Below are 72,089 nucleotides of genomic sequence, written 5' to 3' on the forward strand. Positions count from 1 at the left end.
GCCACTGAATGAATGGAGTCTGGGATGAAAGTACAGCATGTTGTGTTCAGCAGAACACAAACTCGTCCCTGTGAACCCGTAAGCAAGTCTAAAACCATGCGATTTTGCATCACCATGGTACGTAAAGCGTCTATTTCAGTATTTTGAGCTGCTACTATTTTCTCAGTCACATTCATGAACAGACCCAATCGATAATTCAGAGTTTCAATCATTAATGAATTTTACCACCTCCTATCCAGGGGAACAGTGAATGTGCTATTTTATCTCCTACAGACCACAATTTTTGGTCCTCCGGTACACCCGAGCCCCACATGTGATCATGTGGCAACACATCTGGGTATATTCAACTCCTCTGTCTGGTGCTGCCATTCTTCTCTGTGGAGGGGTCCTTGGCACTACCACATATGTATGGTCAGTCACCTGGGTAGGTGCACACATACCACCCCAATTTGGTGGGAGACTCATGTACAGCCTGGAACCACAAAGCCAATAGATGTCATCATACACCGGAGTACCATTTACAGGTGGTAGCAAAACTTACTAACATAAGCACACGATTCATCCGTTCCCCGTGCAATGAAAATAAGTATCATTCTCAAAATATATTTTGGTTAGGCTTAAATCATTTGATAAAACATAAGTTTGGGTACACAGACGTTTCCTAATTTTACCTACAGTTTTATTCCCTGTCCCGTAAAAACAAATCGGGAATGGCCGTTGTGATGACAATTTAACGTGATGATATTTTTGCATTTCCCTTCAGTCTAGTCAATGGAGCAGCACTTGGGCATGCTTGTACATCTTCTGTTGAAGTCCCTATCATAAAAGTGGTTGCACTGAGACAAGTGGTATTACGTCTTATCAGATTTGCTGAGAACTGTTGTCCCCGAAATACAGTTTGATTATGCATCCGTATGATAAGACATTCTGTCACCCTAGCAGGGTACGGTTTAGCCGTCAGAGCTGGGTGTGTTGAGGATATAGGCATTTGCGAACAAACATAACAATTAGTAACATGTAATTCCATAGCCAATAAATGAACATATCTGTACCACAAATTACTATGGTATATATGAGGGTGTCCATCTGTCTCATTCACATTATGAATAATCCTCTTCTGACGTTGCTTCTGTTGTTCTCTGGCTCGGTCCATAGTGAGCTTCAATTCTTGGGTCAACCACCAGGCCAGGAATCCGAGGAGCATGAAACACACTACGAAAGGTCACAGCGCAACCGGCTGCCCTACCAACAGTCCGGCAACGGCGGCGCTGAGCACACCGCTCCGCGGTCTGCTGTAGTTCAGTCATGATTGCTAGGATACAGTGCTGTTGACCAACCTCACCTAATAGTGCCAGGATCTGATACCAGAGAAAGAGCACACGACGGTCTCATATCCACAGAGCCATCAGCTTAGAAATGATCCGGTGGTTTGTGCCTCGTCGTCGCAGCTCGGAGCGCGGCAGCGCCGACCGTCTTTAAAGCAGTCCTTAAAGCTGTAGTAACAGTCCTTATTCTCTGTGAAGCCTGTAAAATTTTCACCGAAAGCCAGATACATTTTTCGAATGGTTTCCAGGTGCCAGTCTCTAACAGCTTCTGAAAAAATTCTGATGGAAAAAAAGTCCTTTTCATTCCGTCATTTCAAGACAATGAAAATCCGACGAGGGGGCGGGACCACTCCTTCCCAAGGCGTGCTCACAGGCGAATGATATAACCGACAGGCGTGGAAAAACTCATGCATGCGCACGAGGGTTCAAGCATGTCTGACGTAAAAACATATGAATGAAATCCATATAATTTTAAAAAAAAAATAAAAAAGACCGTTACTTTATTGACAGACCTCGTATACATTTTGATGGTTGTTTTCCGTTTTCTTCCACGCGTCTCTGGTTTTTTGTCCATTATAAAGCATTGGAGATCATTGTAGATGAACAGCCTATAATTTTTTGCACCTGTGTATAAGTTTTCCCCTCTCCAATCAACTTTTTAATCAAACTACGCTGTTCTTCTGAACAATGTCTTGAACATCCCATTTTCCTCAGGCTTTTCAAAGAGAAAAGCATGTTCAACAGGTGCTGGCTTCATCCTTAAATAGGGGACACCTGATTCACACCCCCTTTTCTACTTTTTTTTTACTAATAGCCCAATTTCATAGCCTTAAGAGTGTGGATATCATGAATGTTTGGTCTTGTTAGATTTGTGAGAATCTACTGAATCTACTGGTACCTTGTTTCCCATGTAACAATAAGAAATATACTCAAAACCTGGATTAATCTTTTTAGTCACATAGAACTACTATTATTCTGAACACTACTGTATGTGAGGAGAAGTGATGTAGGAATAATGCTGGAGTAAGAGTATATGAAGAGTGTGTTGGAGGTGAAGTGAGTGTCTGACAGAGTGAGGAGTGTGAACGTGCAAAATGGAGTGATGATGAATGTTGTGTGTACATATGCCCCACAAGTGTGATGTGAGATGGAGAAGAAAGCTTTCTTGAGCAAGTTAGATGAGGGAGTGGATGTGATGGTGTGGGAAGGAAGAAGAAGTGATGATTGGAACAGACTTGGTGAAGGGAACAGAACTGATGAGGAGGCGATACGTAGATATGGTGTCAAGGTATGAAATTTGTAAGGGCAGATTGTGGTGAATTTTGTAAAAAGAGATGAAATGACAATGACAAAAAGGAATGCTAAGAAGGAGGAGGACAGGGTAATATTTAATAGTGAAGGGAATAGCACACAGTTTGGACTATGTCCTATGTAGGAGATACAACCTTAAAGAAATTGGAGGCTATAAGGTGGCTAGGGTTGCCAACCGTCCCTTGAAAAACGGAATTGTCCCTTATTTGGAAATAAAAGTGTGAGTTCCGTATTGACCTGAAACGGGACGCAGTTTGTCCCGTATTTCTGTGAGAATCAAAAAGTTTGTAAAATGTCAATGGAATTGACTGGCGCTTTATATGGAAACTTACGGTAAATTTGATCCCAGCCTCTCTCCTCTTCACCAATGAGCTGACAGACATGAGTTGACGATACAGAATCACTCTTATCTCATTGGTCGAGGGACATCTGCTCGCAAGAAGATCCCGGACGAGAATCATGAGCCGACGATGGTCGTCGGACGACCATAGCAGCATGGCTGATACCGACCACAGACACCGACACTGGTATTGCAGATAGCCTACGAACAGCAATGTCTGTAACGTCGTTACTCCTCCTCGAAAAAAACAAAACAAAAAGAAAGCAAAAATACATGGGTAAATGGGAAAAGCTGCGCGACAACAGCTATAAGTATTGTAAGTATTGTTTACTTTTTCAGACTTTCACTGTTACATTGTTTTGGATTATATTTTTTTTGGTTAATTTATACACTTTTATAACAATAACACGACAGGGAAAGATTTATTTTTAAAGACATATTTTTTTATACTTTGAAGCAGGACAGGATGCTCATATTGAAATTGTAAGTGAAAATTTATTTTGCACTCAAAATAAATTGCTAAATAATAATTTGTTTTCCGCATGTTCATATCATAACAAATGCATGTATGCATCTACTTAAATTCAGGGTCAAGTCAATAGTCAAATGGTTAAGAATCGTTTCACACACACGCTGGGAAGGGTGAAGGCAATGGTCAGTTGGCCGGTCCATAGAAATAGAGACCTGGAATGGACGTCACGTGACTAGCGGCGTGCCGCACGGCGGCCATTACTGAGGGTGGAGAGAGACCATGATCCTGTTAAACAGAAGCGATATGAGGAGAAAAAAGGCAGCCAGTGCTTCACCATCAATTGCACGAACCACAAAAACAAATTCTCCAATACTAAAATGAACTGTACAAGAGCCTTAATGTAATTATGTAAAACAAACGTCTATTTTAAAGTCGTTATGCCGCAATTTAATGTCAATATACTGAGACTATAACTCAACGCCATAGGTTTCTTTTCATTAAGCCTGCGTTCACATGCGGGAAACAAAAATGTTTAAATATATTTATGTCTACAACCCCTGGCAAAAATTATGGAATCACCGGCCTCAGAGGATGTTCATTCAGTTGTTTAATTTTGTAGAAAAAAAAGCAGATCACAGACATGACACAAAACTAAAGTCATTTCAAATGGCAGCTTTCTGGCTTTAAGAAACACTATGAGAAATCAAGAAAAAAAGATTGTGGCAGTCAGTAACGGTTACTTTTTTAGACCAAGCAGAGGAAAAAAATATGGAATCACTCAATTCGGAGGAAAAATTATGGAATCACCCTGTAAATTTTCATCCCCAAAACTAACACCTGCATCATATCAGATCTGCTTGTTAGTCTGCATCTAAAAAGGAGTGATCACACCTTGGAGAGCTGTTGCACCAAGTGGACTGACATGAATCATGGCTCCAACACGAGAGAATGTCAATTGAAACAAAGGAGAGGATTATCAAACTCTTAAAAGAGAGTAAATCATCACGCAATGTTGCAAAAGATGTTGGTTGTTCACAGTCAGCTGTGTCTAAACTCTGGACCAAATACAAACAACATGGGAAGGTTGTTAAGGCAAACATACTGGTAGACCAAGGAAGACATCAAAGCGTCAAGACAGAAAACTTAAGCAATATGTCTCAAAAATCGAAAAATGCACAACAAACAAATGAGGAACGAATGGGAGGAAACTGGAGTCAACGTCTGTGACCGAACTGTAAGAAACCGCCTAAAGGAAATGGGATTTACATACAGAAAAGCTAAAACGAAAGGCATCATTAACACCTAACAGAAAAAACAAGGTTACAATGGGCTAAGGAAAAGCAATTGTGGACTGTGGATGACTGGATGAAAGTCATATTCAGTGATGAATCTCGAATCTGCATTGGGCAAGGTGATGATGCTGGAACTTTTGTTTGGTGCCTTTCCAATGAGATTTATAAAGATGACTGCCTGAAGAGACATGTAAATTTCCACAGTCATTGATGATATGGGGCTGCATGTCAGGTAAAGGCACTGGGAGATGGCTGTCATTACATCATCAATAAATGCACAAGTTTATGTGACATTTTGGACAATTGAAAGGATGTTTGGGGATGATGAAATCATTTTTCAAGATGATAATGCATCTTGCCATAGAGCAAAAACTGCAAAAACATTCCTTGCAAAAAGACACATAGGGTCAATGTCAATGAGCAGATCTGATTTGATGCAGGTGTTAATTTTGGGGATGAAAATTTACAGGGTGATTCATAATTTTTTTCCTCAGAATTGAGTGATTCCATATTTTTTCCTCTGCTTGGTCTAAAAAAGTAACCGTTACTGACTGCCACAATCTTTTTTTTCTTGATTTCTTATAGTGTTTTCTTAAAGCCAGAAAGTTGCCATTTGAAATGACTTTAGTTTTGTGTCATGTCTGTGATCTGCTTTTTCTACAAAATTAAACAACTGAATGAACATCCTCTGAGGCCGGTGATTCCATAATTTTTGCCAGGGGTTGTATATATATACTTGCAGCTGTTGTTTAATATGATATGTACATGGTCACAGGAGGCATTTAAATTTTAACAGTGTGGTTGGAGGGGATGGAGGAGGTACTTTTTACCCTGACTGAGGGTCAAAAGTCATAAATTCTGAATGGCTTTATATCTACTTGTAATAAAATGTTAGTAAAAAAAATCATATATATGTTGTTGTCATTAAAAGACTAGCAGTAATATTACAGTGGAAAAAGCAGCAAGGTAAATGAGCACAATGTCAAGGCATACTTCAGATTAATATTTTAATACATAAGGATTTTTTTATCCAGACATGTATGGGTTGGTTAGACCTTTTAATTAGCATGAATACAACTTACAAGGCTTCATTTATAAAAATCCATCGAGAATTATGATGACAGGAAAAAAAAAATCACAGTAAATGAACAGAATGGAATATTTTCCACAAATTTCCACACTTTACATAAAACATTTTTTTCTACCTAGATATGTATGGGTTCATTAGAAAGAGCAATGAAAGGGCTTTAAAACAAGCCTACTTTTATTAAAATCTGTTAACAAATAGCGACAATAGAGCGATAAAAGCAGCACAGTTTGTCGTAATTCCCCCAAATTTCTGCATTTACATAAGTTTTTATTTTTTTAACCCACACATGCATAGGTGCATTGGAAAGAGCTTTTCAAAGGGCTTGAACACAAACCTACATTTATTAAAATCCATTAAGAAATAGTGATGCTAGTGCAAAAAAAAGGGTTAGTTTATTATTGATGAGCTGCACATTTCCACCCTTAGTAATGGCGCCTTCCTGTCCCGAGTGACGCTAATAGATAGAGGCGCGCATGTCCATTCCAGTCTATATTTCCATGGGCCGGTCAGCCCTGCCAGTGAGGTGTCCCTTATTTATTTTTCAGAGAGTTGGCAACCCTAAAGGTGGTGGCAGGGAGAGCTCAGCTAGACAGCATCAGATGATGGATTGTGGGTTGACTTTGGAGGTGAAGAAGAAGAAAGTGAAGGCTGAAATAAGGATCAGATGGCGGAGACTGAAGAAGGAAGCCTGTCGTGCAAAATTCAGGGTACAGGTGAGAAAGGTGCTGGGTGGAGGTGATGAGATACTGATGACTACTGCAGAAGTGATGAGGTAGACAGCTTAGAAGAAAGAAAAGGAGACTCGGTGGTGGAATAATGATATATAGGAAACCATAAGCCCTGGTCCCACCGAATAATGAACAATGAATAATGAGCCACGTAGCATGTTTTTTGGGGGGGCAAGTCAAGTTATTCAACAAACATGGGAGAATAGTGGCTCTTAGATTATTCGGCTAATGAGGCTCATCTCTGAGCGTGGCGCTAATTTCAAGAAGTTCAAAATTTAGCAAAAACAGCGTGGGGCAGTTTGTGTACGGGTTAGTATGAGGACAAGCAAGGATGTTAGAGGCATGTTAGTGGTGAGGGCGAGGCAGTTAGAAGCCCATTATCCGAGTACTTGGCAGCTACGAGGACAGGGACATGCTATAGGCCCCCTGACACTTGCATGAATTTGATGCATGCACTTGCACGCCCTGTGCCGTGCAGGAGAGTAAACTCGTCTTTAACGGGTGCAGACTGAAAGTGAGAGGGGCGCAGCGCATGCAGTTGCGCAAAGAGAATTTTGAAATCTTTCACGCATAAATGTTGTGCCACGTTGCGTGCGCGATCTACTCGCCAACACCACGTGCAGCTCATCAAGTCGAGTAAAGAAGAGTGAACAGTGTGAGCAGTTGCATCAGCGCACTGCATCAGAGCGCTGAACGATTATAACGAGATGTTAAATCTCTCATAAACGTACTTTTACAGCTGCACACAAGAAGGAAAGAACATACAACTGTTTTACCAAGCTATTACAATGTAAACATGAGAAATAATTACCTTTTTAGACAGCTTCAAATGCTTTCTCCGTCTCATTCAGTGCGTGCGCTCGAACAGCTGCTGCTGGAGTGGTCCTCTGCTATTCAGGAAGTGATTAGAGCCATTTTCAACAGCTTACTTGCAGAGAAAATGAATAATCTGATACAAAATAATTATTTTATATACGCAGCATCCAGCGCACAGCATGTGGCAGCTGGTGGAACAAAGCACAGCGTCCATCTGGGAACACAGCGGGTGGGATCGTCACGACGATGTGCGTGCAAGTGCGCGAATTAAAGTCATGCAAATGTCAGTGCACCTTATTTTGGCTCTGCAATCTCGCACACTTCGTCGTGATAATCTCCCACCTGCTTTGTTCAGCTGGATGCGGTGCTTTGTGTGCTGGATGTTGCCTAAATAAAATTATTATTTTGTAGCGGATTAATCATTTTCTTTCAGAAAACACCTGTTGAAAACACCTCTAATCACTTCGGGAATCATACAGGACTGTTTCAGCTGGAGCTTTTTTTCCCTCTCTTTCCTGCTCTTCATGAGGTGGAGAACGCATTTGGAACCATCTTAAAGGTAATTATTTGTAATGTTTACATTGTAATGGCTTAGCAAAACAGTTGCATGTTCATTCCTTCTTATGATCAGCTGTAAAGGTATGTTTATGACATATTTAATAACTCGTTACAATCGATCAGATGGTATGCGATGTGATGCAGTGCGCTGACGCAGTTACTCACACACAGTGGTTTTTAATTGTTTGCACAATGTTCACATACGTGGCTAATTATTCGAATCATCACTGAAATTTCTGACAAATCCATGCGTGGCTCATTATTCAGTAGTACTAAGTAGGAAGAGGTTGGTTAGGTGCGGTATGGGAATATGCACTGGTACCACACATCGCTGCATCCAGCAGACCGTGGAGCTGCACTGATTCCTGGCAGACAACCGGTCCATCCTCATCTCTCAAAAGTAACCATTTATCTGCCACAGCCAGGTGAAACGTGGGCATCTTGGGCTTCTCCAGCTGCTGGGGTCCACATCACTGAGGCACCTATGTGCTGGATCATGTTAAGGGAAATGTGCCACATGACTAAAATGTCATAAGTAATGACATGAAGTAACAGCTCATTTAACACAAAGCAAATCCAATGGTACCCAAGGACCTTCCATCTGTCCTCGACTGCTGCTGAAGAGGTTGGAGAAAAATTAGGATAATAGGAGTGATGAAAAAAAAGAAAGGCGTACAAGGACATACAACATAAGGTAAAAGCACGTCTGAGTCTGACGTGTTGTTGTGGCGCCTACGTCATTTTGGAGCGTCAGTAGCGATTCACTGATTATCGCCTTGTTTCTGCTTAAAACTGACTTTAGAATGATTTAAAAGGTTTTACTTTGTCATCTGATGGTTAATAATCACATTATTCCCTTTGATCGCTTTGGGTCTAGAGAGTCAGACTCAGACACGCTGCTTTGGCGCTCTGATCACTCTCCTGTCTTTGTGATTGTGAGTTCATGCACCAAGGGGAGCATTGTCCTCTCATTAAAAACTATCAACATTTGCCATGACAACCCCCCCAACACACACACACACACACACACACAAACACTCAACTCATGGACAGGGTTAAAACTACAACTTGACAGAGTTACTGTTGTGTGTTGGGGGGTTTGGCTGGACATTTGGGTGTTCTTTTCTTTTCTTTGCTCTCCAGGTGGTATGCAAACTGATTTATTGTCTGTGGAGAAGGTGCTGGCAGAAGAGTCCTTCACCCTCATCAACGTGAAGTGCAGCACCTGTGGATGATGCTCACGTGCAACCTTAAAGACTTTCAGCTGAAGCAGATAATGAGATGGCGTTCTGCATTTAAGTCATGTGTGATTCAAGCAGAATTGCCGGGAACTCGACCTTGTGATGTTCGTTTGTGAGACACTGAGGACCGCGCCTGGGTTTGACACATCGTGCCTGTGAAGGAGGACGGGTGAGGGACACATGCTGTCAGCACACATCAGAGGTGATTGATTGTCTGAATAAATGTTAACAGTAACTTGGTATTTTGTTACGCAGTATATTTGAACATTGATGAGAATTGTGCAGCTCGCTTCTCACGGCCGTGGCGTGCGGACTGATGATCCTCCACCTGTTGTGAGAAGCTGCTCATTTACATAAAGCTTAAATTCAGACCTGAATGTGTTGCTGATATTGTGTGCCTTTGAAGGATATTAGTTGTAGCTGCTGACTTACCTCACCTTTTCTATCCTTCGCAGAATCGGTTTGTCGTGTCCACCTGGGGGGTGTTTGGCGGTGAACGTGAGTCCAGAAGCGCCGGGCTTCGATCCCTTTGGGCGCTGGAGAGCGCGCCGTCCTTCACTCCGCCAGATAAACGCACTTTTATGTTTGTACACAGAGTATTGCACAAAAGGGGGAAAATAAAATTGTTTTGTTTTTTCTGGAACCGCTTTCTGGTTATTTAGCGCTGGGTTCAGTCAGATGCAGGTCCGCTCCTCAACCCGCGTCAGCACATAACAGTTACTGAATTACACCTTCAGGAAGTTGACTCAATACTGATATGATCAACTCTGGGAAACACCTCCTACACTGTTTTCACAGTTAAAATCAATTCTAAAATATTTGATTCTGACAGTTTAACACTCCAGCCTTTGCTTCATATGTTAAAGATGAAAAGATGAGAAAGTCCTGCTTGTGGAAGATAAACACCACTCAATGGGATTTTCACAACCTGGCAACCAAAGTTTGTTCTTATTAATGATCTATAAATTATTAATGAAGGTTTTGTTAACCATTAATAAAGTTAAACTTACAAATTCACACTTTTTTTTTTTTACATCAGTGCATTTGGGAAACCAAATTCTGGTTAAATTTGAAGATCATTCTCTGCTCACAGTCGGAGCTTTTGAGATGTTTCTCCATGTGGCCTCTTTAAAAAAATTTGCCACCTCAGGGTGAGCACCGAGGTCGACTCTGCTGGTGGGACGGCGCTTCAAAGCGGCCGGCAATGGCTGACCACGCCATTACGGCACAAACATCTTTAAACAACTGATAGCTGCACAAAGGAGGCTGCGGCATGCTTTCTGTGAGCAATACGAACAAACAGCTAATGACGTTTGTTTAAGATTACCAGGGATCACCACCAAAGGAGTCTGTCGTGAAAAGAGAAAGAGCCTGCAGAAAATAGAAATAAGGCAAAGAACAAAAGCAGGCAATTCAACACTTTTAGTCATTCAGTCTGCATTGTTGTTTGCCGAATGTGCTGCGGGTGTGGAAGAATTTGCACGTGAATAATTGTCCGGGGTCGCCGACAACGCGTACAGGCACAGCTCTACCCTGCTAACACACAAAGGCATTTCATGAATAAACGATAATTTAAATAGACTGAGATTTTCACAAAAAGTATGACTCATCAAGTCCATTTTCAAATCAACTTTCTGCGTGCAGGTTGCTTTCGAGTCACTTATGTTAATTGTGCAGAGATTTGCAGAATGATATCAACGATTCAAATAGTCATCCTAAATTGCATTTCAGACACATTACACTATGTAACAATTTTTGTTCCTGGCTTCTAAGTGTTATATTTCAACTGCTTATGTCTAAAGTCTATGGAAAAATGACTACATTCAGCACAAACTTTGATTTGATTTTTTTTTAAGTTCTAGAAAGTTCTAAAAGTTTCTTGAAATTTCTAGATAATTCTGGAAACTTCTAGAAAATTCTGGACAGTTCTAGCAGTTAAAGAATATCCTAGAAGACTACTCAGTAGTAGTGAAGGCGAATCGAGAATATTCTTGAAAACAGACAAATTTCAAAAATATCATTGTCCTGATCACAAAAGCATAGTTTCTGTGGAATAACAGCTATTTTCTATTTATTTAAGGCATAACAGGTTAGTAAAACACACTGTGTACCCAGGAGCAAAACAAAAATAAAAATTTGTTACATAGTGTTATCAAGTGAATAATCCAGGTGACAGCAGGTTTTTTCGATTCCAGACATCAGAAATGTTCAGCATTATTCTCGTGTTATAAGTTAAAAGTGTCCTCTGATCTTATTTTATGTCTGTTCACACATATGTTGTTATTTCTGTGTGCCAAATTTGAGATTTTCTGACATTTGTTGCAGTAATATTCATTTTCAGGTTTAAGTTCCGTATAGTCAGAATGATACACTTTTAACTGGATGGAATGTGAACAAGTTTTCATATTTGGAAAGTACATTACATGACAATGAGTACTTTACGCCAGGATTATAGAGAAATCCATGAAGACTCCAAGTGGCTGTAGTGAGAACAAAACAGAAAAATAGTATAATGAAATCTTAGTGCATGCATATAATTCATTCCCACTTTCTGATTATTAGATCGTTAAATACTTTGGGCGGTGTATGCAGAAAAATCAATAGAAAAGGCGAGGTGCTGGCTGATATGCATGTTTCTCACTGACCAAACAAAATCTACTCTGTGTTCATTAAATGTATTTCTGTTTTTGATACTGTCCACATAAAGATAAAGATCAGCTTTATTATCCTGAAGGAAATTATTTTGCCAGACGACAGAAAAGTAAACTGTAAACAATGGAGGATGCTGAGTAGTTTCCTCAACATCCTCCTCTCTGGCACCTCAACAACAGACTCCAGCTCAACCCCCCGGACAGAGCCAGCTCTCGTGATGAGCTTGTTCAGTCCGTTCGTGTCAGCTGCCTTCAGCCTGCTGCCTCAGCACACTGCAGTGTAGAAGATGACACTGACCACCAGGTGATAAAACATCTGCAACATATTTCTGCAGACATTAAAAGATTTGAGCCTCCTGAGGAAGTACAGTCAGCGCTGAGTTTTCTTATATGCAGCATCTGTGTTTACAGTCCAGTCTAGTTTGTTGTCTATGTGGCCACCCAGGTACTCTAAACACACAATAATAATTCTCTCCCATAGGTTATTTTCTATCTCAGTTTTCTATGCGTACTTGGCTACATGGCACGGTTCAGATATTTATCGTGTGTGCAACAAGTAATCAGACATGGGAAATAATTGTATGTGCACACAGTCGTATTTTGACTGCTTAATAAAATGTGTCTCCATTACATATTTATTTCTCAGGCACTCTGGGGTTCTGCATTGACCACAGATGGACAACCTGTACAGCACTGCACAGCTCCCAGCCTTCCTTTGCTGCACAGACAGAGCTGTACACCACAATGTATACAGTGTGTTCTGCAGTTTTTCTGCAACACACTTCTGCTTTACATCGATGAGGCACTGCGTTACGTTAATACTGTACTATCATATAGGATCATTGTGAAATGTGCAACTAGCTACCATGTTGACTTATTTGGCCGATGTGATGTCTTCTGGTCAAAGTAGCAGGATAGAAGCGATATCGCTGGAGATGTTTATGGTGGTGTTGAGTTGTAGAAATGTGTCAATCATTTATACTGCCGTATCATATCAACTCCACAACCTGAAACGGCGGATAGACTTACATGGCATGTTCACTTAAAAATCTGCTGTGATATTCCACAAATGAGCACAATAACTGTCCTTTGTCTTTTATATGGATAAGCAACCTTTTTCCTAGAATTGATGTGCACAGGATAAGTTCAAAAACTACTTCTTTTTTTTTTTTTTTTTTTACAATCACAATGTTCATACATTTTTAAACAAGACAAAGCAAAATCACATTCTGCACACATCACAAAGACATGACTGCGGAAGAAATGGGTATGGATACTGGACTGGCCTGCCGAAAGTCCTGATCTGTCGCCAACAGAGAATGTGTGGAGAAGTTTGAAATGAAAAATGCAACAACAACAACCATGTACTGTTGCACACCTTAAGACTTGTTTGCAGGAAAAAAAAAGGGTTATAACAGCACCTGAAACACTTTTAAGTGTTTTAAGTGTGTGTTGAATCATTTATAGAAACATGTGCCACATGGCCAAAATCTCATAGTTGATGATCCCCCACAACATACAAGTTTGATACTCCTCATTTTAGCTTCACTAAGTTACTGTTCATTTGACACAGTCATTGCATTGGCACCCAAGGATCCTCCGAAGAAACCTAGCGCCAAAGACATCTAATCATTGCCTTAGGTCACTGGTGAGTGTACAAGTCTCACAATCATACAGTAAAATAGGAAGCACCAGAAACCTAAAGACTTGGAACTTTGTTCCCCTGCAAAGATATCAGCTTCACAAAATGCCTCTGTCCACCAGCATCACAACTCAATAAGCTCTACCCAGGCATCACTTGATCTCTAAGGCTGAGGACCCAGAGACGTGAATGTCAACACCGAGATAAGTGAATGTATGTGATTACAACCCCTGTTGACATCACCTGTTTGAAATAATCTCATTATTTAATTTTTCCCTCCTTACTAAACTGCCCCACGCCAACTTTTTTTTAAATGCAAGAACGGGTCTATATTAACAAATGAAATGATGTTGACCACACAAAACATGAAATGTCTTGGGTTCATAGTGTCTGCAATGAAATAGAAATCAAAGTAAGTGCAAAAATCATTGCAAGGGTTTTATTTGCATTTTCCAGAGGTGGGACGAAGTCACCAGCAAGTCACTTTCAAGTCATGAATCAGCAAGTCTCAAGTCCCAAGTTAAGTCTCAAGTCACAGTGACCACCAGTTGTTTGCAAGCTGACTTGAGACTTGCCGATTCATGACTTGAGAAAGACTTGACAGTGACTTTGTCCCACCTCTGGCATTTTCTATATCATTCTAACATTTTCCGATTTGGGGTTTTATGTATGTATGAATGTACATATGTATGTACGTACCTACCCATCTACCTATCTGTTCACTCACTGTCTTTTATAGAGTATTAGCCTTGGCATTTTCACAGCCTAGGAATAAAATACAACAGCACATTAGTAACACTGTGTAATTTTTAAGACTTTTACAAACAGGAGCCATATGTAGACTTTGCAACAGTACAAAAAGATTTTGCAATGCATATTGATAAAGTTGCTATCCAAAATCTATCTATCTATCTATCTATCTCTATAGATAGATAGATAGATAGATAGACAGATAGATAGATATACCCAATATACTGGCATACAGTTTATGCCAGTATTCATGTGCTGGATCAGTACATGAATAAATTGTGCTGATCCAGCAATGTAAAGTTAAGTTGACATGTAACTGTGCTATTTCAAAAAGTAGTTGTAACTACTCTATTAATATAAGTAAATCATAATCATATCAAACAAGTTTAAATGGCCCAAGAAAATTACATCAGTGTGTTACATTTACCCTTACAGGGCAGGGGTGGTGGCCAAGTAGTTAGTGCACTTGGTTTCAGTGTGGAAGGTTCCTGGTTAAAACCCCCATCCGTGTTGCGGTTCTTCATGTAATGTGAAGTTGTGTCATGAAGGGCATCCAGTGTAAAACGTGCGCCAATTCAACATGTAACTCCCCCTTGGATTTGCTGTGGTGACCCCAAGGGCAAACAAGGGAGCAGCCGAAGGGACTTACTTTTTTGTTACATTTACCCTTACAAATCTCGTTGGCCTGAACCATGGTAATTAAGTAATAGTAACGCAAATTCATCACGTTGACCCAACAAATTTATATTTAGGTGACTCAGCAAAACTGTTTCTGGATAAGTTAACGCATTTTACTTGAGTGGAAATACTTTCCATAATTTTATTATGTTCACTGAGCAAGTTATTTTTTGCATGTTTTCAAGGCATTTTCATGCTGGAAAAAGCAACAATATATACAAAGTGTATGCACTCACGTACAGTTTGACTTGAACAATGTTCCAGTATTATAACATTCAACCACATATATGCTCGAGCAGGGCTGTATGTCTAACGGGTGGGTCTGTCTCAGCTGAAGTTTACTTTCTAACTCGCCTCCTTCCCCCGCCAACAAACAGAGAGCCAGATGACTATCTCGGCAGCACAGACACGGTTGCAGGTGTACCGTAAAAGGCACCCCAACAACTGCAGCTGATTCCCCACTGAACGTGTAATTTTCTCATTTAGCTCACAAGCGTTCGACCCGACACCAATTAGCACAGGGCCCTGACCTCAGGCATCTGTGCCAGGAGATATGGCGGAGAGCGATGCGCCACATGGCGCACCTCAATCAGCCGCTCGTGTGCTCTTTCTATTCTGCCGCCTTCAAATCAAATCATTGCTGTATACATTATTCATACACCTCAGATTTGGAGGTTTATTAGAACCCCTCTGTAACTCTGAGAGTATGATTATACATCCTTAACTTGGTGAAAATAAGAGGATGGGTTGTTTTTCCGCTACTTCTTCATATCCTCTTTCAAGAACTGTGATTACACCGAGTGCCACAGTTGCCTATTAACAATTAACTGATCAATAACTTTTGACACTAAGGTCCTGGGTTGTAGACATGGGAACAGTAAAAATTTTACATACTGTGTTTATTTTTGCCTGACAGTGCAGCAATACCAAATCTCACCATAGGGGGGTGGGGTCCTACCAGTGTGAGTGGGCTGTTAATATGAGACAGAATAGCATTGAAGGAGCAGTAATACTTTGTGGTAATCTAAAAATAATGACAAGATGAAACTTGGATGACTGTGAGGATAAAATAAATGAAAAAGAAGTCATTTTCTGTGAAGGTGATATACATGTCATCTCAAGGCAGGCAGATTTATGAGCTTAAAAAAACAAAAACTATCATTTAAATTTGCATTTGTGCAGGATGTAGCACATTAGTGTGCACAATAGGCTCCAAGTGCGGCCTTTGCTTGTTTTTTCATTAACCTCATGTGCTCATGTTGTAGTGGAAATCCACCATTAGTGGACTTGCATTATATCTGATTAGGTTCCTAACGCATTTACTTTGATTGAATTTGATGATGTTTGCACTCTTGTGTGCAGGCGCGTGCGCAAAGCCGGCGTTTACATATGTATATGCATGTCCGCGTGCACGTGCAAAGCGTGCAGTGTTGCACATGTCTTCTCCTCCTTGACGTTGTCTGTGCACCCCGTGAGGCGGCTCTTGGCCTCCTCCTTTCATTGCTAAGAAACCATCCTTTCTGTGTGAGTAATCAGAGCTGTGCCTCCAGGAGCCCAGCCAAGCCTCTCATCCTTGGGCTGCTCGAGAGCTGCTTTAATTAACCATCATACCACAGATGGGATCGATTTTTTTTCTAACCTCCCCACCACCACCACCACCACACACACACACACACACACACACACACACACACACACACACACACACACACACACAACCACCCTCTTTCTCTATGCCTCACTCTCTATCCTTGCCTCCCTCTCTCTCTTTCGCTCTCCCTTCCATCTCTGCTGCTTCTTTCCTGCACCCTTGTCTCCCATACACAAGCCCCATAATTGCACTGGAACGGTGCCAGCCGCCAGTCAGGCCCCAGACTGCAGGCCTCTCTTCTCTCTCTCTCTCTCCTTCTGTTCTCCTCCTCAGCCCCTGGCCTCACCTGCTCAATACCTTATTAGTGTCAGGATCTGTAGAGAGCCATTGCGGATTAACTAAAGAGATGTGAGATTGATTTCTGCCCCTGCAGATAAAATTGAAGTTTTCTCCCCGTGTGTGCGTGTCAATGAGGGACATAGCGAGAAGGAAAGGAAGACAGAAAGATTTTTTTTTTTAATGAGTCTTGCAGGAAGATACTGTATGCATATGCACATGCAAATTGCGTGTGTTTGTGTATTACTATTCTGCAGCATGCATGAGGGTTTTTCAAATAAGGGTTTGCTAATTCGCCGCTGGAAGACCCACTTGAGCCTTTGCCTCTCTCACAACAAATTAATCCCACGCCTGCTTTACCTTCATTGGATTTCATGTGGCACTATGAAGCCACTATCCACCCCTCGGCGTTCTAGAATACGCTAGAACATGCACAGGGAGAGAAGCAGACGCACACACACCCGCAATCACTTCCAGTATGAAAATCCAACGTCATATTCTAATTTGCTAGAAAAATAGTCACAAGAAATTACCGGTTAGAGAAAATATGCTCGTGAAAATAGCCCGCTATCGATTATTCGTAGCACGGTCGCGGCTGTGGGTGTCAACGAGGGTTCAGAGGCAGCCAGTTGGCCGAGTGATTAACATCTATTTCTGAGACGTGCGAATTCATGGTAGCGGTGGAGGTTGGGGCGGTAGGAACTGAAGCGGGTTGTCTCCTCAGGATTGTGCCGTAATCACAGGCCTCCGTCTGTATGGCACATCTCGAGAGTGGTGTCAGCTGGGCTCTCTTCTGTTTGCTAATAGCAGGGGGTCAGGCATCTCTCACAAAGAGGTGCGTTTGATCCCCAGGTATAGGACACAGAGGGAAAGAGGTGACACGACTGAATACTAACAAGGTGATACCCAGCTTACATATCTTTTATTTGATGTGTGTGCGCAGGCGGGAGCATGTTTGACATCCTAATGGTGTGTGCGTGTGTTTCGTAGGCAAACAGCTTAGTGTGATTCATGCGCGGAAAATGTGCTTTGACTTGCTTCGAGCTCTAAAAACAGGGGACGTAGCATCTAAGGCTCCCTACCAAAGTGGAGTTATGTTTGAAGGGGTTCATACAACCCCTGGCAAAAATTATGGAATCACCGGCCTCGGAGGATGTTCATTCAATTGTTTAATTTTGTAGAAAAAAAGCAGATCACAGACATGACACAAAACTAAAGTCATTTCAAATGGCAACTTTCTGGCTTTAAGAAACACTATAAGAAATCAAGAAAAAAAGATTGTGGCAGTCAGTAACGGTTACTTTTTTAGACCAAGCAGAGGAAAAAAATATGGAATCACTCAATTCGGAGGAAAAAATTATGGAATCACCCTGTAAATTTTCATCCCCAAAACTAACACCTGCATCATATCAGATCTGCTTGTTAGTCTGCATCTAAAAAGGAGTGATCACACCTTGGAGAGCTGTTGCACCAAGTGGACTGACATGAATCATGGCTCCAACACGAGAGATGTCAATTGAAACAAAGGAGAGGATTATCAAACTCTTAAAAGAGAGTAAATCATCACGCAATGTTGCAAAAGATGTTGGTTGTTCACAGTCAGCTGTGTCTAAACTCTGGACCAAATACAAACAACATGGGAAGGTTGTTAAAGGCAAACATACTGGTAGACCAAGGAAGACATCAAAGCGTCAAGACAGAAAACTTAAAGCAATATGTCTCAAAAATCGAAAAATGCACAACAAAACAAATGAGGAACGAATGGGAGGAAACTGGAGTCAACGTCTGTGACCGAACTGTAAGAAACCGCCTAAAGGAAATGGGATTTACATACAGAAAAGCTAAGCAAAAGCCATCATTAACACCTAAACAGAAAAAAAACAAGGTTACAATGGGCTAAGGAAAAGCAATCGTGGACTGTGGATGACTGGATGAAAGTCATATTTAGTGATGAATCTCGAATCTGCATTGGGCAAGGTGATGATGCTGGAACTTTTGTTTGGTGCCGTTCCAATGAGATTTATAAAGATGACTGCCTGAAGAGAACATGTAAATTTCCACAGTCATTGATGATATGGGGCTGCATGTCAGGTAAAGGCACTGGGGAGATGGCTGTCATTACATCATCAATAAATGCACAAGTTTACGTTGATATTTTGGACAATTGAAAGGATGTTTGGGCATGATTAAATCATTTTTCAAGATGATAATGCATCTTGCCATAGAGCAAAAACTGTGAAAACATTCCTTGCAAAAAGACACATAGGGTCAATGTCATGGCATAGGGTCAATATCAACGAGCAGATCTGATTTGATGCAGGTGTTAGTTTGGGGGATGAAAATTTACAGGGTGATTCCATAATTTATTCCTCAGAATTGAGTGATTCCATATTTTTTTTCCCTCTGCTTGGTCTAAAAAAGTAACCATTACTGACTGCCACAATCTTTTTTTCTTGATTTCTTATAGTGTTTCTTAAAGCCAGAAAGTTGCCATTTGAAATGACTTTAGTTTTGTGTCATGTCTGTGATCTGCTTTTTTTCTACAAAATTAAACAACTCAATGAACATCATCCGAGGCCGGTGATTCCATAATTTTTGCCAGGGGTTGTATATTTTACAAAAAGGGTTTGGCATACACACGTTATATTTAAATTCATGGATTAACTTCTCTTCTCCACATACATCTGTGTGCATATCAATGATGACCATTTAATTTCTAGGGAAGCCTCCCATATTTATGCGAAGCTCCTCCTTCAGTTTTATTTATTTATTGGTTCAATGAAAAATTTCTAGTTCTACCATGAAATTCAGAGACCATATGCCAAGAAGCTAGCCTTGAAAAAATAACAAGCTAGCTCACTCACTCACTCCACTGCATATACGAAAAATCAACCCAGAATGCATTGCATTGTCAACATCCATTTTTTTAGCCGATCACTTCCATTATCATACAGTGATGATTTTCATTTAGCAGTGCCTGGCTATTGTGCTTTATTTTGTAATTATTTTCGTGTTTGTTTACTGTTACTTTCACAGGTGTTATCGCCAAATCTGTCATCATGGAGGCGCGTAAAAATTTCATGAATATGATGGTCCAACAGCTGAAAAAATGTCTTGCTGTAAGGGGTGTTTCCTGCAATGGAAAACTATGCCGCGAGCTGGCGAGTCTCCCAGAGAAATCCGCACAAGTTCATCCAATTTTGGAGAAGTGTGACCGCGAAGAGTTGGAAAGAACATGATGGCAGATGGCTCTGTATCGCAATCTCAACATCCCCATTGACGCAAGACTTGAAATGGCTACCAGACATTCATGTAAGCGATGTTAACTCCTTATTGACTGTGGATGGACAAATGAAAGAATCAAGCAACACAAATGTGACAATAGCTATCAGGTGTTTACTGACCGTCATGTGGAACTTGTAGAACTGGAACGTAACAAACAGAACAATGACCTTTCTTACACACGAAGCCTTACACAACTATCATTGGACCACTTTTGGTAGGAACTGACCACTACAGACTGGGAACATCCCAAAAGAGCTGCAGTTCCGGCAATGCTCTGTGAAGTCATCCAGAAGTTGTCCCTTGTCAAACTCAAACAAGTCTTTATGCGTCCCCATTTAACCTTTCAACCAACTTTGAGGACAAAACGTTAACTTGCTGCTGAATATATCCAGCTCACTGACAGGTGCCACTGTAACTAATCAATGTTATTCACTTCAACTGCCACTGGTCATAATGTTATGGCTAATCTGTTGATTAGTAATAATAGTATGATTTACAAGGATTTAGCATCATCATTATCAGTTTATGTAAGTCAGTTGATTTTCCAGGACACATTATGTGGCGTGCACAGAACAGACATTTAAGCCTATGCTTAAATGTCTGCTGCTACTCACGTTGGGCTGCTAAGAGTAAAAATATATCACCCTCTATGTGTTCATGCACTTCAGATCTCAACTACACACGTGCAGTATGACCCCCACTTCCTACGCAGTCATGATGAGGCTTCAAATGTACAGAAAATGGGTTGCTCAAAGTTTTTCCACCAACTTTGTGTTTATGCACTTCAGACTGCAACTACATGGGTGCAGTATGGCTATAAAATAATGCAGGATGTAACTTTGTGTGCTGGGGACGGGGGGGGTGCACATCCAAGAACGACACATCTAGGCTGGACAAACTGATGAGGTGGGCTGGCTCCGTGGTTGACATGAAGATGGACTCTCAGGTGACGGTGGCAGAGAACACTGGACAAACTACTGGACATTATGGATGATACCAGTCACCCTCTGCACACCTTCATCAGCAACCAGAGGAGCCTCTTCAGCCACAGACTGCTCCTTCCCAAGTGCAGGACTAACAGACTGAAAAACTCCTTTGTCCCTCAGGCCATCAGACTGTACAACTCCTCACTGAAGGGGAGGAGGAGTAACAGGAAGACAGGGGACAGGAAGGAGAGGAACAGTAGTAGCCAGTAAACAGCGATCAGTATGTCTGATATTTATATCTGCAAATTGTTTTTTTTTTTTACTTTCACTTTTGATGCTCTGTGTGCTTCTTACCCTGTGTGCTGCTACACAATGCTGCTGGAACCTCAATTTCTCTGAGGGATCTTCCCAAGGGATTAATAAAGTTCTATTCAATCTAACCTGAAAACATCTTTAATCCAGAAATGTTAAAATGTAACAAAGTTAACACCCGAAGCTTTGTTTTAAAAAATGTGGCGCCAACATTTTTTGGTGACCTTTCAAACAAGGAAACTGATGTCATGACCTTGTGTCGTTATGTAGTTTACTGAGAGATACTCAAAATTGAGTAATATGAAGTATGGGTGTATATCTCTACCCAACAACACACACACGCGCGCGCACACACACACACAGTCCACACTTTGTGTCCTGTGGAGTTAAAACAAATTAAACTTTAGAAATCACTGAGGTAGCCCCTAAAACAATGATCATCTAACCAGGTTTGTAGCCAAAGAAACATTTTGAACAAATATAGCGTTTTGTTTTTTCCTAGTATGATGGCAGGTGCATTTCTTTTGTGTGTTACAGCTGCTGAATTGTGCTGTGGTGTTTTTACGCTGTATGGCAGCCGTTGTGCTGGTGGTGGTTGTGTAGCAGTTCATGGGTCCCAGGGCCCAGCTGCCGGAGTGAGGCAGAAGAGTCAGACATCATTGTGATGTGATTTCCTCGTCTCCTTGCAGATGGAGTGTTTTTGTCAGAGCGAGGGCCACCGTGATTGCCTCTTCACCGCCGGTGTTAGCCTGGGATAATACCGCAGCCGTCCCCCCAGGAACAAAACAGGATCAGCACAATCCATTTCTTTTTCTCTGCCAAAATGGAATAATTTCAAAGAGACAATCCCTGGTCGTTTCCAAAAGCCCAGGAAAACATCACAAGAGAAACTGTGGTGGCAAAAAATAGTGAAAGAGGTGTTGCACCTTTCCCCTCCTCTGCACCAAACACCACATCCAGCTCTAACTAACAAGCACGGCTGCAGATAGACAATGAAAGTGGAATTGAAGAGTGAGCAGCGGCGAAGCGCCACATGAAAAATGCATGGGGGCACAGATTGACAAATTAGCGCGGCGGCTCCTCGTGATTTAGGCAGCACGCTCGGATCTTTACATTCAAAATATGGAGGTTTTATCGACGGGGCCGTACATCTGCAACAGTCGGCGTTCTATGGCTGCCTGCCCTTTACAATCCTAATGGTACTTCAGCAAAGTGTGGGAGCTGAAAGAGGGCGGGAGGCTTTCCCTCCAAAATAGCTGAGAGCTTCTTAGCGGGGAAAGGGGCTCCGAGTGTTGCCATGATGCCCGACTCCATATTCTTGGGTCATAGATATTCAAGAACTGCACTTTCCTTTTCATTTGCCCTTCCTGTTGCCATAACACATCACAGGGGACTCGTAGTCCTACATTCAGACACCTGCAAATGAATATCCGCGCACAGATAGTGTGGCTCCGTGGAGCTGCAGCCTGAAGGCTATACGTGCGGGAGATGGCAAGTACTTTTAACACAAATCACCCAAAGTGATTTACCCTCACGCGTTTGGCATGTGTGATACTTTTAAGGAGAAATAACTCCATGCACAGTTGTGAAGAACTTGGAGTGATGTGTGACATGTTTGAAGTTCCGCTATTCACGGCCGTTTTGGAAGGAATGTGAGAGGAGCAGTATATTATTGTACAGTGTGAATGAATGAAGAGTGATTGAGTGCAGCACTCCAAGGCGCCTATATAAAGCAGATGTACTGCAATGTGGGGGCCAGAGAGAGAGAGAGAGAGAGAGAGAGGGTGGGGTGGGAGTTCTAGTGGCCTAAATGAAGCTGAGGGAAGTGGAAGTGTCCAGTAGGGGGTCTGCTGCTGCAGAGAAAGGGAGAGAGAGAGAGTGAGAGAGAGCGAGGCAGACTTGGTTTATGCACCTCCGGGCCAATACGCGAGCGTTTGGGGCTAAGTGTCTCATCAGCATCCAGCTCAGGTGCTGCCAGGGCCCACGCACTAACTATGCCCTGACTTGATTGTAATTGCTTGAATTCGACTCCCGCTGCTCCCTCTGGCAAATATCACAGGCACATTTAACTCCAGAGAGCCTGGGGACCCAGCAGCAGGGCCACAGAGAGCAGCTGACTGCCTCTTGTTGAAACCTGTGGGCTGCGGGGGGACCCCCTTCTCGTGTCCTTGGCCTTGTGGGGGCGGGTCACAGGTGCACCCCCCTGAAGTCTTAGCATTTGTGGACACTAAACAACTGCGTCAGATGTACTCCAGCAGTGATGGAATGAGGATGATGGAGGTATTTGGCTGTTTTGATGTTGCCTGAAAAGAAAATGCGCCCCTTGTGGTCAAAGGGCCACTTGTACAAGTAGAGGCTTTGTGCATGTTTTGTCCTTAAAGGGAGTCACATACTGTACATAGGCACGGGCCGTTTTCCAGTTTCAGTGTAACGTGGGTCAAAAATGCCATGATTCCAAAACCAGTAAGATTTCCACTTTGACAATATGAGCTCCAAAAACAAACATGACATTATTTGGTTCAATGAGCAGCGGCTAAAACTGGTCATCACGGAATAAGTGGGAACATGAACGATTCACCACTTTGGTTAGACTTCAACACTAAATGCTGTAGAACCAGGAAAGTGTTTCACAAAAACTACTGAGCATTTGAATTATGATGGATTACTTTATCCTAAAATGATCTCAACCGGTTCAAATATTTATACAAAGAAATGGTATTCTCCAGATATGTACAGTAGTGTTCAGAATAATAGTAGTGCTATGTGACTAAAAAGATTAATCCAGGTTTTGAGTATATTTCTTATTGTTACATGGGAAACAAGGTACCAGTAGATTCAGTAGATTCTCACAAATCCAACAAGACCAAGCATTCATATATACACTCTTAAGGCTATGAAAGTGGGCTATTAGTAAAAAAAAAAAAAGTAGAAAAGGGGGTGTTCACAATAATAGTAGCATCTGCTGATGATGCTACAAACTCAAAACTATTATGTTCAAACTGCTTTTTTAGCAATCCAGTGAATCACTAAACTAGTATTTAGTTGTATAACCACAGTTTTTCATGATTTCTTCACATCTGTGAGGCATTAATTTTGTTGGTTTGAAACCAAGATTTTGCTCGGTTACTAGTGTACTTGGGGTCATTTTCTTGTTGAAACACCCATTTCAAGGGCATGTCCTCATCAACATAAGGCAACCTCTTCAAGTATTCTGACATATCCAAACTGATCCATGATACCTGGTATGTGATATATAGGCCCAACACCATAGTAGGAGAAACATGCCCATATCATGATGCTTGCACCACCATGCTTCACTGTCTTCACTGTGAACTGTGGCTTGAATTCAGAGTTTGGGGGTCGTCTCACAAACTGTCTGCTGCCCTTGGTCCCCAAAAGAACAATTTTACGCTCATCAGTCCTCAAAATATTCCTCCATTTCTCTTTAGGCCAGTTGATGTGTTCTTTGGCAAATTGTAACCTCTTCTGCACATGTCTTTTATTTAACAGAGGGACTTTGCTGGGGATTCTTGCAAATAAATTAGCTTCACACAGGCATCTTCTAACTGTCACAGCACTTACAGGTAACTCCAGACTGTCTTTGATCATCCTGTAGCTGATCATTTGGTGAGCCTTTGCCATTCTGGTTATTCTTCTATTCATTTTGATGGTTGTTTTCCGTTTTCTTCCACGCGTCTGTTTTTTTGTGTCCATTTTAAAGCATTGGAGATCATTGTAGATTAACAGCCTATAATTTTTTGCACCTGCGTATACATTTTCCCCTCCCCAATCAACTTTTTAATCAAACTACGCTGTTCTTCTGAATAATGTCTTGAATGTCCCATTTTCCTCAGGCTTTCAAAGAGAAAAGCATGTTCAACAGGTGCTGGCTTCATCCTTAAATAGGGGACACCTGATTCACACTTGCTTGTTCCACAAAATTGACGAACTCACTGACTGAATGCCACACTACTATTATTGTGAACACCCCCTTTTCTACTTTTTTTTTTTTTTTTTTTACTAATAGCCCAATTTCATAGCCTTAAGAGTGTGCATATCATGAATGCTTGGTCTTGTTGGATTTGTGAGAATCTACTGAATCTACTGGTACCTTGTTTCCCATGTAACAATAAGAAATATACTCAAAACCTGGATTAATCTTTTTAGTCACATAGCACTACTATTATTCTGAACACTACTGTATTACATGAAAGTAGCTGAGTTGTGTTGTATGACGGTGTTATACTTGAACCTTTTCTACTGAAATATGTAGGTAGTAGCCAGCTTGTATTGGGAGCTGTTCGGGAAATATTTGTTTTCTTTTAATTGTACTTATGAGCTGCTGTTCAGATTTTGTTTAGAAATGAACGTTTATGGACAGGCACCTATGCCTGGTTTGATTTGACTTCATGGCGGGCTATAGGCGTTGATAAGATTTGCTTCTGCCTACGCCTTTAGGCACTGTGTACATTGTTTATTTTTTCTTACTGTCCTTTTTTTGACTATTTTGTTTGTGAGTTTTGTTGTTGTATTTAAGTGAAATTTTGTTGCATGGGTGTCTAATCAATTCAATTCAATAAAAAAAAAAAAAAAAAATCTCTGTCCAATGTACAGCAAGCGTAATTTATTATATGGCTTTCATAAAGCAGGTAGCTGAGTAGGATAAGGAGTTGGCCACCCATATGTAGACCTGGACTTGATTTCCAGTCATGCTCTGTGTCCTTGGACAAGATGCTTCCGCTACATAAATTTAGTCGACCCAGCTGTGAATGGGTACCAGCCTTGGCTGGAAAAGTAACTGGCATCTTGTCTCGGGAGAGTCATAGACTCTCATCTGCTTTACACCACAAAACCTGCAAATAAACATAGGCACCAATGGGCCTCAGTGCCTATACAGGACTTTCCTCTTCCACTTTATTCATTAAAATTCTCCCGTCTTACTTTGGGGAGCCACAGCTGAACCAGTATGTTGATTTAACAGGTTTCCTGCTACAATCCCAGATACACAAGGACAAAGTTGCATTAAAGAACTTTTCATGATGTACTTGCATCCTTGACATCATCATATAAGTTGGCGACATCTCCCTATATGGGACACTGACCAGTTTGTAGATGTGTGTGCATCTGATGTTGGCTTGTAGTCAGTTTAATGGTTAATTTATTTTAAATGGAAAAAAAAAAAAGTTGTGTTTGAACGGAGAAAAATGAAAGAATGGATTCCGTTCATTGCAAACACTGTTGTGATTTTTTGTTTTTTGCCAGGAGTATGCAATGCTACTTGCTGTCAAAATTTTAAATTTTTCAACTTTTACCACCTGTCGCAGTGACAGAAGGGCTGTTGTTTAATCTTTAATGAGGCAAAAAGACAGATTGCAGTGCAATGAATTTCTCCTCTGTGAGAGGCCAAATTTGGGTCCATTGGTTGGGACTGTGGTCCAAAGCAGCTTTTATGCCTGATAATTTTGTTAAAACCAAACAGAAATGTGCAAAAGTCTAGACCAAACCAGATAGATGTGAATGTACCCTGTATGCCTAATTCTACACCTTTCCACCTTTCCAAGAAGCTAATAAATATCACAGAGCATCTTAAAAACAGTTTTTAAAATAGCCCAAAGAAAGAGGTGATGCATCTTGAAGTAGAAACCTTTCAGCTGTCTGATAACCTGTTTTCGTCCCCCATCACCCTGAAGGAGGGACACAGAAATGCTCACTGTGCATTGAAACTCTGTACCCCCTATAACATTTCATGGATTTCAGACAGGTTTACCAAATTTGCAGCAGGGACATATCCCTTGAAGGTCTAGGTCACGTTCAATGATGAGTGACCTTGCCCAAATATTGACGGTCACTGAGGCAAAAGTCACTCCAGTCAAGTGACTCCTCAACTTCCTTGAGGACAAGGAAGTTAAAATCTTAGCCAGAGAGAAGAAATGGTTTGAGAGAGGTGTCAAGGAAGCATTCTTTGTAAAACAGTTGAAACCCAGCCTTAACCGGGGGGCGGGTCTCAGACACGCTTTGTCCCCTGTTTACAATGGGGTACTCAGGTCAAAGCAGTTTCAGTCTTTTGTTCATGGTAATGAGTCATTCACGTCATCAGGAGAGTCGTCAAGGGAGCCATCAGGGGAGGCTTCCATCCCATCATTAGGAGAGTGCTAACTAGAGCACAATAGGTGCTAATTAGAGCTACTGTTTAGTCACTAGCCTATAGCAGTCGGCCTCTCGGTAGGAGGGGTCTGGTTAGGTTAAAAACTCCAGCTTTTGTTGGCTTCTGGTTTATTCTTCTCTACAAGAGTCAAGACAGAATTCAGACTACCAGAGCAAGAATTTTAGCTGAGGAAGCTTCTGTGATTTGAAACGAAACGTCCTCACGTCAAGCAACCCAGTCCAGTCGAAGATTCAAACTTCTCTACTATGGAAACCACCTGGACAACTGAGAGCCTACACAGAAACATCACTCCAGTCTCAATAACTTTCCAAGGATTTCAGACAGGTTCATCAAGTTTGCAGCAAACATGCACCCCTTCAAGATCTGCCAACTTCAATGACTGACCATGACCTAATTTTGAAGGTCATAGGGCCAAAAATATCCACAACATTGTACTCCCAACAATTCTTCAAAGAAATAACCAAATTGGGAGCAAGAATACATCTCTTGAAGATCTATGTCACGTTTGAAGATGAATGGCCTTCACCTAGTTAAAACAAAATAATTATTATTTTTTTTTGCAAATTCATCTCATTGTGCAAATAAACATTTCAGAGCATCAAACTACGATTGTTTTTGGTTTAAAAAAAAAAAGTTATTTAGCATAATCCTTTAAAACTTCAAGCAAGCTACAGAATCAACAAGTTCAAAACCAACTTACCCATAATGCAATGTGGCATAACACTATGGAGCACACTCGCACAATTGTTGGAAGAGTTCCAGTTTGGCCCCGTTCTCTTTATTCCTGGTTATTTCATTGAATATTTCATCCAAAAGCACATGGAAGAAAAAAGTTTCTAGCATTGAAAATGTGAATCTACGCCTATTAAAAAGAGGAAAACATAAACTGGAACTCTTCCAACAATTACACACATGCTCCATACTGCAGCGCCACACTGCATCATGGATAATGCCAAAAACCAATTTGGACACAAATTTTGTTTTTTGTTTTTTTTGCAATTATGCTAATGTTTTGGTGTTGAAATGGTTCAACTGTAATTCCAAAACAAGATCCACACCCTCGACATTCCACAAAATTACTGACAGTAAAACATAAGACCAACTTTAAGTGCCTTCACATCCAAGCTTTAAAAAAGTTACAGTACCAATATCTGAGCTTGTGTTATCATGTTTGTTACATTTACAGTCAACAAGGAAATAATCAAACTATCTCCTATTCTACCAAAAGCCCTTATTCAAAAGCAAGGTAACAAAACACAAGTGAAAATAGATTTCTAGCGCTAACGTGTAGCCTACGTTTCCTCCAATTGGTCGGCTTTCGAAATGGTGACAGGGTTAACTTAAAAATGTTAGCCTGTGGTGCTCCTTATCCTGTGATAATGGGCCCGCCTGTAATGAAGAACAAGCTTGTTGCCAACAGGTGGTCTCTTTAAAAAAGACCACAGCCACGGCACTTAGGATGGGGAAAAAACTGCCATGGCAAAATGTGTCAGAATCTAATGTTCCACAGAGTGAAAAGCCTGTTTTCTGTCTTTTGTTCTCTGCTAGAGATTCAGCCTTGTTCCTTATTGTTCACGGCACAAACGAGCAACAGCCTTTTTTGACACGGAGCCATAGATGAATAAAGACTGGAGCTGACTAGTCACAGGAAAGAGCTTTCTTTTTGGAGGGCTTGGGGCCCATTAAGAGTTTGTGAGATATGAATGGATATGAATCCTCTCCTTCGAACCCACCAGAAAAATACAACCGGACCCACAGAAGACAATTAACACCTCTGTGTCTTTTTACTGAGGTTCCCAAGAAATCAGGCTGGGAGAAGACTGATTGACAGGCAGGAATTATAGAGTCAATTAGGAAGTGGCTCTTTGTTAATTTGAAAAGGTACACTATGCCCGCCCAAGCCTACACAGCCAACCGCTGGCACCGAAGTTCACATTTTGACTTCGTATTCTTGAAATTAGCTGCGCAAAAGAAGCAGCATAATTACAAATTACATCAATACAAACTTGACATTTTATTTAATACGCTCTATATTCTCCAGTGTCAGCGCGCCAACGTCATGAAACAGACAGGATAAAGATAATGAGATATTTAGTGAGTCTCTTCGTGCCGCCCGCTCAGCTCAATGGGCAGATGATGGGTGGATCCCAGCGAATGCGGCCCGCAAAATACAACCTTTTGTCCAACTCCATAATCCATTTGTTACACTCCAACCAATTTGTCCTCATTAACCCTCATAAGGAGGACTGTTTGTGAGACAAAAGCTCCCTGGGAACAATGAGCAGCCCCCCGTCCACAAGCCCACAGCTCAAGTACATCACCCCCCAACCCACCTACCCCCACCCAGGCACAATGTGACTCTTATTGGTTGGAAGGTTCCGGTCTATAAACAAGACGAGGACATAGTTGAAACAAGTGAGGTACACCTGAAAGACCGAGTAAAAAAAAAAAAAAAAAAAAATCTGGCCCAAAGCACAATGCAACGACTTCCATTGTATTCAGGTCACTCAATCAATCAACTCTGAAATAAACCTTGACATGATGTACAAAGAGTATTTGCAAAGAAAAGAGGAGTTACAGTAACGCCAAGAGACCAGTGAGAAAGTTCTTCGCTCTCTGGCAGGTCAATCAGTTTGATTTTTTTAAGGTGGTTAAAGTAGAAATCCTACATTTTCTACTTTATCCAAAGATGATGATATAGAAATACATATAAAATTCATCAAATCCTCGAGTGCAGCTTTGAAGCATATTTCAGCTCTTTGAGGCCTTTTTATATTATAAACATGTCATGGTGTCAAACACAGCAGAATCCCATTTAATGCTGGTTTGTTGGTTGTCTAATATGTTTTCCCAAACAGTTTCAGTAATCAGGTCATTTGTCATAATGACAACCATTAGAGGAAATCATCGTCACACAGCAGTCAGGCAGATAAATCAGCTGCTCTCTCAGATTCAGCCCAATTACACGCACACACTCAGCCACAGACATTCAATAAAAAAAAAAATACCTATGCAGTAGCAATGTAACAGTTCACTGAAAACAATTAGATATCAGTTTTAAAGTAAATGTAAAGTAAAAGTAAACAATCTAAATGCACCATGAATGCATTGCAATGGTCCATTTTTAACATCAAGAATCAGTTGGGTGAAGCTGTTAGAAATGATACCCTACGTACCGGCCTGGGCTCTGTGTTCTCAGGGTGCAGGACTACTGTGTGTCTCTAGGGTGAGTAAAAAGTCTGCGGGCCACAGGGCCTTCTCTTATCGTGCACCTGTTTTGTGGAATGATCTCCCGATGGAGAAAAAACAGTCAGATTCTGTAGAGACATTCAAGTCTTGACTTAAGATGAATCTATTCTCCCTCTTGTATGACTAGCATACTGGCATATAGTATGGTACTATGCTTCTTATCCTTTTAACCCATCTTATTAGCAATGGAACAGGTCTCGGCCTTACTTCATCGAAATTCTGGGTCTGTTAGTGAAGCTCAGGACTAGCGGCTGATGATCACCATCATCAGGATTTTCTTTGCTTCCCTGTCAATTTCCTGCAGGTGAACTTATTTCTTAGGTGCAGTTTTTTCCACGACTACGAGATGCCATGGCTGAAGCTGACACAGCACACTACAGTCTACTTTTGGAATATATTCTATCAGGAGGACAGGCCCACTGACGGCGTGAGGGATGGAGGCTGGCCCTGCACCCCAGGGTGCTGGTTGACCCCCTGCCTACAGCACCATTGCTTGCATGGTCATTTCAATAATGCACTCTGTTTTTGATGTTACTCTGGTTTCCTGTTTTCTGGTTCTTCAGCTTGGTTGAAAACTTTGTAAAAACCTTGTAACTGTTAGAATGGCCTAAGCAGCAGGTCACCTCTCTGAGTCTGGTCTGCTTGAGGTTTCTTCCTCAATATCACCAGAGGGAGTTTTGCCTTAGCACTGTCGCCTGTGTGCTTGCTCTAGGGGGTTGATAAGGTTAGACCTTACTTGTGTGAAGTCCCTTCAGGCAGCTTTGTTGTGATTTGACACTATATAAATTAAATAAATTGAATTAAATTGAAACAATACCTTCATGGGTTTGGAACAGGAAAGTCCTTAAGTCTGTTTTAAATGTACATTTTTACTCCCGCACTGCTGGACGTCTGTTTTGCTTGTGGCTGATGTGCTACTTTCTCATCTTCTGCTGCACAAGCATAACAAAATAAAGAAGAAAACTGAGTTCAAGCATCAAAAAATGCACACAAATTTCAACACATGGAAATTTATGCAACAGACTAAAAACAATTGGTTTCTTCTTCTGTGCTGCATCTTCTGCTACTGTATGTGGTGCTGCCCCCAGTGGCGAACAAAAGGTGAGCAGAGGCATCACCAGTGTGCTGCAGCATGTACAAATCTGAAAAAGTCCCCGGCCTTTTATGAAAAGATGTTTTTGAATGGAAGCAATGACGCTTTTGGCTTGTTCTAATTCATTATGAAAAATAAATGTCTACATTAACAGAGAATTGTTTTGCATTGCATTGTTGTCCAGATATGTATCAATTGTTTGATAAGGGAGAGATTAACACACATACTCTGCAACAGTTCAAACCCAAAACAAACTAATGCCCTCGCAGTGTAAATCCTAACTCCACAGGTTGTAGATGAAACAGGATGCTAAAATACAGAGGAGTTCTTATGGCAATTTATTTATTTTTTTAATCCAATGTTTCGGGATTGGGAACAACAAATTAGATTTTGGGGATGAACCAGACACAAACACTGGAATTATTAATATGGGACACTTCCATTAACATTTTCACCTCTAATTCTGATGACTGACAACTTAATCTTTTAGTGCACTGCACTCAGTGTGGCTACTTTATCCTCCAACATTAATCACATCTATAATCATTGTTGGGTAAACGTCAACATTGTAGCTCCTTTCTTGTCTGTCCCACTCCACCATGAACCTGTGATTGCTGGTGCAACCAACGAAAGTGGCACTATGCCTTGTTTCTTTCATCAAAGTTCCAGAAGCCTATAACATTTTCAGAGTTGTCATGGGCATCTTGGTGGCTTCCCTCACCTGTCTACTTGCACTGTTAATCAGTTTTTAAGAACTGCCTACTAAGGACAGTTACTACACAGTATCATACTTTAAGTATTTCTTTATGATTGCAGTAAAATGAATACTGTGTTCATGACATGTTGGCAAGTGGGAAATTAAGAGCTTCAGCTCATACAAAAATTTTGCTCAAACACCCACGGAGACATTCTGTGCTTCGACTTATTCCACTTGATGTCCTAATAACTACAATCATGATGTCCTCGGTGACTGTCAAGACAGTAATATTACAAATGCATTTTAATTACTTTTGACAAGTCATTTACTTGGGTGCGCCACATGTTTCCATTCTTTATGTATGAGCGAAATTACCAGTTTTTACAGTTTACAGTTTTTGGAAAGATGTCTGCAATAACTGACACTGTCACGAATCAGGACTACAAATAGAAATACAATCATTTGAGACATTTTCTGTCTTTCTTACCCACAGAAAGCAAAACACACACTTTTCTGAACTTGGAAGCTCCCAACGGGGGTTTTTCGAGTTTACAGTCATCTTGAACGCAAATATCCATTTCCTGACTTGTCAAAAGAAAACAGGCTGTAAAAGTGTTCATTTCATGGAACTGCATCAAAGTGTGCCCATAACTGTGTAACACCTAGACGATATGTCTGTATGGAAGCATTTTTGTTATTCAGTAACATTGGAATTTTTATTAAATATTGTGTGAATACACAAAACAGGTACATTTTTATTTATTTCTGAACAAATTTTAAATTTTAAATGTCAGTGTCAAGGCTGACACAAATTCTGACCCGGAGCGCACGTCACATTTTTCAACAAACAATATTTTGGTTCATCTTACAAGAAAAACCAGGCAGCTTTGCAATTAAGAGGAAGAACTGAGCACAGCTTTCAAACAGTAAGTGAAAATGTTCATTTTAGACACATAGCCCCCCCCCCCCCAAAAAACAAAGCCAGCCACCAAGTTTAAGGTTACAACAGTTGCGCTTTGGTCTATTTCTGATGAGAGCAACTCTTACGGCCATAACAGAATTCACGAGGATATATCTGTCAAGCTCATATGTTCTTACTCTCGTGTTGTGTTAATGAACAGCCGAGGAACAGAAACAGGACAACAGTGAGAGTCACAGTGTTACGTTACGTATCCGGGCCCAAACTCGTTCACCCGCTTCAGTAAGGCCGCTTTTACTGCGCTGATCTTCTCATCGAGCTCCATCAGGCTGCACGCCTGAAGGAAACAGTAAGACCACACAAATAATTCATATAAAATATATTTATACTGCACTGACATGTAACAAAAGTGTTGGGGGGGGACTAACCTGACCAGAGGACGTCTTTGTCCGTTTGTGCAGGTGACGCTACACACACACACACACAAAGAAAAATGAGAGAACCTTTATAATTTGTATACTGACACAGATTTGTAAAGCAAATTAAGGTAAGTCCCTTCGGCTGCTCTCTTGTTTGCATTCGGGGTTGGCACAGCAAATCCAAGGTGGATCTGCATGTTGAATTGGCACAAGTTTTACGCCGGATGCCCTTCCTGACGCAACTCCACATTACATGGAGAAATGTGGCAGGGGTGGGATTTGAACCCGAAACCTTCTGCACTGAAACCAAGCGCATTAACCACTTGGCCACCACCCCTTGTAAAGCAAATTAAGGTACGAGTTGAAAAATGAGTCAAAACCAGGAAATGTTTCCTAGCATTTTGCCCAAACACTAAAGAAAGACAAATGTGCTAAGTTTAATCTGAACAGGGAAACTCACACTTAAATGGCATGTGCCTGATGTGAGAATTAACATTTCCTTCTTGATGGAAAACCCTTCATTCTTCCTCATGTGCTATTTGTTAAGAAACCTATTTTGTTGTTTGTTACCATTAAAATGTGTTTTTTTTTTTTTTTTGCCCCTTGAGATCGGGGGCAACTGTATACAGCACTTCAGCAGTGCAACAGTGTGTTGCAGTATTTTTAGAAATTGCCACAAAAATAGTGGTACTCCGAACATAAAAGACCCCATCAGTTTATTCAAAGACACTCGACATCTCTTGCTCTGCTCACTCAAACATGTCGTGAGTCAAAAGCAGATGAGAGCAGCATACTCACAGACGCAGCATGCTGTGCTCAGAAATACCAGCCAGAGGAAACATGCAGCATCTCAAGCACACTTACTCGCATAACTGGACAGACTCTTTGTAGATGGTAAATCAGGGTCTGTGCGACTCTGCTGAAGGCTTCTGGGTCAAAGCTGACGGCTGACACCATCATTTGAGTCAAGTTCAGTTTGGGTGAGTAGTTATGGGGCAAGTTAACTGTCTGCAGCAGAGCCGGAGGTGAACATTCGACCTGAAAGCTGAGGAATTTATGAGGTAGCAACATGCTACATTCAGGTCTTCAAAAGCACAACACAATGCAGGTGTGACACACAGAAGAAATCACCTGATGTTTAAAACACACACAAAGACATGATGAAACTCAAACAAAAATACTTGCAACAATTTTATACCGGATTTCTTGCATGTGAAGTCTATGTAAGTGGGCAGGCAAGATGTGTTTGTTGTGCAAACTTTCAGCTTTAATTCAAGGGGATTTAATAAAAATATTACATTATCTATTTAGGAATTATAGCCATTTTTAAACAGTTCCATTTTCAGAGGCCCTAAGTAACTGGACCAACTAAATATAAAAATTCTTAAAGTAAGTTTTCTTTAGCATTTTCAAGTCACTGAATAGTAATAGTAGACTGTTTATACAAATCATCATTTTTACACAATTGATGAAAAAGATAGATACATGAATATTTCCAAGCAGAATCTATAGCTCCTTCACAGCTGTCATGGTGTTTTGGTGGCTTCCCTCAAAATGCCTACTCGAGACAGATTTGCCATGGAGGAAGTTCATTTTTCCCCTTCAAAATTCTACTCACAACACCCTATAATGACAAAATGAAAAAAGTTTTTTTTTTTTGCTAATTTATTAAGATTACAAACTAAGAAATCACATGTACATAAGTATTCACAGCCTTTGCTCAATACTTTGTTGATGCACATTTGGCAGCCATTACAGCCTCAAGACTTCTTGAATATGACGTCACAAGCTTGGCGCACCTATCTTTGGGCAGTTTTGTCCAATCCTCTTTGCAGTACCACTCAAGCGCCATCAGGCTGGATGGGGAGTGTCGGTGCACAAGCATTTTCAGATTTCTCCAGAGATGCTCAAAAGGGTCTGGCTGGGCCACTCAAGGACATTCACAGAGTTGTCCTGAAGCCATTCCTTCGATATCTTGGCTGTGTGCTTAGGGAAATTATCCAGCTGAAAGATGAACCGTCGCCCCAGTCTGAGGTCAAGAGCACTCTGGAGTAGGTTTTCATCCTGGATGTCTCTGTACATTGCTGCATTCATCTTTCCCTCAATCCTGATTAGTCTCCCAGTTTCTGCCGCTGAAAAACATCCCCACAGCATGATGCTGCTACCACCATGCTTCACTGTAGGGATGGTCCCTGGTTTCCTCCAAACATAACATCTGGCATTCATGCCAAAGAGTTCAAGCTTTGTGTCATCAGACCAAAGTATTTTGTTTCTCATGGTCTGAGAGTACTTCAGGTGCCTTTTGGCAAACTCCAGGTGGGCTACCATGTGCCTTTTACTAAGGAGTGGCTTCCATCTAGCCACTCTACCATACAGGTCTGATTAATGAATTGCTGCAGAGATGGTTGTCCTTCTGGAAGGTTCTCCTCTCTCCACAGAGGAATGCTGGCGCTCTGACAAAGTGACCAATGGGTTCTTGGCCACCTCCCTGACTAAGTCCCTTCTACTCCAACTGCTCAATTTAGATGGGCAGCCAGCTCTAGGAAGAGTCCTGGTGGATCCAAACTACTTCCATGTATGGATGATGGAGGCCACTGTGCTCATTGGGACTTTCAAAACAGCAGAAATATTTCTGTACCTTTCTCCAGATTTGTGACTCCAGACAATCCTGTCTCTGAGATCTACAGACAATTCCTTTGACGTCATACTTGGTTTGTGCTCTGACATGCACTGTTAACTGTGGGACCTTATATGTAGACAGGTGTGTGCCTTTCCAAATCATGCCCAATCAAATAAATTTACCCCTGGTGGACTCCAGTTAAGCTGTTGAACCATCCCAAAGATAATCGGTGGAAACAGGATGCACCTGAGCTCAATTTTGAGCTTCATGGCAAAGGTTGTGAATACTTATGTACCTGTGATTTTTCTATTTTTTTTCTTTTTTTTTTTTTTTATAAAATTGGCAAAAATCTAAAAAAACAAAACAAAAAAAAAACCTTTTTCATATTGTCATTATGGTGTATTGTGGGTAGAATATTAAATTTGGAATAAGGCTGTAACATAACAAAATGTGTAAAGGTGAAGCACTGTGAATACTTTCCAGATGCACTGTAGAGTACAATTCTGTTTGTGTTTCTTGACAATTGATGAACGTGTTCATGAATCCATACTCTTGATTTGTGGCTTTAAAACTAATGTCTTGTAAATGGTAAATGGACTGCATTTTTTTTAAAAGCGTTTCCATCTGCATCAGAAGCTCAAAGCGCTTTACAATTATGCCTCGCATTCACATAAACACACTCACACACTGATGTCAGGGTGCTGCTATGCGAGGCCCTCACTGCACAACAGGAGCAACTAAGGGGTCAAGGACCTTGCCCAAGGGCCCTTAGTGATTTTCCAGTCTGGCTGGGTTTTGAACAGAGGACCCTTTGGTCTGAAGCCCAACGCTTAACCACTAGACCATCACCTTTCCACAATAACCCTTATATTTAGTTTGTTCAATTACTTATGGGCTCTGAAAATGGAGGTACTGTGTATAAAAATATACTCAACAAAAATATAAACGCAACACTTTTGGTTTTGCTCCCATTTTGTATGAGATGAACTCAAAGATCTAAAACTTTTTTCACATACACAATATCACCATTTCCCTCAAATATTGTTCACAAACCAGTCTAAATCTGTGATAGTGAGCACTTCTCCTTTGCTGAGATAATCCATCCCACCTCACAGGTGTGCCATATCAAGATGCTGATTAGACACCATGATTAGTGCACAGGTGTGCCTTAGACTGCCCACAATAAAAGGCCACTCTGAAAGGTGCAGTTTTGTTTTATTGGGGGGGGGGGATACCAGTCAGTATCTGGTGTGACCACCATTTGCCTTATGCAGTGCAACACATCTCCAGTCCAGTCCTCTTCAATGGCTGTGCGAAGTTGCTGGATATTGGCAGGAACTGGTACACGCTGTCATATATGCTGGTCCAGAGCATCCCAAACATGCTCAATGGGAGACATGTCCGGTGAGTATGCCGGCCATGCAAGAACTGGGACATTTTCAGCTTCCAAGAATTGTGTACAGATCCTTGCAACATGGGGCCGTGCATTATCCTGCTGCAACATGAGGTGATGTTCTTGGATGTATGGCACAACAATGGGCCTCAGGATCTCGTCACGGTATCTCTGTGCATTCAAAATGCCATCAATAAAATGCATCTGTGTTCTTCGTCCATAACAGACGCCTGCCCATACCATAACCCCACCGCCACCATGAGCCACTCGATCCACAACACTGACATCAGAAAACCGCTCACCCACACAACGCCACACATGCTGTCTGCCATCTGCCCTGAACAGTGTGAACCGGGATTCATCCGTGAAGAGAACACCTCTCCAATGTGCCAAACGCCAGCGAATGTGAGCATTTGCCCACTCAAGTCGGTTACGACGACGAACTGGAGTCAGGTCGAGACCCCGATGAGGACGACGAGCATGCAGATGAGCTTCCCTGAGACGGTTTCTGACAGTTTGTGCAGAAATTCTTTGGTTATGCAAACCGATTGTTTCAGCAGCTGTCTGAGTGGCTGGTCTCAGACGATCTTGGAGGTGAACATGCTGGATGTGGAGGTCCTGGGCTGGTGTGGTTACACGTGGTCTGTGGTTGTGAGGCTGGTTGGATGTACTGCCAAATTCTCTGAAACACCTTTGGAGACGGCTTATGGTAGAGAAATGAACATTCAATACACGAGCAACAGCTCTGGTTGACATTCCTGCTGTCAGCATGCCAACTGCACGCTCCCTCAAATCTTGCGACATCTGTGGCATTGTGCTGTGTGATAAAACTGCACCTTTCAGAGTGGCCTTTTATTGTGGGCAGTCTAAGGCACACCTGTGCACTAATCATGGTGTCTAATCAGCATCTTGGTATGGCACACCTGTGAGGTGGAATGGATTATCTCAGCAAAGGAGAAGTGCTCACTATCACAGATTTAGACTGGTTTGTGAGCAATATTTGAGGGAAATGGTGATATTGTGTATGTGGAAAAAGTTTTAGATCTTTGAGTTCATCTCATACAAAATGGGAGCAAAACCAAAAGTGTTGCGTTTATATTTTTGTTGATTATATGAAGATTCCTAAATGTTTAATGGGATATTTTTGTTTGCCCCCTTACATTAAAGTCAACAGTCTATACTAGAAGCACATCTTGATATTATTTTATTTTTACTTCTATCTTGTCATTTTATTTTTAAATGGACCACAATTTTCACTTTCTTGTATCATCCATGTATTTTCAACACATTTACAATTATATTATGTTCTTAGATTGAATTTACTAAATAAAACCACTCACCACACTCACGCTTAATATAATGAATTACTGCTGGAATTGCGTATGAGTCTATAATGTAGTTAGCAACACCCACTGATCAGTATTTTTAGCTAATATCTGTAGTATCTCCAAAAATATACATCCTATCAACGTTCCATTTTGGCAGCATTCATCCTTGACTGAAAATACATAAGCATACCAAACAGCATATGTCAACTCTCCAAAGTTTCTCTGTGATCGAAGTTACATACACACACGCACGCACAGCTGCTTTAAGCAGGTGCTTCTAATATGACAAAAAAAAAGACAAAAAAAAAAAAAAAGACAGTGGCTGAAGACATAAAAAACAGTACAATTTTCACTCATGGTACCAACATGAGACTTAACTCAGTCATGGTAAGAGCAACATAACACTTAACGAAACTGACTAAACCAATTGAACTACAAAAACACAAATCAATAACACTAACAACACTGTTAACCTAACATGAACAACAATAAGAACATTTAAAACCTCAAAACACCAAACTCCCATGGTGCGGTGCACTGCAGCACAATGTCCATTGTTTACTGGTTAGCTAAAATGGCTAATTCTCCAAAAACATTTGTCCTATCAAACTCCATTTTTGCAGCGTTTATCCTTGACCCAAAATATATAAGCATACCAAATGACAAATGTCAGCTCACCCCGGTTTTTGTGTGATTGAAGCCACACACACACACACACACACACACACACACACACACACACACACACACACACACACACACACACACACACACACACACACACACACACACACACACACACGCCACTTGGCTATTATAATACAGATTCCTGTAAAATGTTGGCCCTCATATACACAACATCTGACAGCAGAAATATTCTTTAAGTGAAATACATTTTTGCTAAAAAGCAGCACTTAGAGTTGGTAAATGGGGCCAAATATGACCAGAGACCAAAGACCACACTGGAGAATTGGCAACTCTTAGCAGGACAAGGAAATCATAAGTCACAGGCTAATCAAAAGTAACAGATGTAGGACGAGCAAAACACGTCGGAACACTGACTAAACAGGACCATTACTGCATTCAGTGCAAAGCCACAGGACTCACCGTGGACTCAAAATATTCAGGCGAGAGTCCCTCCAACTCCAGAATACGATCTTCCAGCCTTTTCAGCCTCTGGTAAACGCTCAGCGGTACAGGACCCACTAAGGAACAAAACACATGTTGAAGGTGGAAGAGTGCATAATCAATGAAGAAGCACAACTTAAAATAAAATATAAAATAACACCATCACAACAACATCTGCAGATTGTCACAGTTGCCCACAATGCCTCATTTTTTTTTTTTAAATTTGACATAAAAGTGAACTAAAAAAAGATTAACAGGTAGACAAATTTACAAATATGTAATACTGCTTTCAATTTTAGCATTAAATTTGTTTAGCAATTAAGCAGATCTTTCAAATAGCACCTGTAATCGTACGTTCTTTCCCAACAAAATGGACTTTTCATTACAAAGAGAAATTTCTGTTTTCGACCATCTATAACCTGTTGGCAGCTTTAGGTGAGTCTCAATATTCTGCAGTCGTTCTTCGATGGCTGAATTTCCACAGTCTCTGGGCATTGTTCCTCTGTGCTGCTCTCCATTGTCACCGTGGCCTCCCCCACCATGAGTCTGTGGCCCGTAAGTATTTACCACTCGTGTGACTTAACAAAAAAACACAACAACAAAAATGCATAAGCAGTAACCATGAAATCAACTAATTATTTAAACCAAAATATTAAAATCAACTCAACAATTTCCAGTAAAAAGACATTAACTGAACAAGTATTTATTTCAAAAACACATGGCTAAAATTCTAAAAACAAAGCGGAAAAGAAATGCCAGATATCACTGACAGAAAAATTGTAATTTCTTACCTTTCACATGGCTTTTAAAACCTGGGTACGGTGTGAACACTGCATCTGTTCGGGCACAGCTGTTCTCTATAAAAAACAAAACTCTGTCCAATTAAAAATGCCTGAGATAAACACTGTGTATATGCAACACATATTCAGTATGGATTGATGTTCATGTTATGTTCTGTAGACTATTTTTTTTTTGTGGACTAAGCCGGGTTGTTGTTAGAGGCCGAATGTGTTAGCTCCTTCAGCCCCACTCTCGGAGCAGTTCAGTCTGACCTCTCGCCTGTGGAAATCAGCTCTCTCCCAAACATTGGCAATCTGTGTGCAGGCACCCTCGCCACCCTGCCCCCTCATCTCTCCCATTCTCACCCTGATTGCAGTCGATCACGTTGCAAAACTCGCGTACATTGTTTTCATTGATCTCCATCTGCTTGCGCTCCATAAATGCAGATATTCTTCTCTCAATCTAGGTACACAAAGGAAAAATGGCACAGATAATAAGATACGGAGGGTTGATGAGCTATTGATCAATATTAAGAATATTGCACATGAGATTTTTGCCTATTTAATACTAATAATATGGTATAAAAAGATGCAGTAATTTACATGATACAAAATAAGAAATACAGCTGGAAATTATGCTTTATGGTTTGTAAAGACAACCCATCAACAACCTTAAAAATAAAGTTGAATTGTTTGTCATCATCACAGGATAAAATGTGAATATTGTTTGCTTGGCTACCAAAACAAATCCAAAACAAAATGGGCCTCCTGTCCTTCATCCACATGCAATCTCAGAGTAATGAGCAACCACTTCATAATCCATCAAGGACCTGGACCTCTCTCAATGCCCACCAGCAAAGTGGTCGGCTCAACCCAAACCACGGCACTAAACAAGCCCTATTCACTGCTGCGTTTGGCTTATCAGGTCTCCATCAAACATTCGCTTCTTGTCATGTGCACATCTTGGGTGCAGTTACTTATGATTATTCATTTGCTTGACACAGTCAAAAAGGGCTTTAAAATGTTCTAAGAGCTGACAGAGACCAACCTCTGACCGCCCAGCTCTGATCTGCACCATGTCATCAGCCTTCTTATGTTCTTCAGGTCCTGAGGCTGGAGGACAGTTGTCAGACGGAGCAGCCGCCTGCTCTGTGAGTGGCGATGAAGCAGCAGTATCACCAGGCATATTCGCCTCTGCAGATGATAACTCACCGTCACCGTCTAGCAGAGTCTTCAGGTTGTGTGAAACAGCCTAAAGAAAAAGAAAAATTCACAGTGACAGGGCAATTGTACAGAAACAACTAAGCATTTGTTAAATGAGATGGGAGTTGGGGGTGGGTGAGTGTCAGACAGCAGAACCAAAAAAAAACAAAAAAACAAACAAAAAAACCCCTATTTAATATGTTGATAAAGCTTATGAATGTCTTGATCATTAGCACTAAATGTACAGTGGCAGGAAAGACATTTCAATTTTTATAACACCATTTTTTAAAGGAGAATTTAGACTTCTCTATATTAAAATAAAAAACTCATGCTCATTAAACTCACAGTGAAAACAAAATTTGCTCAACATGATACAAATTAAATAAAATATCAAAGACAAAATGGTGGAATGTGTAAGCATGGAAATCCTTTATTACATCATAACTGAATAATCACTTTTACAACCAATCAGGGTATGCATGCATGAACATTTCCAAGTCCCTGAATATGTCTTGGGCTTCATTTACATTTTGACCAGTGAAGGAAGCCACCAAAACACCCATGGAAACTGTGGAGGCGTTACAGGCATCTACGGCTGTGATTGGACAGATTGTAGATAGTAATATCCCGGTTAGAACATTTTATTGGCATTAATGGTACTGCACTTAAGTGGTTTAGATCATATTTGGCTGAAAGGAGCTTTTCTGTCATGATTGGGGACCTCTCCTCATCAACTGTTCATCTGTCTTGTGGAGTGCCGCAGGGTTCTGTCCTTGGGCCGATTCTATTTTCTTTGTACATTCTGCCATTGGGGTCAATTATAACCCAGCACAACCTGTCCTTTCATTGTTATGCAGATGATCTGCAAATCTATCTGCCTGTGAGGACTAATGGGAGTGATGCTTTGTCATCATTATTTAATTGTATTCGTGATGTAAAGCAGTGGCTGTCCCAAAATTTCCTTTACCTAAATGATGGTAAAACTGAGATCATGGTGTTTGAGTGCTCTGGCATACCAAATGTGGTAACACCAAATTTTGGTGCTTTGGCTAACTATGTAAAACCAGCTGTCAAGAATTTGGGAGTGATATTTGACAGCTGTTTGAGGTTCGATCAACAGATAAATTCTGTTGTCAAAGCTAGTTTTTTCCAACTTCGCCTTTTGGCTAACATAAAGCACTTTCTCAGTAGACGTGATCTTGAGACGGCCATTCATGCTTTCATCAGCTCCAGACTTGATTATTGTAATGCACTTTATTCAGGCATTAATCAGTCGTCTCTTGCACGTCTCCAATTGGTGCAGAATGCTGCTGCTCGTCTTTTAACAAACACTTTTAGACGTGAGCATATTACACCCGTCCTGTACTCACTCCACTGGCTTCCAGTTCGTTTTAGAACTGATTTTAAAATTTGAATGTTTGTTTTTAAAGCTATTTATGGCCTTGCACCTCCCTACTTGTCTGAAATTTTAACTTTGCGCACCTACAGTAGGACATTAAGGGCGTCTGGCCAGCTTTACTTAGATGTTCCAAGGTCAAGATATAAATGCTGGGGTGATCATGCTTTCGCGGTAGCTGGCCCCAGACTGTAGAATGAGCTACCTCTTGAGTTATGTACTATTCCTGACCCAGCACTTTTTAAATCTAAGTTAAAGACTTATTTATTTAAACTGGGTTTTAACACTTAGTGGGGAGGTGAAATGTTCTGTTATTTTTATGTTCTTTTTTATGTGTTGTTTTAAAATTTTATTTTATATGTGTTTTATTTTTGTAAATTTGTGTTTTTAATGTTAAGCACTTTGGACACCAGTCGGTACTGTAAAGTGCTTTATAAATAAATGTTGATTGACTGATTGATAACTTTTGTCTACTCTGCTGCATTACCGGTTATACAGCTTCATGGTGGAGTGGAGCAGAGAAGGACTTTAACACAAGAAACCACATAAAATCAGGCCTTTCAGAAAACTGTATCTGAAATTTCACAACATTCTTCAGCTTTCCACTCCACTCTGAAGCTGTATAACTGGTGATGCAACTCCTTCAAAGTTGTCATGGCATCTTGATGGCTTCCCTCACTCTTCTCCTTCTTGCACAGTCATTTTGTGAACTGTCTGCTTCAGACAGATTTATCATACAGTAAAGTGCCTTTAGTATTTCTTAATGATTCATGTAAATGAAATCCAAGCCATATTCAATGACTTGGAAAATGTTCAAGTATTCATCTCACTTGTCTTAAGAAAACTGGCTGTAAAACTGATGATATGTTATCATAAAAGATGCACATACTTGTGCATTCCATTATTCTGGCTTTGATATTTTTATTTACTTCATAACATAGAGATTTGTTTTCACTGTGAGTTTAAAGGGCAAATTGTGAAAAAGCTCAAATGCTACTGTACCATGTCAGGATGTATAAACAGGCAAAAATGTGAAGCCACTGTACCTGTAATTTACAGATGTGCTGTTGTAAACAGCTGTAAACATGAGAAGCTGGAGATGATGACAGATCCACAGCATCGATGTTGACTTCTATTTTCAATGTGGCATCACCAAATTTGAGCTTTGAATAAAAATCAAATTGATAGAATGAACATTAGACCCAAAACACACATTTGATTAAACAATAAACAAAAACTTGACTCTCACCTATAATGAGAACTGAGAAAGTGTTTAAACCCTCTTAAGTGTTAAAATAAATAAATAATCTGAATTTTGTTTGTTTAGCAACTGGTCATCACAATAAATATAGACATTTTATGGGTTTGTTTACCAACACTGCTGATGGAAACACACATTCAATGCAGAACATAAATAGTATTAACTTAATTTTAACTATCTAAAAGGTTTGGGCTTTGGATTGTACACCAGACATAATAAGAAATCTGAAGATACTATCAGACTGATCTCTGATACACTGATAAACATTTTGTATCATACATTGAACAGCACAGATAAAGGTAAATGATTAGTCGTAAATAAATCAACAGGTTTATCAAACAAATATAATTTGTTTCTGTTCAAATGGGTATTAATTGGTACGTTGACTGAGAAGAATCAGAAAACAATTTAGCAACTGATCAATTACAACAAAAACTACCACGATGTTCCAGCTTTTCAAATCATTTATGGCTTTTCTGTTTTAAGATGGTTCTAAAAAAGTGTTTCACACTTACAGTGCTTTGCTAAAGTATTCACTCCCTTTGGGCTTTTACACATTTTTATTTGTTTATGGCATTTTGAAGAAAAAAAAAAAAACAGTACTTCAGGCTTCTCTATCTTAAAATTTCTAAAATTAAACTCAAACTAAAAGCAAATCTGTACAGTTTGACATAAATTAAATAAAAATATCAAAGTCAAGATGATGTGTTGCATAGGTAATGGAATGCTTTGGTATAATACCTGTAAATAATTGGTTTTATTGCCAGTTTTCTTCAGACAAGTCAGGGGATGGATACATGAACATTTCCAAGTCAATGAATATGTCTTGGGCTTTATTTACATCAGTCTTTAAGAAATACAAACAGTATGGTACTGCAGTAAATCTGTCTGGAGGAGGCAGTTCATAAAAACTGAAGTGACTGTGCAAGAAGGAGACAAGTGAGGAAAGCCACCAAGAGAGCCCTAATCTTGGAGAGATTGTGGATAGTACAAGTTTTGCATCACCAGTTATCCAGTTTCTTGACAACGTGGCATAGACGAGGATTTAGAAATAAGACTTGAAAATTCAGCTACAATTTGCCAGAATGCACACTGGAGATCCAAGCCAAGATTTGATCTATTTAGTTAGAATAAAGTTTATTGTCTGTCCAACAAGGGTCACAGAAATTCTTCTTCAACAACTGGCTCATAAAACACATAAAATACTCACACAAAACTTGACTGAAGAAAAAAGTGATTGACAACACAACTGGCAGCACAAGCATCTATCTGGTCTTATTAAGGGCTACTACAATGGAGGGGATGAAAGATTTCTTATAAATATTTTTGTGGACCAGAGTTGAAAGAAAACTGTTCTCTGCTCCACTCCACTATGACATTGTGAATGGTTCAATCACAGCCACAGAAGCTGATAACTCCTACAGAGTTGTCACAGGTGTCTTGGTGGCTTTCCTCACTTGTCTCCTTTCTGAAGCTACGAGTGGTGATGTAAAATGCAAAACTTGCACTATGCACAATTTCTCCAATCACAGATGCAGAAATCAATAACTTCTTCAGTGTTGTCATGAGTGTCTTGGTGGATTTCCTCACTCAGTTCCTTCTTGCGCAGTCACTCAGCTTTTGAGAACTATCTGCTCTACAAAGATTTACCATACAATACCATACTATTTGTGTTTCTTCATAATTAATGTAAATTAAGTGCAAGACATATTCAGTGACTTGAAAATGTTCACGTATTCTTCACTTGACTTGTCTAAAGAAAACTGGCAATAAAACTGATGATTTATGTGTGTTATACCAAAGGATGCCATTACCTGTGCAATCCATCATTTTGTCTTTGATATTTTTATTTAATTTATATCACATTGTAGAGATTTGCTTTCAGTTTGAATTTAAGGAGGATAATTTTAGAAATTTTAACGAAGCCTGAATCACGTTTTGTGGTCAAAATGGCACAAATTAAAATATGTAAAAGCACAAGGAGTGAGATGGACTCAATGTCATATAGGTTTTAAAGTGGTTCACTTAGATGTCACAACAAAGTACGTAAGTATGTTTACAGACAGTGACACAGTTGTTGTAATTTTCCCTCTTTGCACCAAAACAGAATTGAAATGATACAGTCAATATGTTCTTGCTATGTACTTTCACCTTTAGTTCAAAGAGTTCAACAAAAATATTGTAATAAACATCTAACAACTGCAGCCATTTACAACCCCTGGCAAAAAATTATGGAATCATCGGCCTCGGAGGATGTTCATTCTGTTATTTAATTTTGTAGAAAAAAAGCAGATCACAGACATGACACAAAACTGAAGTCATTTCAAATGGCAACTTTCTGGCTTTAAGAAACACTATAAGAAATCAAGAAAAAAAGATTGTGGCAGTCAGTAACGGTTACTTTTTTAGACCAAGCAGAGGAAAAAAATATGGAATCACTCAATTCTGAGGAATAAATTATGGAATCACCCTGTAAATTTCCATCCCCAAAACTAACACCTGCATCAAATCACATCTGCTCGTTGACATTAACCCTATGTCATGAAATTGACCCTATGTGTCTTTTTGCAAGGAATGTTTTCACAGTTTTTGCTCTATGGCAAGATGCATTATCTTCTTGAAAAATGATTTCATCATCCTTAAACATCATAAAGTGTCCAAAATATCAACGTAAACTTGTGCATTTATTGATGATGTAATGACAGCCATCTCCCCAGTGCCTTTACCTGACATGCAGCCCCATATCATCAATGACTGTGGAAATTTACATGTTGTCTTCAGGCAGTCATCTTTATAAATCTCATTGGAACGGCACCAAACAAAAGTTCCAGCATCATCACCTTGCCCAATGCAGATTCGAGATTCATCACTGAATATGACTTTCATCCAGTCATCCACAGTCCACAATTGCTTTTCCTTAGCCCATTGTAACCTTGTTTTTTTCTGTTTAGGTGTTAATGATGGCTTTCGTTTAGCTTTTCTGTATGTAAATCCCATTTCCTTTAGGCGGTTTCTTACAGTTCGGTCACAGACGTTGACTCCAGTTTCCTCCCATTCGTTCCTCATTTGTTTTGTTGTGCATTTTCGATTTTTGAGACATATTGCTTTAAGTTTTCTGTCTTGACGCTTTGATGTCTTCCTTGGTCTACCAGTATGTTTGCCTTTAACAACCTTCCCATGTTGTTTGTATTTGGTCCAGAGTTTAGACACAGCTGACTGTGAACAACCAACATCTTTTGCAACATTGCGTGATGATTTACCCTCTTTTAAGAGTTTGATAATCCTCTCCTTTGTTTCAACTGACATCTCTCGTGTTGGAGCCATGATTCATGTCAGTCCACTTGGTGCAACAGCTCTCCAAGGTGTGATCACTCCTTTTTAGATGCAGACTAACAAGCAGATGTGATTTGATGCAGGTGTTAGTTTTGGGGATGAAAATTTACAGGGTGATTCCATAATTTATTCCTCAGAATTGAGTGAGTCCATATTTTTTTCCTCTGCTTGGTCTAAAAAAGTAACCGTAACTGACTGCCACAATCTTTTTTCTTGATTTCTTATAGTGTTTCTTAAAGCTAGAAAGTTGCCATTTGAAATGACTTTAGTTTTGTGTCATGTCTGTGATCTGCTTTTTTTCTGCAAAATTAAACAACTGAATCAACATCCTCCGAGGCTGGTGATTCCATAATTTTTGCCAGGGGTTGTATACAGCTCCACAGTGGAGTGGAACTGAGGATATTCTCAAAAAGATGATGTAAAATTTCAGCTAGTTTGTCAGAAGGCACATGAGAGACTCCAGCCTAGATTTGATCGATTTGATCCATTTTCTTGTATGAAAATCCTTCTCTATTGCACTCCACCAACGGTAGCTTGTGATGCAATAGCCAATAGTTGCACAATGCACAGTTTCTCCAATCACAGCCACAAAAGCCCATAAGTGCTTCAGATGTTCACAGGTCTCTTGCACACTCACTTGATGCATTGTTATTACTGATACGGTACTGTACGCAATCCGTAAATTTCTATTAGTATGACAGTATTAGTACAAATTTCTACTAGTATGACTAATAGAAATTTGACTAATGATAAAAATGACTAATAACTACCCAACATCACAGTTCATGCACAACCGGAACCTTAACCCAAGCCACAAGTTCTGAACTTGAAATTCGTCACTTGCCTTGATGCCATGATGTCACTATTTAACTTGCAATAATCACAGCGGTTTGTTATTGGGTGCCGTATGTAGTGTCAGAATACAATCCCGTATCAACTGCCACTTTGCCAATGTACATGAAGTCCAAGACGTATTCAGTGACTTGGAAATGTTCATGTATGTATCTCTTGATCATTTTTATGAACAATCATCCTCACATTTATTTTATTCATTCATTTTATTCATTTACTTATGGGCTGGGAAAATGGAGGGGCCATGTATAAAAATAGCTGTAATTCAACTTAGAATCCAAATCACAAGCACATCTTGAATGTTTCATTTCAAATCCACTGTGTTGGTGTACTGAGGCAAAACAGCACAAATGTTGTCAATGCCCCAAAAAAAGCATGAATTAAAAGTGGTTAATGCGCTTGGTTTCAGTTCAGAAGGTTCCGGGTTCAAATCCCACCCCTGCCACATTTCTCCATGTAATGTGGAGTTGCGTCAGGAAGGGCATCCGGCGTAAAACTTGTGCCAATTCAACATGCAGATCCACCTTGGATTTGCCGTGGCGACCCCAAGTGCAAACAAGGGAGCAGCCGAAGGGACTTACAAAAGAGATTTATGCATTTCAATAGTGTGAAACGCGGAGATCAAACAAGATCAGCCTGAAAACAGCCTGTACATGAAGAAATTATCTCAGAACAAAACCTGTCACATATACTGCAGGATGCATAGAAGAGCATGAAATGTGTGCCTGCAAAGCATTTCGTGCATTTCATATAAATGTCGCTGGCGGTCGAGACGTAAAACCTTACACTTGATTTACGACAAAGTAAACAGGTTACGGAAAAAAAACCCCAAATAGAAACAACCCTGCTTAAAAACATTAGCGTATAGCTAAATACCGTGCGACATATGCTCAGAAATACGCCGTACAAAAACGCGAACCAACCGTTTTTCCACAATCCGCTAAAAGCTCCAGAACAGCACAGACACAGTCTTTGTAGCTGGACATTTTACAGGATTCATAAGTGGTATTAGCATTAGCAGCAGCTGCAACACTCGGCTTCTTTGTATCCGCCATTACAGTTCCGGGCTTACAGAATCCTACTTGTTGATTGGCTTAAATATGTCATGTGGGAAGAGCCCATAGAGTTAAGACGCACAGTGGAACGCAATAGAACAACAAAAAAAGATTAACTTTTATATGAGTTATATATGCATGTATTTATAAGTTTACTACCAGAAATACTTGCATAGTTACCCCAAAGGGCCATTTGAACTGATTTTCTTTATGCGAACAATGCACAAGATAGTGCACTTACAGGCTTTGTTTGTTCTTTTTTCCTTTGAGGGGCAAAGACGTTGCCTTTAATGAAATTCATAATTTGATAGGGATGCACATTCCCGAAGAATCCAGCAGGTGGCAGCATTCAGCAGGTGGCAGCACAACATATGACGCCTTCCTTGTCATGCAGATTCTGGAGCAATTTTCAAAACACAGCACTTTCAAAGCATTGAAAATGTTTCAAGCTTGTTATGAGTAATTTGCAGTACCAACCAAAAGTTTTGGTATTATCACCATTCACCGTTCACTTCATCTGATGTTTATTCCCAGAGTTGCTGGCTTAATTTTTTACCTGACGCTGAGATGGGCCCTACATCCAGCAAGTTATGAGATATTACATAGGCTAAACAAAGTTGCTTTTTCATTTGATGAGGGACCTCATAGCCCACCATTTTTTAAACACTTTGTCCAGGGTACATGCCTTTTTAATCTGGAGTCAGATGAGATGATAGCATTTACTGTTTATGAGGAATTGCTTAGACACTCTGTCTGTGATGGATTTGCTCACTTGCTAACATAGTCATTCACCGATCGAGCTACATTTTTTTTCTGTACAAGCCTGTGGGGTTATCAATTCAGATTTCAGCGTTAATGGAATGGATTAAACTGTCTGTGAGATCATTTCATGAGAGAAATTATTTGAATGTATTGAAATTATTTGTTGAGTAAATTAACACTTGAATAGAAAAACTTAATACCATTGTATACTATATATAAAATATACACACAACTGGATTGATTTATGGCTGCATTTAAGTGTATACTCAAACATTTATTTTTCTGCATGGAGGGAGAATAGTCTCTCAATTCTACGGTGCATCCAAAAAGTATTCACAACGCTGCGCTTTGTCCACATTTTTTAATGTTACAGCCTTATTCCATAATTGATGAAATACAATAATTTTCCCTCAAAATTCTACACACAATACCCCATAATGACAAAGCGAAAAAGTTTATTTATTTATTTAGATTTTTGCAAAGAAGTCACACGTACATAAGAATTCACAGCCTTTGCCATGAAGATCAAAATTGAGCTCAGGTGCATCATGTTTCCACTGATCATCCTTGAGATGTTTCTACAGCTTAATTGGAGTCCACCTGGGGTAAATTTAGTTGATTGGACATGATTTGGAAAGACATACACCTGTCTACATACAAGGTCCCACAGTTGACAGTGCATGTCAGAGCAAAAACCAAGCATGAAATCAAAGGAATTGTCTGTAGACCTCTGAGACAGGATTGTCTGGAGTCACACATCTGGAGAAAGGTACAGAAATATTGCTGTTGCTTTGAAGGTCCCAATGAGCAAAGTGGTCGATTGAACATCTCTGGAGAGATCTGAAAATGACTGTGCACCGACCCTCCCCACCCAGCCTGACTGCCCAAAGATAGGTGCGCCAAGCCTGTGGCATCATATTCAAGAAGACTTGAGGCTGTAATTGCAAATTGCAAAGGTACATCAAGAAAGCAGTGAGCAAAGAGGGAGAATACTTATGTACATGTGATTTCTTAGTTTTTTGTTTTGTTTTGTTTGTTTATTTTTATAAATTTGCAAAAATTTCAAACAATTTTTTCATGTTGTCATTATAGGGTGTTGTGAGTAGACTTTTGAGAGAAAAAAGTCAATTTACTCCATTTTGGAATAAAACTGTAACATAGGAGAAGGTGGAAAAAGTGAAGCGCTGTGAATACTTTCTGGATGCACTGTAAGAGCATTGTTCCCCAAACTGGGTAGACTGTGCAGCACAGCATTAGGATGGGAACCTGGCCACAATAGCGTATTTTTCTGTGTTGAGTGACTGTGGGAAAATGGACCTTCTCTATTCAGACATTTCTCCATTCTTTTCATACGAAGAGCAGAGACTGATGAGAGCAACAATAGAAAAAGAACGATTAGGCAAAGAGAAAGTGCTACCACTCACAACTCAATAATGCTCTCCAGACGGGTTAATCATTTTAGGAAGGAGTGTGAAGACAAGAATTTGAGTTGAATTCACCTCTGGGGTTATATTTTCCCCCGAAACAGGAAGGGAACTGTAACACTTGACATGGGTTGACATGTTGAGCTGTTGGTGAAGGTTCCCACACAGCAAGGAGCTCAAAAAATACATTTTAATTAGCGTTTAATTTGCTATTTTGGAATATGATTACAGGTGATCCAACATGAATGATTGCTGGTAGATGCATTTTTTTTTTTTTAAATAATCGCAATTCTGAACACATTGCATTTGAAAGTTTAAAAGACTGAGTGTGCATGATATATATATTTTTGTAAACTCTACTCAGTCATTTGCTTCCATAAACACACCTTTTTTTTTTTAGCTTTTGCCATGTCTTGGCACTATACAGCGCATCCAGAAAATATTCACAGCGCTTCACTTTTTCCACCTTCTGTCATTTTACAGCCTATTCCAGAATGGAGTAAATTCATTTTTTCTTTCAAAATTCTACTCACAACAACCCATAATGACAACATGAAAAAGTTTTTTTTTTTTCCTCAAATTTATTAAAGAAATAAGAACTTTTCACATTGTTATTATTGGGCATTGCATATAGAATTTTGAGGGAAAAAATGAATTTCACCCATTTTGGAATAAGGCTGTAAAATTTTTAAAAATGTGGAAAAAGTGCAGTGTTGTGAATACTTCTGGATGCACTGTATGCTATTCAGATCTGTGGAGCAAGTCTTTGCACCCTATGTTTACATATAAATTGTGTGTGTGTGTGTGTGTGTGTGTGTGTGTGTGTGTGTGTGTGTGTGTGTGTGTGTGTGTGTGTGTGTGTGTGTGTCCTCCCCATTACAGTCAGGACTATAAATATTTGGACAATGGCACAATTTTTATAATTTTGCATCTGTACACTACCACAATGGAGTTTAAAAGAAACAATCAAGGTGCTTCTAGTGCAGATTTCCAGCTTTCATTCAAAGGGCTTAAACAAAAATATCACATAAGCTGTTTAGGAATTACAGCTATTTTTATGCCTTCATAGATGCTCCATTTTTAGGGGCCATAAGTAACTGGACAAACTAAATATAAGAATTCTTAAAGTAAGTTTTCTTTAGACATGTCAGGGGCTACATACATTAGCATTTTGAAGTCACTGAATAGTAAATGATAGTGCAAGAAGGACACAAGTGAGGGAAGCCACCAAGACACCCATAACAACTCTGAAATAGGCTGGTTATAGATTTTAATAGCTACACTCAAGCCAGTGTCCAGGCCACATACATATGTCTGAAACCAGTTTAACTAGGTTGTTAACCTTATAGCAAGCTCAGTAATTTGTCTCAACCAGGTCATGTTGGTCTTTCCCACACTGCCCATATGCTCCACCCTTTAACACATGTACGGGTTGGCCAGGAGTTTGGTGGATTCAGGCTCAATCAAATTGGCGACATCCAAAACCAACCCACTTGAGCTTTAAACTCGCACTTCAGAAAGCCTACGGAGGGTTTGCCATTATTTTTACACTCTGTGGCTGTAATCTCATTTTAGTGGGGGTGGAATAAATGAATGTATTTCTGTCCTTTCCGCTCAGGATTGATGTGTCCACAGCTGATCAAGTAAAAATGCTGCTTTTAATAATTTACAGCCAATGCTTTCAATCAACCTTTATTTAAACACTGGCTCACAATGGCTAAAATGGTGAATCACTTCTGCTTATCTAATGGTTAACCATTTAATAACGTGGCACCGACTCAAGAGCAGGAAGGACAAACGCTCTGCATTTACGCTGCAGCCACATGCACACAGGCCAAGTCTGACTGTAATATGGGTCAAATGCTGAGGATCTGAAGTTACTTACTGTATATCATACTACTTATACAACCCCTGGCAAAAATTATGGAATCACCGGCCTCAGAGGATGTTCATTCAGTTGTTTAATTTTTTAGAAAAAAAGCAGATCACAGACATGACACAAAACTAAAGTCATTTCAAATGGCAGCTTTCTGGCTTTAAGAAACACTATAAGAAATCAAGAAAAAAAGATTGTGGCAGTCAGTAACGGTTACTTTTTTAGACCAAGCAGAGGAAAAAAATATGGAATCACTCAATTCTGAGGAAAAAATTATGGAATCACCCTGTAAATTTTCATTCCCAAAACTAACACCTGCATCATATCAGATCTGCTCATTAGTCTGCATCTAAAAAGGAGTGATCACACCTTGGAGAGCTGTTGCACCAAGTGGACTGACATGAATCATGGCTCCAACACGAGAGATGTCAGTTGAAACAAAGGAGAGGATTATCAAACTCTTAAAAGAGGGTAAATCATCATGCAATGTTGCAAAAGATGTTGGTTGTTCACAGTCAGCTGTGTCTAAACTCTGGACCAAATACAAGAAACATGGGAAGGTTGTTAAAGGCAAACATACTGGTAGACCAAGGAAGACTTCAAAGCGTCAAGACAGAAAACTTAAAGCAATATGTCTCAAAAATCCAAAAATGCACAAAAAAACAAATGAGGAACAAATGGGAGGAAACTGGAGTCAACGTCTATGACTGAACTATAAGAAACCGCCTAAAGGAAATGGGATTTACATACAGAAAAGCTAAACGAAAGCCATCATTAACACCTAAACAGAATAAACAAGGTTACAATGGGCTAAGGAAAAGCAATCGTGGACTGTGGATGACTGGATGAAAGTCATATTCAGTGATGAATCTCAAATCTGCATTGGGCAAGGTGATGATGCTGGAACATTTGTTTGGTGCCGTTCCAATGAGATTTATAAAGATGACTGCCTGAAGAGAACATCTAAATTTCCACAGTCATTGATGATATGGGGCTGCATGTCAGGTAAAGGCACTGGGGAGATGGCTGTCATTACATCATCAATAAATGCACAGGTTTACGTTGATATTTTGGACAATTGAAAGGATGTTTGGGGATGATGAAATCATTTTTCAAGATGATAATGCATCTTGCCATAGAGCAAAAACTGTGAAAACGTTCCTTGCAAAAAGACACATAGGGTCAATGTCAACGAGCAGATCTGATTTGATGCAGGTTTTAGTTTGGGGGATGGAAATTTACAGGGTGATTCCATAATTTATTCCTCAGAATTGAGTGATTCCATATTTTTTTCCTCTGCTTGGTCTAAAAAATTAACCATTACTGACTGCCACAATCTTTTTTTTCTTGATTTCTTATAGTGTTTCTTAAAGCCAGAAAGTTGCCATTTGAAATGACTTTAGTTTTGTGTCATGTCTGTGATCTGCTTTTTTTCCACAAAATTAAACAACTGAATGAACATCCTCCTAGGCCGCTGATTCCATAATTTTTGCCAGGGGTTGTATAACTCTTTGACTGACAAAAAAAAATAAATAAAATAATATAAATATTTGGGATATAAAATGACATAATACATCACAAAACTAGACAAGTACTCAGATTCTGTACATCTGCCAAGGCTGGGAAATCGTTAGTGTGTGTGTGTGTGTGTGTGTGTGTGTGTGTGTGTGTGTGTGTGTGTGTGTGTGTGTGTGTGTGTGTGTGTGTGTGTGTGTGTGTGTGTGTGTGTGTGTGTGTGAGAGAGAGACAGAGAGAGAGACAGAGAGAGAGACAAAGAGAGAGCCTGCGTGCGTGCACCCGGGGCAGTATCTCCAGAACCGTTACACTCATCGATTTCTATTTACTCACTAGATGGAGGACCAGGCTGATCCGCTCATTGGCTGGCTGTTGCCAGAGCGCCGCCATCTTTGTTAGCGCCTATCGACCAGACATAAATAGAAATCGATGTGGGCATAATCAATGTTTTCAAGAGAGTTTCACCATAAATTTGCATTTTCCGTGCCATTACTGTGTTACATTTATTCAAACTCCCACATTTGTACAGCCAATATTTGTCAAACCAAATACAGACGAGAATCAGACTATTTATATAATAGACTTGAATGAATTTGTTAGTCCCAGTCCAGATGTTGTGAAGAGTTCACCTGGAGTTATGAATTTTGTTGATACTATCCCGACCAGTGAAGTCATTATCTTTACCAAGACAGAAAGTAATACCATCAGTTTGTCAAACACACTATGTCTGCCATGATGTGATAGTCTGATTGTTGTGTGGGCCGCTGAAGAGGAGGTACTGCTGGCCCACCACCATCAGAGAGCGCCCTGCCTGGAGTGCGGGCTCCAGGCACCAGAGGGCGCTGCCGCCTCATGGGAGCAGCCTGGGTGACAGCTGTCACCCATCACCGGACACAGCTGTTCCACTCAGCACAGAGGTATATCAGGAGGACGGCGTCTCCATCTCAGTGCCGAGATATCGCCTGTAGACGAAGGTAACGTTCTCTGCATTTATATTCTGACTAAATAGCTAACAGATTTGTTAAACCTTTTCAGGACAGCTGAATTGCTTAGATAAGTACTCACCTGCCTGTCCTACTGTAACTGGAGGTGGAGGCGGCTTCTCCCCTCTCCGTTGCTGGGTGCTGTCGCATCCACGCCTGTGTTGTTGCTCTCTCCCGCCAGCAGTACCGGATCCGACGAGCGGAGGCAGTGGCCACCTGGGACTTCGGGACTTGGCGGTTCCAGTATTTCCAGGGTTCGGTGGCAGAGGAGATCTGGATGGTTTCGGTTCGACTGAGACGGACGTCTCCTATCTTCGAGCCTGCCCACACGACACCAGCGGATTCGACCCCAAATTGTGATTGTTGTATCCATTGTGCTCGTTTCACAATAGTAAACCTTGTTATTCACCTTCCTCCATTGTCCGTTCATTGCGCCCCCTGTTGTGGGTCCGTGTTCCTACACTTTCACAACAGGATATCTCGGCCAGCGTCATGGATCCCGAGGGGCGTCAACCGGCTGTTGAACGGCCAATGGAAGAACAAGGCGCGTCGGCGGCTTCGGGAGGGGTAATCGGTGAGTTGCAGCGGATCCTCACCGCTTTCACCTCTCGGATCGATTTAATGACCGAGCAGCACGTTCTCCTCAACCGCAGGGCGGAGGCTCTCGCCGCGCAAGTGGAGGCGCGCCCTCCGGGCGCCGCTGCGGCTCTCCCTCCCGAGGACCCTGCGCGTGAAAGTGACGTTCCACTGGTCGTTCAACGGTCCCTTCCTCCGTCCCCAGAAGCATACATAAGCCCTCCAGAACCGTACGGAGGCTGTGTGGAGACGTGCGCGGATTTCCTGATGCAGTGTTCGCTCGTCTTCGCACAGCGTCCCGTGATGTACGCGACTGATGCTAGCAGAGTCGCTTATGTAATAAACCTGCTTCGCGGGGAGGCACGCGCTTGGGCTACAGCGCTCTGGGAACAGAACTCACGGCTCCTTCATACCTACGATGGGTTTGTACGGGAGCTCAGAACGGTGTTCGACCATCCCAACAGAGGAGAGTCCGCTTCAACTGCGCTACTGTCGATGAGACAGGGGCGTCGGAGTGCAGCTGCCTATGCAGTCGCCTTCCGCATCGCGGCGGCGAGATCCGGCTGGAATAGCACTGCCCTCCGCGCCGCCTTTGTAAACGGACTGTCACTGGTCCTAAAAGAACACCTGGTGGCGAAGGACGAACCGCGGGACTTAGATGGTCTCATCGATCTGGTCATACGACTCGACAACCGGTTAGAAGAACGCCGTCGGGAACGAGGCGAAGGGCGTGGCCAGGCACGCGTCGTCCCTCTCCCTTCCGGTTCCGATCGAGCTCCGCCCTCCCCACGCTCCTCTGTTCCTGTGCTCCGTGCGCCTACGGCTCCCCCTGCTGACGAAGCTATGGACACGAGCAGGGCAACATTTAGGGCACCTGGAGCACAAAGGAGGCGGGCCCACGGAGCTTGTTTTGTTTGTGGCTCGAGTGAGCATCTCACAAACGACTGCCCCGAGCGGTTAAACTCCAACGCCCGCCCCTAGAGACTGGGCCAGGGGTGGGCCAGAACATTCACGTGGGACACACCCACATTGCTACACGACTCCCAGTCACGATCCTGTTTGAGGATTCAACCCTGAAGGCCCCAGCACTGGTGGACACGGGCTCTGAGGGGAATCTGCTAGACAGCAGATGGGCTAGGGAGATAGGGCTCCCTCTGGTGGCTCTTACCTCGCCTGTGCAGGTTCGGGCACTAGATGGCTCCCTACTCCCACCAATCACGCACAAGACACCTCCAGTAACTCTGGTAGTGTCAGGTAACCACCGGGAGGTGATCGAGTTCTTTGTGACTCAGGCCACCTCCCGTGTGGTTTTGGGTTTTCCCTGGATGTTGAAGCACAATCCCCGGATCGATTGGCCGTCCGGGGTAGTGGTTCAGTGGAGCGAAACCTGCCATCGGGAGTGTCTAGGTTCCTCGGTTCCTCCCGGCTCCCACGCTAGGGAGGAGGTCCGAGTCCCGCCCAATCTGAAGGCGGTGCCGGCGGAGTACCATGACCTCGCTGACGTGTTCAGCAAGGATCTGGCTCTCACGCTTCCTCCCCACCGTCCTTATGATTGTGCCATTGATTTGGTTCCAGGCTGTGAGTACCCGTCCAGTAGGCTGTACAACCTCTCACGGCCGGAGCGTGAATCAATGGAGACCTACATCCGGGACTCATTAGCTGCCGGGTTGATCCGGAATTCCACCTCTCCGATGGGTGCTGGTTTCTTTTTTGTGGGTAAAAAAGACGGCGGGCTTCGTCCATGCATTGATTACAGGGGGTTGAACGAAATCACGGTTCGCAACCGATACCCGTTGCCCTTGTTGGATTCGGTGTTCACCCCCTTGCATGGAGCCAAGATTTTCACCAAGCTGGATCTTAGGAATGCGTATCATTTGGTTCGGGTCCGGAAGGGAGACGAATGGAAGACGGCATTCAACACCCCCTTAGGTCATTTTGAGTACCTGGTCATGCCGTTCGGTCTCACTAATGCTCCCGCGACTTTCCAAGCGTTGGTAAACGATGTCTTGCGGGACTTCCTGCACCGGTTCGTCTTCGTATATCTAGACGATATACTCATCTTTTCCCCGGATCCTGAGACACATGTCCGGCATGTCCGTCAGGTCCTGCAGCGGTTGTTAGAGAACCGCCTGTTTGTGAAGGGCGAGAAGTGTGAATTCCACCGCACTTCTTTGTCCTTCCTGGGGTTTATTATCTCCTCCAACTCCGTCGCCCCTGATCCGGCCAAGGTTGCGGCGGTGAGAGACTGGCCCCAACCAACAAGCCGTAGGAAGCTGCAACAGTTCCTCGGCTTTGCTAATTTCTACAGGAGGTTTATCAAGGGCTACAGTCAGGTAGTTAGCCCCCTGACAGCCCTGACCTCCCCAAAAGTCCCCTTCACCTGGTCGGATCGGTGCGAAGCCGCGTTCAAGGAGTTGAAACGGCGCTTCTCGTCTGCACCAGTTCTGGTGCAGCCCGATCCTAGCCGCCAGTTAGTGGTTGAAGTGGATGCCTCGGACTCAGGGATAGGAGCGGTGCTCTCCCAGAGCGGGAAGACCGATAAGGTCCTTCACCCGTGTGCCTATTTTTCCCGCAGGTTGACCCCCGCTGAACGGAACTATGACGTCGGCAATCGGGAACTCCTTGCTGTGAAAGAGGCCCTCGAAGAGTGGAGACATCTGTTGGAGGGAACAGCCGTGCCATTCACGGTTTTCACTGACCATCGGAACCTGGAGTACATCAGGACCGCCAAGCGGCTGAACCCCAGGCAAGCCCGCTGGTCACTGTTCTTTGGCCGTTTTGACTTCCGGATCACCTACCGTCCCGGGACCAAGAATCAAAGATCGGATGCATTGTCCCGGGTGCACGAAGACGAAGTCAAAACGGAACCGTCGGATCCCCCGGATCCCATCATCCCGGAGTCCGCTATCGTGGCCGCCCTCACCTGGGACGTAGAGAAGACCGTCCGGGAGGCCCTGACCCGTGACCCGGACCCCGGAAACGGACCAAAGGACAGACTATACGTCCCACCAGAGGCTAGGGCTGCAGTCCTGGACTTCTGTCATGGTTCTAAACTCTCCTGGGGTGCGAAGGACCGTGACAGTCGTCCGGCAACGCTTCTGGTGGGCATCCCTGGAGGCCGACGTCCGGGACTACGTCCAGGCCTGTACCACCTGCGCCAGGGGCAAGGCCGACCATAGAAAGACCTCAGGGCAGCTACAGCCACTGCCCGTGCCTCATCGCCCCTGGTCCCACATCGGCCTGGACTTTGTCACGGGTCTCCCGCCGTCCCAGGGACACACCGTCGTCTTCACGATAGTGGACCGTTTCTCCAAGGCGGCCCACTTCGTGGCCCTCCCGAAGCTCCCAACGGCCCAGGAGACAGCGGACCTCCTGGTCCACCACGTCGTCCGTCTGCATGGCATACCATCAGACATCATCTCCGATCGCGGTCCCCAGTTCACCTCGCACGTCTGGAGGAGCTTCTGCCGGGAACTGGGGGCCACGGTCAGCCTCTCGTCTGGGTACCACCCCCAGACCAACGGGCAGGCAGAGCGGGCGAATCAGGAATTGGAGCAGACACTTCGCTGTGTGACAGCCGCGCACCCGAAGGCCTGGAGTACCCACCTGGCCTGGATCGAATACGCCCATAACAGCCAAGTGTCATCTGCCACCGCCTCTCCCGTTTGAGGTGTGCTTGGGGTATCAGCCCCCCTTGTTTCCGGTGGTTGAGGGAGAGGTCGGTGTGCCCTCGGTCCAGGCCCACCTACGGAGGTGCCGTCGGGTGTGGCGTGCCGCCCGCTCTGCCTTGTTGAAGGCCCGGACGAGGGCGAAGACACATGCAGACCGGCGGCGGGCCCCGGCCCCCAAGTATCGTCCTGGGCAGGAGGTCTGGTTATCCACCAAGGACATTCCTCTGCAGGTAGACTCGCCGAAACTCCAAGAACGGTACATCGGACCCTACAAGATCCTCAAGGTCATCAACCCCGCCGCAGTGAGGCTCCAGCTTCCGGCCTCGCTGCGGATCCATCCAGTTTTTCATGTTTCCCGGATCAAGCCCCTTCACACCTCACCCCGGGTCCGGCGCCGCCTCCTGCCCGGATCATCGACGGGGAACCGGCTTGGACTGTACGCCGGCTCCTTGATGTCCGTCGGATGGGCCGGGGTTTTCAATATCTGGTGGACTGGGAGGGGTACGGTCCCGAGGAACGCTCCTGGGTGAAGAAGGGCTTCATCCTGGACCCGGCCCTCCAAGCCGACTTCTACCGTCGCCATCCGGACAAGCCCGGCCGTGCGCCAGGAGGCGCCCGTTGAGGGGGGGGTCCTGTTGTGTGGGCCGCTGAAGAGGAGGTACTGCTGGCCCACCACCATCAGAGGGCGCCCTGCCTGGAGTGCGGGCTCCAGGCACCAGAGGGCGCTGCCGCCTCATGGGAGCAGCCTGGGTGACAGCTGTCACCCATCACCGGACACAGCTGTTCCACTCAGCACAGAGGTATATCAGGAGGACGGCATCTCCACCTCAGTGCCGAGATATCGCCTGTAGACGAAGGTAACGTTCTCTGCATTTATATTCTGACTAAATAGCTAACAGATTTGTTAAACCTTTTCAGGACAGCTGAATTGCTTAGATAAGTACTCACCTGCCTGTCCTACTGTAACTGGAGGTGGAGGCGGCTTCTCCCCTCTCCGTTGCTGGGTGCTGTCGCATCCACGTCTGTGTTGTTGCTCTCTCCCGCCAGCAGTACCGGATCCGACGAGCGGAGGCAGTGGCCACCTGGGACTTCGGGACTTGGCGGTTCCAGTATTTCCAGGGTTCGGTGGCAGAGGAGATCTGGATGGTTTCGGTTCGACTGAGACGGACGTCTCCTACCTTCGAGCCTGCCCACACGACACCAGCGGATTCGACCCCAAATTGTGATTGTTGTATCCATTGTGCTCGTTTCACAATAGTAAACCTTGTTATTCACCTTCCTCCATTGTCCGTTCATTGCGCCCCCTGTTGTGGGTCCGTGTTCCTACACTTTCACAACACTGATCCTTAATTCATTTCATTATGAAGTTAAGTTAAAGATTTTGGGGAGGTGATGGTCTAGTGGTTAAGAGTTGGGCTTCAGACCAGAGGATCCTTGGTTCAAATCCCAGCCTGACTGGAAAATCACTAAGGGCCCTTGGGCAAGGTCCTTAATCCCCTAGTTGCTCCTGGTGTTTAGTGAGTGCCTTGTATGGCAGCACCCTGACATCGGGGTGAATGTGAGGCATTATTGTAAAGCACTGTGAGCGTCTGATGCAGATGGAAAAGCGCTATATAAATGCAATCTATTTACCATTTAAAGATGGGAAATAATCAGGGGTGAAAGTAAGAGCTTTGGGCGCTCGCATCATAGTAAAGATATTAATATTAAAGACTGCTCTTAACCCACCTGCAGCACCACTTTATGCAGTGCTTCTCAGTGAAAATTTCAAATAAAATAAATAAAATGAAACAGCCACACCAGACAGGGTGAAAGTGAGATTATTCAATAATTTCTGGACTAAGCTGAAAGAAATCTGAAGACTCTACACTGGAATATGGAGTATATCATAGAGAAATTCATCTTATTTGTGTATATTCTTATATTAATAAAATATACAATGTCAAAGTGACTGTTATGTGATACACCAAATTAAGAGAAAAATCATTTCCATTCTATGAATTTACTCTTACGGAATATCTCAGGATGAAAAACCTGATGTGAAGAAAAAACCTGAGGCTAATTAAAAATGGATAAATTGAGACTTATGAAAGTGAGACTACTAATTGAATCGCTAAATGAATAGTGAGATATTTATCACGACAAAGCATTCAGGCAGTGAAACTGAAGGCGCTACTTTACACAATACAGATCAACACACACAAAAAAAAATCATTTTCTAACCTTTATTCAGCAATTTTAGTCATTTCCCCACTTCATTAATGTTAGATATAATACACACTTATGAAAGCTCACTCCACAAAGCTTTGTCAGTTTGTTGCTGCAAATGAACGCTGCACAAAACGACATTTTCAGATCACTTTAACCCAAGTTTAAGTAAACACATCATTGATTTCTATTTAATGTAAAGCCTGACGATGCACAATAATGCTAAGAAAGATCCCGGCTGCCTGGCAACAGCTCACAGGCTGCATCCACCATCTAGTGGATTAAATATAAATCGATGGTTACACTGATTGCCTTCACATGTGGTTTTCTGGTGATGAGCTCTCTGCATTACATTAATATGAAGGTCAAAGGTCAATGCCACTGAAAATACAGATAGAAAGTCACATTTTCACAATAACAATAACTCTGGAATTGATAGTGATCTGGCAAATAAAATGTAACCTAAACCTGCTTATTCCAATTAGGTTTTGGGGTCGTGGGGGTGTGGGGGGTGCTTGGACCCATCCCATTGGTCAATGGGCGAGAAGTGGAGTCCATCCTGGCCAGGATGGCAGTCTGTCACAGGGCCACACATAGACAAACAAACATATTTATACTCTCACTTACACCTACAGCCAATTTAGAGTCACCAGTTCAACTAACCTGCATGTCTTTGGATGTGGGAGGAATCCGGAGCACCCAGAGGGAAGCTATGCAAACACGGGGAGAACATGCAAACTCCACACAGAAAGGACCAGGTTGAAAGTAAACCCAGGACATTCTCCCTGCAAGGCAACACTGTCAACTACAAAGCCCCCGTGCTGCCCTCATTATCATTATTATTATTATTATCATCCATCCATCCATTTTCTATAATGCTTACTCCAATTAAAGGTCACGGGGGGGGCTGGAGCCTATCCCAGGAGTCATAGGGCGTGAGGCGGGGTACACCCTGTCGCAAGACCACAAACAAACAAACACATTCACGCCCGCATGCACATCTATGGAGAATTTAAAATTTCCAATCCACCTGTTTTTGGATATGGAAGGAAGCCGGAGCACCCAGAGGAAACCCATGCAAACATGGGGAGAACATGCAAACTCCACACAGAAAGGATACAAGTGGGAATTGAACCCATGACCTTCTTGCTACAGTGCTAACCACTAATCCACTGTTCTGCCCTATTATTATTATTATTATTATTATTATTATTATTATTATTATTATTATTATTATGTATGAACATAGCCTTTTATAACAGATGGTGCAGAGAGTTGTTGGTTCAGTTCCTGGTCCAACAGGAAAGTGACCAGGAACAGGAAAACCAATGAGAACCATTTGTCCCATCATCATTGTCAAAAACTGAGATGCCCTTGAGAAAGGCACTCAAAAGTTCTGGTCCTACTGATCTACCGCCTGAGAATAAAGCATCTCAGAAAACTAAAAGCAAAATCATAATGTCACGATGAGAGTCATGGTTCACATTTCCTTAAGTTGGCAGTTTTTAATTTTGTCCTTTGCAATCTGTAGCACCGACTTCTGCTTCTCAGACAATCTGAGAGTATCTTGCTGTATTTACCCCCCACTTGTTCCATGACGCAATCCCTGCCCCCACCTTCACATTGCTGCACCTGTCACCTGGGGGTCTGTGCGTACATTCAAGATAATTTACATAACCTCATTTAGCAGTTCACAAATCAGAGCCATTAAGAGCTCCTAACAGGAACCAAGGGTTCTAATTTAGCTTGCCTTTCACAGTGGGAAAATTGTTCGGTTCAGGCCTGCAAATAAAGATTCAGGTCTTGGCTTTGATTGTTGATTGTGATGGTAAATGTACAGATGATTAGAACAGATTTTCCACCCGTATTGATTTCCTGCCAAAACACAGCAGGCGCTGGTCCTGCACTGGGGGTAAAAAAAAAAAAAAAATGGAAAAGAAGAAGAAAAGAAGGAAATAAAAACCCCGGAAAAAGGTAAAAGCATTGAAAGTTTGCTGCAGACACTGATATGTAAGTTTTTAAAATGAAATTGTTTGTCAAAGTTATGAAACTACAATGGTATCTCCAAAGCTTGTATTAAAGTGGTCATATTGTGCAAAATCTGTTTTTTTTTTATCAACCTTTTACAGTTCAGTACAGTACAGTAACTCATTCAGTTCTGAAAAAGAGACTCATTAAACCAACTTAAATGAATTGTTTCAACTAGTAACACCTGAATGAATTAAGTTGTTTTGAACTTAACTTTGTAAGTTAGAGTTGATCTAACTTACTTAAGTTGGTTCTTCAGTTTATTAAAATTTTATATATATATATATATATATATATAGCCCCAAATCACAGCAAAGTTGGCTCAAGGTGCCTCACACAAGTAAGGTGTAAGCTTACCAACCCCTAGAGCAAGCACACAGGTTGACAGTGTTAAGGAAGAACTCCCTCTGACAATTTTGAGGAAGAAACCTCAAGTAGTCCAGACTCAAAGGGGTGACCCACTGCATTCTAAAAAAAAAAAAAAAAAAAAAAAAAATGTAGAAAGTCTCCTCGTGTAAAGAAAATTTTAGCTTTGAAATGCCTCCTTTTTAGACCTCTTTGACGTAGCCAAAGTCTTTATAAATCTGGAGCAACTGTGTGTTGTCCAGTAAGAACCATATTCTCTGAGGAATGTTTCCAGCACTTCGTTGAATCTGCACCATGTACAGAAACTGGCAATTTTGTCTCTCGAACAAAATGGCTACACTTTAATTAGAAAAAAACATTTGAGAATATGGTTTCTCTAATATGTCAAACAAATTAATAGATTTTAAATATTTTGTCCTTGATTTTAGTTTGAGCTTTTGGTTTTCAGGTCAGTTTTGTTTTTTTATTCAAAATATCTTGCAAAAAAAAACCAATGCTGTCTAGATTTGCTGGCTATTTAGGATTTTTAAAAAAGAGGTGAAAGACAAATGTGTGTCTGCTTCTTTTAATTAATTTATTAAGATTTAATTCTCTCATGAGTGCACACCATGTGGTTTCAGAACCATTACCACGGGGACAGTAACGGCCACAAAACCATTTATCATCTGACAAAAGTATTGATATTGTTGTGCATCTTGATTATATGTGTAAACAAATAAAATAAGCTCTCATATTTTTCTGAGTGGTCAGGATTTACATAATCCAAAGAGGGATTTAAAGACTTTTAAAACACTGCTTTGAAAATCAAATAGTATGCGTGGGAAATGGCATGATTTCTTCTCATGATGGGATCCAAACCTAGACGCAAGGTGTGCCTAATAAAATGGCTGTGTAAGTTGTTACTGAGAACAAGTGTAATATGACCCTTTAACATGCACTTATTTGTACACTATTAAAAAAAAAGAATTTTCACTTTAAGTTTAAGAAATTAGTATTCAGGCTGCTTTAAAAATTGTTTACTCAACTTGGAAAAAAAATGAGTTGAGGCATCTTTTATAATGAGTGAACCACTGTGACACAGGATCACATCTTTTCATGTCACTGTCTCAAAGGATGGACTGATCTGTTGTAATGGACATATATATCTAAGAAATAAATATTTTCTACCCTCACCCCACCCACTCCACCCCCCTCCACCAAAAAAGTGCTTCACAGCACACTTTGAACCCAAATGTTCAAATTAATTAAAAAAATTAAGTAGTGTAAACTCTAAGTTTTAAGAAAATGTTCTACTTACTTAAATATTCCAAGTTTGTGCAAAATGGCTGTTCTTTTTGAGTAAATTAAACTCAGAATTTTTGATTGACTTGAACTAATTGTACACTGAAAAAAGAACCAACTTAAAAAAGTGTTATGAATTAAGTTGTTTGAACTTCAAACAACTTAATTAATTCAGGTTTTACCAATTGTAAGTAAGTAAAAGTTCAAAGCATAACGTAAGCACAACTTAAAAGAATTAAGTAAATATATATGAAAATATTTGAGTTGACTTAATGAACTGTTTAGCAGGAGTGGTACACTGTTAAACTGAACATTCCATTTTAATACAATAATTAAGTTAATGTAACTCAAACTTTGAAAAAAGTTATAGCCACTCATTTCCATTAATTAAACTAACTCAAAAATGAATTGTTGTCATAACAGCTCAGTTCCTTTAAGTGCCTTTAAAGTTTTGGGGCATTTAAGTGTTGGTCATGTATTTCCAGTGCATTCCATTCACTCATTTTAATTGAGTTTATGTAACAGAGGCCAGCAGGTGTCACTGTGCATGTAGTTAGTAAACCTCACTCCCAATAGCTCAAAAGAATTCTCTGGTCACAAGGCCAGAGCCCTGGGTTTTAGCCTTCTGGTTAGAGAGTCCAACTTCCATGCCGGAGATTGTGAGCTTGCCTCCTGAGGGGAGCGAATGGGTAGAGTCATAGCAACACAACACAGAGTGCAGCCACTACATTTATACTATTATGAAAAAAAAAATGCAAGTTCTGTTTATGGGCTACCATTTAGCATTTTATACATAAACTAGATTTACATACATTTAATTAACTATAAATTGTTAAGTTACTAAAACTTTAACAAAGAAATTTTTGAAAATTATTTTATTTAAGTTGGCAAACTCAGATGGTTTGAGTTCAACTAACCCATCGAGTTTTACAGTGTAGCCAAGTGGTTAGTGTGCTTAGTTTTGGTGCAGAAGGTTCCTAGTTCAAACCCCACATTCCTTTATGTAATGTGGAGTTGTGTCAGGAAGGCTAGCTGCTGTAAAACTTGTGCCAGCTCAACACGCAGACCTGCTGTGGCGACCTGAGTGAAAAACAAGAGCGCAGCCGAAGGAACTTAATGAACCCTTTAATTTAATTGTAATCATGAGGTACAAGTAATATAATCAAAACTTTTCAGTTCTGGAAACAATTGACTTTGAAGTTTATGAACTCAAAAATGTTGTGGCAATTGATTGCCTCAATATATTTGAGTTCTGCTAACTTGTTCGGGTTTACAGTGCACGAAACATAAAGCATGTGCACTAGTGGGTTCAACGTGGGAACTTTGCATTTTTATTAAATGAAATACACATTGCTCAAATCTATAGATCACTCAGTCGTGATGGTGCCATGAAAAGCTAAGATACTTTGGAGCAAAAGCTGAATCATTCTAAAAGTTGCCTCAACTTTTCAAGTTAAGTCAACTTGAAATTTCAGGTTATCCTGACAAAGAATGTGGTAAATCATACAAAAGGTAATGCACAAAAAATATTAAATGTAAACTCATGACCAAATTAAAAAAAAAAAAAAAAATCTATTAATTATTCTAACACTAACACACATTTCTCAGCACTAAATGTGAAATGTGTGTTGCAGCATGTGAAAATCCACATGATTATGCATAAAATATCGTGTTTAACTTTTCATACAATATCATCACTTCATGAGCATATGTTGAAAAATTTAAGGCAGCTTGAACACTAGCACTTTTAAATTAAACCAAAGTCTTTTTGTCCAGCGAATCAATCACTGATTTTATGATTAATTCAGTATAACATCTTATTTACAGGAGTTTAATTTTTGACTCCACTGTGCGCATTAGTCAGCATTCCTAATACAATCACATGAAGGATTTCTGAAGATTTAAACGCTTTTATTTACATAGCGACTGTAGCAAAGACCAATTCAGAGAGCTGTGAATAGCTGAAGTCAAGAGCTGAAAAATTATTTTCAATCTGCATTCAATTTGGCAAAGATGGGGCTCATGGAATAAAGAGGCTGATTCAAATTTCCACTTGTTCACCACTAAACTTGGTGGTGCAGCATTGTGAATATGTGCTTTTTGGGGGCATTTTGGGGAAGCATATTTAATTAATCAACAAATCCGCACTCTTCTCACCGCTGTTCCAGACGCATGTGTTTGCACTTCAGACTGTTTAAGGAGGAGACTCTGCATGTCATGTATCAGCCGCCTACAGATTTAGTCGACTGCTGCTGCAAAATGTGTTTGCATAACCTCAGCCATCCGCAGGCGGTGAAAGAGAAGCGTTTTCAGTAGGCCGAGGGGGTACGCGCTGATCCAGCCAGACGCACGCTGACTGTTTGAAAGCTTTTTGTGGGGGGTCATATCACACAAATATGAAAAATGTTTATGTGGTGGGATACACTAAAGTGCCCCATCCAGCTCAGTCCAGCTCATTTTTATTCCTTTCACTTGAGGATAATTTATTACAAGTGTGCAGAGAAGGTCTATGTGGGGGTTGGGATTTTACAGAATGGTGCTTGAAAATGCTATAGCAACCAACAAGAGGTTGGGGGGCCTTTGGTAAAAGCAACTCTGATTGTGCAAAAAAGAGATAAACTTGTCGAAACGCTAAAATGTGACAAACACAGAACTCGTGCAGTTTTTGTGTGGCAGTGTACCACACGAGCACCAACGTTACACATTAGCCAACTTGCAAATGTTCATAAAGTCTGCCTGACTGCACAAGTGATGTTACAGATCAGATAGTTTTGGTTGCAAATACAAGCATATCGCTGGTTGCTGGAGGGAAAATGGGACGACTCCAACTCATTTTGCATCGGTAATTCTATGAATTTTGTGTGAGCTCTCAAATGTTATCACAAAATACCCACATTCATCTGCTACAAAGCGTGCTGTGTTATAATATCATACATTTCATAAACTGTCAAACACAAGGCGTGTGGTTGTGACAACTAGAACCGTATAGCCGGAGTGTGTTTGAACTATAAAAGGGAAGAGATGGAAATGAAGACAACTCTGAAAATTGCTTCAGAACATCTGTGATTAAGATTAACAAATGCATGTGTTGTATAACCATAGACTGTGTTTACACAGAACAAACCCTTTGTGACATCACCTCAAAGGTTTTTTTAAAGAGTGATTTGAAGCTTCAATAGTGCAGCTCTGGATGTTGCTATGCTAGAGGTGGAGCTTGGGGAAGATCAACGTGACCTGGACGGAATGAATGAAGCCTGAACAACAGCCCACCCCCTGCCCTCTACCACCATCTCAGAGTTCCCTAGCAAGTTGCTATCTTTAATTCAAGTGTTTGTTTAGCACATATTTTTTGTGGACTGGACTGAGCAATGGTTTTCATAAGAGGTGGGTTGGGATGGTTATAACAAAGTTATGACCAACATACTGCCTCAGTAACAGGTGCACCATTAGTGGACCTAATGTCACCATCTACCAATACCTGCTAACTGTGCTAACATGCAAATTAAATAACACTAAAATTTCACTCAACAGAAATGCTGGAGCACAAACTACTTAATTGTCCAATTTTGTGATTTACTATATTATCTCAAGCATTTGTAATAAAATACTCACAAACGACAGACATGATTGGTCCACAGCAACTAGCAGGCATTTCTAGTGGCATCTACCAGCTAGGATCTGGACACGGCTCACTGGCACACAAGAGGTGTCACTCAAAGTGCCCATGGCCCTAATTATTCATACCTTTATAGCTTTATGCCCTCCCCCCCAATACAGATGTTTATTTCTGCTCTGAGGGTGGGACATGGGTTTCTATGAGAGTGACTCACTTTTGGATTTTTCAATTCTCCATTGGCATCATTTAATAAGACTGGGTAGGTGGGCAGATGGAAAAACAATTTTAGTTATGTTGATATAACATTTAACCAAGGATAATGTCTTGTTTTTTGTCAACATTAGCAATATTAAAACATTGTTTTTAAGCAATTAAGCATTCTGTTTGCTGCACTCAACTTGGAAGATTGCTTTGTTTATGAGAAATCCTGTATTGAAAAATTGCTTTTAGAGATTAATGTATTAAGGGTCAGTGGATCCGCTCTCTGGGAGTAAACAATCAACTGTATGCTCAGAATAGCCTACTTTTTCAATCGCTGGCAAATTAATGTACAAAAACGCCTGACAAAACACAGCAAGCTGTGTACGAGGTCTCTTAGATAATAAACCGACCCTTTTATTTTTTTTTTAACTATATGGATTTGAATGACATGCGATTACACCAATCATGCTTGAACCCTCGTGCGCATGCGTGAGTTTTTTCACGCGTGTCGGTGACGTCATTTCCCTGTGGGCAGGCCTTGAGTGAGATGTGGTCCCGCCCTCTCGGCTGAATTCCTTTGTTTCACACGCTGCTCGAGACGGCGCGCGTTGCTTTATCAAAATTTTTTCTGGACCTGTGAGGAATATCCGAGTGGACACTATTCGAGAAATTAAGCTGGTTTTCTGTGAAAAGTTTAACGGCTGATGAGAGATTATGGGGTGTTTCTGTCGGTGTAAGGACTTCCCACGGAGCGGGACGTCCTGCAGCGCTTCCAGGCGCTGTCGTCGGCCTGTTTCGAGCTGAAAACATCCTAATTTAAGGCTTAATTCACCCAGGACATCGTGAGAGAACAGAGAAGATTCAGAAGAGGCCGGCATGAGGAATTTATGCGGACATTCCACTGTTTAAGGACATTTTTTTAATGAAAGACGTACGCGCAAATTCGCCGAGTCGTTTCCGTGACGACTCGGCAAATCTGTGTGCGCCGCGACAGGAAAAACACCTCCGTGTTGAAAACCATTTGTAGAATTCAGGCGGCTTTTAATGGCTTTCAACAAGTGAGTAACTGAGAAATTGTTTAACAGCTTGGGCATGTTCCAACTTGCCCGTTAAGATTTCCAACGGAGGTGTTTTTCCTGCCGCGACCCCCCGCGGTCGGGTCCAGCCCGACATGCGACTCTGCCCGCACGTTCTTTCATTACAAAATGACCGTTAACAATGGAATGTCCGAATAAACTCCTCATGCCGACTTCTTCTGAAAGTTCTCTGTTCTCTGACGACTTACTGCGTCAACAGAGCCTGAAATGTGGAAGTTTTCAACTTGAAACGGCGAGACGCTGCCGCCTC

At 41.5% G+C, this 72,089-nt stretch overlaps 1 protein-coding gene across 1 annotated transcript; it reads right to left on the reverse strand.

Moving 5' to 3' along the window:
• Positions 1–33,261: 33,261 nt before the first annotated feature.
• Positions 33,262–50,261, reverse strand: mbip (MAP3K12 binding inhibitory protein 1). Its single transcript, XM_034159728.1, has 10 exons — positions 50,104–50,261; positions 44,781–44,897; positions 42,184–42,387; positions 41,502–41,598; positions 41,148–41,213; positions 40,776–40,934; positions 40,336–40,433; positions 33,897–33,935; positions 33,634–33,805; positions 33,262–33,390 (listed from the first exon to the last, which is right to left on the reverse strand). The coding sequence occupies exons 1-9, from the start codon at positions 50,233–50,235 to the stop codon at positions 33,710–33,712; spliced, it is 1,008 nt and encodes a 335-aa protein (XP_034015619.1). The 5' UTR covers positions 50,236–50,261; the 3' UTR covers positions 33,262–33,390; positions 33,634–33,709.
• Positions 50,262–72,089: the final 21,828 nt, after the last annotated feature.

Source organism: Thalassophryne amazonica, chromosome 19, assembly GCF_902500255.1.
Source record: "Thalassophryne amazonica chromosome 19, fThaAma1.1, whole genome shotgun sequence".
NCBI classification, from domain to species: Eukaryota; Metazoa; Chordata; class Actinopteri; order Batrachoidiformes; family Batrachoididae; genus Thalassophryne; species Thalassophryne amazonica.

Coding starts and splice junctions, on each gene's coding strand:
- mbip (XM_034159728.1), bottom strand. CDS start 50,235: ATGGCGGATACAAAGAAGCCGAGTGTTGCAGCTGCTGCTAATGCTAAT. Junction 41,214..41,501: donor CGTGATCGACTGCAATCAGG/GTGAGAATGGGA, acceptor TGTTTTTTATAG/AGAACAGCTGTGCCCGAACA. Junction 33,806..33,896: donor CAAAGACGTCCTCTGGTCAG/GTTAGTCCCCCC, acceptor TGTTTCCTTCAG/GCGTGCAGCCTGATGGAGCT.